At 36.6% G+C, this 72,089-nt stretch overlaps 1 protein-coding gene across 1 annotated transcript; it reads right to left on the minus strand.

The window, feature by feature from the left end:
* Window positions 1-8,584: 8,584 nt before the first annotated feature.
* On the minus strand, window positions 8,585-23,702 carry brinp3a.2 (bone morphogenetic protein/retinoic acid inducible neural-specific 3a, tandem duplicate 2). The gene is made up of 7 exons (XM_036521533.1): window positions 23,494-23,702; window positions 19,796-19,986; window positions 17,744-17,934; window positions 13,810-13,915; window positions 12,100-12,336; window positions 11,126-11,348; window positions 8,585-9,889 (listed from the first exon to the last, which is right to left on the minus strand). Exons 1-7 carry the CDS (start codon window positions 23,685-23,687, stop codon window positions 8,773-8,775), a joined length of 2,259 nt encoding a protein of 752 aa, XP_036377426.1. The 5' UTR covers window positions 23,688-23,702; the 3' UTR covers window positions 8,585-8,772.
* Window positions 23,703-72,089: the final 48,387 nt, after the last annotated feature.

Genomic DNA, 72,089 nt, shown 5'->3' on the forward strand with positions numbered 1-72,089 from the left:
CCTGTTCTGGCTGTTCTACTGGCTGGCTTATCAGATCCTCTGTTTTCTTTCTTGGCCTATCACACCTCTCATTTTGTGATACACTCAGCTCCCTGCTTATTTCTACATCCAGAAATGGCATCACCTTGCAAGGTGTGTAGTTCCTCCACTACTGCATTTGCCTTCTGCTCCTTAGCTTTAGCTCTTGTCATTACCCCACACCAACCAGACACCTTATCCAATCTCTGGCAACACAAGGGATTCAGTACCCAGGAAAATGGGGTGAGGCAACTTATCTACAGCTACTTTCAAACCACTAGCCTGGCCACATCCTTCAAGTGAAGCTTACAGTGGATAAAATCCATTTCCATTAGGTGCTGAAAACACTAAATTCCTCGCTCCCCAGTTTGTATGGTACAAAGATAGATTGCATTAAGTGTAAGACAGTAATGGTATCCACAAATTCTGACAGTGGTTTCCCATTGAGCAAAGCTTTAAGCAATGGCTCCCTGTCCTGAACCCCCCCGCCTTTTGAAGTAGGAGTGCTTTTTTAAAGGGTAATTTGGGTGAATGTGCACCAGGCTCATTACAGCTATAGCATATTAGGGAGTGTACATTATTTATTGGAGATGGATTTATTATGCCATACTAATATGTTTTATGTATGCCTTAAAATAAATGGTTTTCAAAATGAAAGTTACATAGGAATAGAGCTGTATGGGGAAAGAGGCGTCAAAGAGGAAGTTATTTTGCAATACTAATTCACAATGACGGATGACCTTGAATTATTTTGAATGTTTTACTCTGCAATGTTGTGATACTGTCTGATACTACTTTGTGTAATACATGTGATACTGATGTGATACTGCTAAATCATCCCCATCACCACCAGCAATGACTAAAACTAAAACGACAATCTCTGTGACAGCTTCCCCCTCATTTGTTTTTCTAATTATTCCTCAAGTTATAATACTGAGACTCCAGCTACATTGCAAATATTAATTCAATGCGTGTGAAAATAGATACATTTAAAAATAAATGAATAAAGAGTAAATCCATTTTAACCCTTTCACGTATACGGTCACACCGGTGTGATTAGCCGCTTAGCGTGTATGGTAAAACCGGTGCGATTAGAACACTTAATTGGAAAAATTCTACCTAATTTTAGCTCTGAGGAAACAGCGATTTAACGTTAAAAAATATAGCAAATGCGGTGGTGAAAACTATGAAAAGCTTAATAACGCTAATGAAAACATAACAAACCATGTAACGTAACACGCGCGCTACATAGCATAAAATAAATTATGTGTGAAATATATGGCCATTGGATCTCATTATCTTTTTAAAGGGTAAGAGCTGAACTGCATCCACAAGCAAAAAAGACTGTAACGCAATATATAAGCATATATAATATATACGCAATATATAAGATCAAGTGACTCAACTATACAACAAATTAGGGTCTTAGATACACATACAAGAACATTGTACCAGCCTGACGTGGGTCAAAACCCAGTCTGTTTTAGGCCACTATTAGAACTCTATCAATATCAAACTCTATAAATTTCATGTGACTTATTTTTATGCTGCTGTAGAATATATCAGGATGAGGTTGTTTTGATCTGGGGTAAAATAATTCTGTTTTTTTCAGGTTTCTGTCAGTACAGCTAAACATAGCAGCAAACAATGAAAAAACATTGAGGTAGCAGTATTAAACAGCTACAAATCCTAATTCAGAATCAATGTGTTTGACTTCATCCTAAATGCCATGCAGCATTGTAAATAAAGGGTGAATTGACAAGCTGTTGCTCCAGATTTTACTTACTAATTATTCTCATTAGCACACAATGGCATCAATCTAGCTCAGTATCTCTGCTGAGTATGTGAGGAACATTAAAGAAAATTAAATCAGAAGAAATCAATCAAACTAATTTTTTTGGCCCAAGGAGTCAAAAGATTGAATCTTTAAACTCTCCATCCATGATATTCTTGATAAAAAGGTGACAATGAAGCAAAATCTTGTGTTCAACAAATTTACATTCAAATATGAAGAATCAAATGTGAAACAATTGCAGCATAATTTTTGTTTCCCCTTTCACTGATGACTTTGCATGTTCAATCAAATCCATGCTTTTAAAGTGGCAGAAAGAATACTTGGAGGTAAAAACTAACTAACCACCATTGTCCATCATACAAATTCTGAGGCTCTCTGCTAACAAGCAGCTTGAAGGTATCATTGTTCATACAGTTACTGTATAAAATCTTTCCTTGGTACTCTTCTGATAGGGAATGCAAATTACACGTCTGTGCTGACTCCTCAGTATTGTTCACCTCAACAAGCATCTGCATTCAAATGAGTTTTAAACAGGTGTGCCATTCCTCCATTGGGAACCTTTTACTTATGATCAAGAGAAAAAAAGTCCTAGGATACAATTATCTTTAGACACAGTCACAGTTTCAAGCCCCGTATAAATCATAAACAATAACAATTTATAAACTGCAATTCCATGGAACTGCCTTAAGGCAGCATATTGTGTGAAAAAGGTGTGGAAATTGTTAAGCACTGTCAAAATATTCCAGACCCTTTGATGCAACCATATGTTATTATGTATACAGTCAAACTTGTGCTCTCAGATTTGGCAATGTCATTCTTTCATCTCCTGCGCTGGCCACCTGCTGATATTTTCGGGCTCTACCCGCATGTCTTTTTAAAGGTTGACACCTATCCTTGCTGCTTGAATATATCTCTTCCCTTAGTAAAATGTTTTTCAGAAACAGAGTGATAAAATGCCCTATGGGTCGACAAATCCAGAAAGTGCAGTTTATCCCTCAGAACTCTATTTTTCTATTCCACAACTACTATTGTCAAAACAGAAAAAATGAAATGATAGTATTTATTTACAGTGATGCAAGTATTCTTTGGATTTGACATCTATGGCATGTGCAAAAAGATTATAAACCTTAATGCCTATGGAGAATAATACAGGTGGGATGGGACATTTTATACTGCTTTAAAGTAGTAATCACCAAGATTTATGAACAGAGTCCTTACAAAAAGCTTGCCTAAAAGTTGCATTTGGGCTCACACTAATATTCGTTGACAACAGTGCCTGCAAGCAGTAAAAACCTGAAATTACGCAAACTGAACACGCCATTGTTGAAAGTTAAATTTGAAAAAAAAAAAGATCCTGTTTATATGAATGACATCATGTGGAAAACAGAACATCTATAATAAACTGACACTGATTTAGACAGTGACCCAACAAAATGCAGCATTGCTTTTGCTCCACAGACTTTTCAGGAACAGTGTCAATCCCTCTGCAGAACTTTTTGTTCTTTGAGGTAATAAAGCTGCATATTGATTTATTGTTTGCAGACAGTTACCTTTTGTCTGCTCTTCTGCTCAATGCTTTATTTCTCCTGCCACATATTACACCAGGCGAATGCAAGGGCAAAATGTCACTGAGAGCTTTATCATTGCTGAAGACACACTTTATGCTCTCCATTTACATTTTAAGATTAGCAAATGCAGCTTGCATTGACATCAAATGGGTGCATGTACTACTAGTATTCAGGAATTATATTTATATATTCAGCTTTATATTTATATATTTCCTGTTTGGCCCCTCAGAATTTAAATATAATGAATCTTCCACCTCAAAAAAGCTAGCTTTTAACATATCTTGAAAAAAAAACCAGCATGAAACATTTATGAAAATCAAACAATTTTGAGTTTTATGGTCAGTCCTAAGATTAAAGTGATACATGTAAGAAATCCCACAGTCTACATTTTCTAAGATGCTAAAAGTGTAAAATGATTGCATTACTTTTCCACTGTTGTTCCTGCCGAGTGTTCTCGAAGGTTATCACAGTGAGACAGGGTTAAGTAGTACACTTTTTTTGGAAGTGCCATCTTATCTTATTTGTGACAGTAAGGTGTCATTTACTTTGTAGCAATACCTCAATTTAGTTTTTGAAGGAGTTTTCAATGTAGATATATTTGTTATTTTGTGCAAGTTCTCAGCTATGATGACTGAACATGACATTTATATAAACAATGTATACAAAAGTACAGAAATCTTTGTTTTCAGTCTTTCCTGATTGCCAGTGCTAGAAAGGTCAGAACATTCATCAGCAAAATAAATCTCTTATAGATAGTGTGACAAAGCCAAGAAAAAGGCTGCAGTATTACTGTGAGCTATTTACAGGCATACAATAATGAATTGTCACAAGCTGTCTCTGCTGGATGTTTTTAGGACTGCTCTATCATTGCATGATGATGTGAAGCTTGTTAAACATTACAATTATAGATCTGTACCTGGGATACTGTAATGTGCCTCAGAAAGGTGGTTGTATTGCTGTGATTTCAGTTCATATGAAACATTCCTTTTCTCTCTGATTCCACCACAGACTTACTACCAAGAAAGATTTTATTAATTTCAAATGTGTTAAAATAAAGACTGCATGTATGATATATTCACTATCCCAACTTTACAATACCCAAATCTAGTTAAAGCATACAAAAACGTGAGTAGATAAAAAGATGTTAAAATCTTCAATCCATTTAAAAAGTGGACACTGTGGAGTACATGTATTGGCACATACAACCCACATAGGAAGCCATGTGGTGTAATGGTAAGGAGCAGGGCTTTTAACAGAAAGGTTCCTAGTTCAGTTCTCTGCTGGGCCACCACTGTTGTACCCTTGGGAAAGGTACTTAACCTACAATTGCCTCAGTAAATATTCAGCTATATAAATGGATAACATTTAAAATTGTAACCTGTGTAAGTTCCTCTGGATAATAGCATCTGCTAAATGACTGTAACATAATGCTAATCCATGAGAATAATTTTTTATTCACTCGTTAGAGCCAAAAACACTGTACTTTGACGTATTATTCTAAGCCATATGTTGAATCTTGCCTAGTTTACAACTAAATGCACTGAAAATAAATAGGACAACAAGGACATTAAAGAAACAATAAACTGAAACAAATTTAGGGAAAGGGTATCACGATATAAAGGTATATATAATACCACTCAAACTTACCGGTTCTGACCAGATATCGGTAGAGTGATGTCCATCCTTTAACAAGAAAGGTAGAGCCTTCAGCTGGAAAATACATTGTACAGTATGTTACCTTACCAAGAATAGAAATGCAGCAAGCTGCTGAGCTGATCATGCAGGCATTATGGATTTGGCAGTGTACTACTACTCTATTTTTCTATGCATTTCATTTTCTGATGGCTTTCAGATTAGATTATTCCAAGTTATTCCCAGATTTCCTTAGTGTAACATTCATTTCTTCTTGCAAACTGCTTTTCTATTTTAATAAACTTCAGTATTTATATTTGTCTAAGAAACAAATTTCAAGCATTTAAGTATGTAGTATATAAGTCTTCAGATAAAAATTTCTTTGAATGCATGTGTCCTATTATCTTAATCAGGTATGTCTAAGCTTTTGACTGGTACTTTCTATAATGCTAGCTAGAGGCAATTCATGTCTACACCTGTTTTTCTTCCCTCTGTGTGTTATGCACATGCATGTATGTAATAGCCTGAATGAAGTGGAGTGGAGATGTAGTTGAGTCACTGGGGCAGGTGACCACACAGCATAATCAGTGTGTTTCATAATTTCCAGTTATAAACTTTTAAATATTCAGACACAAATTTTTAATAACATGAGAGAAAACTTCAGCAACAAAGACTTGGTGCCACTTCTACTGTGGGAGCTGTGAAAAATTGAAAACAAATAATTATTGACATGCAATATTAATTCATTCCAAAACTGAGGGAAAATGAATTGATTAAGCAGTATCCACAGGAGATAAATTAATCCAAAGAATTTTAAAAAGAAGAAAATAGAAGAAGAAAAACGTACATAAAAGAAAGACTAATAAATTAGCATATTGTAAAATGTGTAATAAACAGAATATGCATGAAAAAGGCTCTTTGAGAAGCAAATACCCAAAGATGCAAAAAGCAATCCTAAACTTTTTGCTATTTTTTTTTTTTTATATATATTGTAATTGAAAAAGGATAGACTGTAGCTCAAAAAGGTTTAGTTATATCAAATATACAGTAGAGGTTTTACTTTATGACAATAAAGATATTGCAGATATACTCAACAGATCAGATGAGATCTGCATTAGGGAAGAGGGTACATGGACTACACTTATGTCTGATACCCAGGAAGGACTACATCATTTTTTTAAGTAAGGGAAGTGAAGTACTGTGGGGGGGGGGGGGGGTGACAAATGAGTCACTGGGTCCTGACCATATACATCCGAGATATTTGCAAACCATTAACAAATCTCTTTTTGACATTTCATGAAATTAATGAAATTCCCAATGACTGCAAACAGAAAACAATATAAAATCAATACAAACAGCTGTTACGTATGAGTTACATTCTGGACGCCATTATGGAACTCTAATTTTACCTTACTTGGATTTTACTCGAGGTAAGTTTAACTCATTATGATACTGCACTCAGTATGAATTAATGGAAATATGTGAAATAAAAACTGGTTTCAGCACAGAATTCAGTGAGTATCAACAGGAGGGATGACATCTGAGGCACTAAATTAGAGTGCCCCAGTAATGAGTGATCCAAATCTATTCTGATCTATACTATTTATCTAAAATGCTTGGATATATAGCATACATACTGAGTATAAACCAAAGAATGTTATATTTAAGTAATGCAGTGCATTTTTTTATATTGTGTCAAGTTCTAGCAACCACATAATGATGTAAAAGATTTTGACAAATTACAATATTGTTGTAGGGATCAAAAATAAGTTGTGAATAAAGGCTTAAAACACTTAGACAAGCGTACCACTATGACGTGCAATGAAGTACAAGGTGCAAGTGGGCACAAAACAGTTTGGGGCAGGAGAGTCAAGAATTTGGCCATTTTACAGCATTAGACTTGTGCACTGACCCAGGAAAAGCCATAGCTATTACTACATGTGTTAGGTCACCTGAAATTATTCAGTACTTGTGGATGTGGTGAGGGCTGGACATTGGGATGACCAATTCTCTCTCTTATTTTCCCCTTTGCTGTTTTGGAAGGGCATGGAGGGGGGCCCTGTTTTATCAAAGTGATCGTGTTTGACTCATAGCAGTGGAAACAAAGTTGTTAGTGAGAGAGTTTTAGCTCAATGGCTACATTTACGTGCACACAGTATTACAGGTAATGGTCCTTACACTTATTGCAGTCATACCACGGATAAGATGTTTACATGCACCATGAAACAAACAACGCTGACATTCCTGTAAACATGGTCCTCCAAATATCCCACATAAATGACATGAAGTAGAATTTCTCAATCTCCAGGCTGCTGTCTGGTGCCCGTCCATGGGAAGTTTCTGATCGGTCCCTCACTATCCCTTTCCAAGCATGTCCCTAGCTAGTAAATGAGTTAATGTAGGCAGATGTACTTAGGGGGATTTGATCGAGGTTTTTAATATGGTGGACTACAGAAGCTGTTTCAAGCTAAGCTCCATCACCAGAACATGGATGGATATTGGAGAAAGGCAAATTTTACACTAACATTAGGGAAGTATTTTTCACTCAGAGAGTCAATGATGTATGAAATATTTCACAAGGACTCACAGTGGAGGCAGAAAGCAGTGTTCAAAATACAGTGGTATGCTATACACTATAGGCAAAATGAGGAGCATAGTTTGGCTGAAAGGTCTGTTCACATCATTACACCTATGTTCTTATGTTCTTAAGCATGAATAATGTGCACTTTAGCACTTACAGGAGCTTGAAATTGAATCACCTGCTCTGTTGGAGTGTCATACTTGAGAGTGGAGCTTATGGTAACAAATAAATTGGGACAACACTAGCCCATCCTTAGTAGTGTACATTTAGAAACACGTTTTGCCACAAAACAGTGTTTTCTTTCAATAATATTTTGCTTATAGTTATGCACAGATACAGAGAAAGAGCCATTTAATAATGACAGATTTCTCATGCAAAACAGAGTTAGTACAAGTTTCATAATTTGTGGGAGGCAATTGGTTCAATTCAAGTTTACAGCTTTATACATTCTTAGACTTCTGCTACAATTAAGCACAGACCAGACCGACAAAATAAATTGAGTTAAAACCTTACTCTGCAAGTAGTCTATATTGATCATGACCTCAGTGTAGCTGCCACATTACATTGGATTGATTCTTTGATAATCATTTTCTGGTATTTTTATATTTTCTTGCATTCAGTTTCACAAATTCAAAACGTTCAGTTATTACATTTTATACAGTTCTAAAATGTGGCGGTGTCTAGGCATAGAGAAATAATTCCAAAGTACATTTATTATTTTTTTTTTATAACAATTCATCTACAAAACATACTTACTGACAAAACACTGTATTATCTTCATTGTGGAAAGTGCACTGTCACTGAAGCAACAGAACTTGTAAAAACAACTTGTAAAAACAAACAAGTATACAGTTTATCTTAAATCACCCCAGTCCTCCCCATCCCCCAACAAACACACACACACACACACACACACACACACACACACACACACACACATACATACACACACACCGCTATCGTTTCCACCTTCCTTGATTTGGTCTCAGTACATACAAATGGGAAGTTTGGACATAACAATATTACTGATGTAGAGTTATGTATCTTTTTTGAATGAACAACTTTCATTTTATGGACGTGATGAGGTGACGAGGCGACTCACCAGATCCAGTGTGCATAATAAGCATTTAACTGATACTACACCTTGCCTCCTCCACTTCACTTTAGCTGTGTAGATGCTAACTACACAGTTTAGTGGTCTCATAATCAATAGAGTTGGGCAAACGTGTGCTGAAGGCTTGCAAAGACGAGTGGATCCTGATCACCTCATTGGCCGTCAGTTTCAGTCTGTGCCGGAGGAGGCAGGCAAAGAGATCCAGCTGCTGTTGGCCTGGAGGTGAGAGGCGGTTCACCCGATCGCGGATCTCAAGCAACTGCAGTAACGCAGAATCCTGGGAGCCTTGTGTGTAGGGATAATCCAGCTGCAGGATCAGATCTCGAATGGCTTCAGGATCAAAGTGCATGCTGTAGCCGAACACTTGGATGCTGTTTATTTTCATGTAGCCCAAGTTCCTGGATGGGTCAATGATCTCCAGGGGTTCGTAGTACGTACTGTCATTCCCGTTGGTGCTCTGGGTCTTGACACGGCTCCTTAAATAGATGTGAATGGTTTCGAAAAATGTTTTCCATTTGTTACCCAGGGTCAAGGTCCAGTTGAAGCACTCCAAGGGAAGGTCAAGCTTAGCTGGTTGCCAGTCTGGAAAACTATTCTCATTTATAGGCATATACCAGCTCTCTGAGTGACTGCCCCCAAAAGGGTTTATGTACAATGTTAGTACGGGCTCTAGTGTGCTGTTTTTAGTAAGGCAGATCTGAAGGGATATGCCCAGTAGCATATGCACGAGATTTGACTTGTACTTGTTGCTCTTTAAGGTGAGGAGCATGCGTTTCCTCCAGGAAGGGTCAAACCAGCTGTTAAGGCGCATGTCATTGCTAATGAAGATGGCATGGACCTCAAGCCTCCTGTCTACTCTCTGCAGGAGATACCTCAGCTCAAGGTCCTGCAGGTCTGTCTCGAAGCCCAGATAGTTTTCAGTGGAGTCTGCAACCATGGGCTTGCAGGTACCCTGGCTGAGCATGAAGCCGGAGTTGCAGCTGCCACAGCGGGTGAGGTTGTCAGTGGCACATGCAGCACACGCCTGCCTTTCGCCTATGGAGCAGGGAATGGGCAGCTGGCAGGACGTCTGGTCATATGCACAGATGCAGCTGTGTGTTTCTGCAGAAAATGACCCAAGCTGGTTGTTCTCTGAGCAGTAGAGTAAAGACTGTAAATAGTTTAACCAATATGTCCGTAGTCTGAAATACAATAAAAAGAATAAAAGGTCAATTTCTTTGTAAGTATGCACCATTTTTTGTTATATGGCCTGTTTGTAAACTGTTAGGGAAAACTGTCTTTAAGGGGGAAGTATCTTGGTTTGGTCAATATGAATATGATTACTGCCGTTTTTTCACTGACAATTTTCACCGACATTCATGTGAAATTTTTCAGTTTGAAGTCTGATCAATTCAGGCTGTTCTTGTAAGGTAATTAACTACAACAACACTTACATCAATGATTATTTCTCAGTCATTAAAGAATGCATATCGGCCTGGCCTAGCTTTTCACAGCATTGTGTGATTATAGTTGACCTTTACTGTATCAGCCACAACTAGTGGCAAGTGTACAAGCACCTATACATTACTGCTTGTCAGTGGGAAATGTGCTGCTATTCCAGTCCACACTAGCCCTCCTATTGTATACTGTTTGAATTTTAGTGTGGAACCTTCCCATGTAAGAATACTGGAGGAGCATGCATGACTTGCTCAGCACTCTCCAGAGGAGAGTTGCTGCATACAATATTGAAAAAAAGGGAAACATACCCACCCACCAAAAAAAACAACCTACTTGTGCTTGTACACACTGAGCTGATGCTAACATAAACACATCATTAGTTGGAGATTTGGTTTTATTTTACAAAAATATTCTTATTACTGCATCCAAAATGAACAAAACATGACTGAAAGTAACTACCTGCCAAGGTTTCTTTAACAGAATACATTACTGTCAGTAGTTTCATTTATTTAAAAAAGTAGTTCTTGCACTACTTTCAAAACCTTGTCCAAAAAGCAAAATCTGAGAGGGCCGCCAATTGAAATAATTTCAGCAAACTGTTAAGATCTTTTCTATGTCAGGCTTAAACTGAGTTGTCGTTTCCCGGAAGAATTTCAGTGTAATTGTCAGGAGTGAAAAATTTGCCTCAGGAATAGAAATCAATCATGAACCATGCGTTTGTGTGAAGTGCTGCAAACGTAATGTTGAGAAGTCTTTCATGTGTTTGTGCTACTCCAAGGCAAATTGACACATATTCCTTTTTGCAGTCTATTGAGATTTTTCTGAAAAAAAAATTCAACACATTTACACATGAGCAAAAATGTGACTAAATTCTGTGCGACAAACAGCTTCAATGGAACCTTGGACCATTATCACATTCTGAATTAATGATTCATTTATTGTTTCTTCCGCCAGTATGAACCCTTATACAACTTACTTACCTTTCCCTGGGTAGAGTAATATGTGGCTGTTTTTGACACCTCTTGCTTAGACCAAAGAGCTTGTACACCACTCTTTGAGCTCTTTTCAGCAATCCTTTCATGTTGCTCTCCAGTTGCTCGTAGCGCCGCTGAAACAAACTGTCCATTGACCACAAGTGCTGTATTGTTGAAATGTTCAGGAAATAATTTTGTGGCAGTCTTGCCACAAACATTTTTAATTCATCTGTTGAAATTCAGAAAAGAGACATTCTTACTAAGGTAGGCCTACAGAATTAAACATGACAAAAAGCAAATGTACAGAGAAAAATGCATTAGTTTTTTCTTTATTTCTGATCATATAGCTCACAGCCAAGATAGCAGCATTTCAGATGGAAAGGACTACTGTTCATTTCTGTGGCACAGTACATTCCAACATCTCATTTTGCTGACTGAGAAGCAAAGATATATCTTTGATGTCCCTCACTGAAGGACACGTTTATGTTGCAGAGGAAACTATTTATGTCTGCCACTTGCTATGCCTCCATCTTGCTCTTAAAACATAAACTGTGAAAGTAATTGCACTCACAGATATTACAAAAAAAGTGATCCATTTTAATTTTCCTTCCACTGTAATAGTTTTAGCAGGGTGACCTCAAGCAGCAATGATGCTTAAACGTTATGCCAAGTGCTCTCCTCCATTGGCTGTTACTCCTTTGATTTTAAACACTGGGCAGGTCATAAATGTCGTTTATGGGTGATTAATCTTGGTAGAAATGCTGTAAATTATGTGTGCAGGGGTGGGCTTTTTAACATCTAATGCTGCTAGTTTGTTGCTGCTTTCCTAATTGCTTGCCAAAGTTTAGGATTCATTAGAAGTCAATCGACTCAGTGTTTAATGTAAATTAGTAAGTCAGGCAAACAATGGAAATGGTTGAAAGCTTGCAAATGCACGGTGTATTATGAAAAGCTTAATTCATTGCTCCTTCACTCATTACCTGAATCCTCAAATTCTTTGTAATGGGTGCTCCAGGACTCAGTAATCCGAAGCAAGCTTTCCTCCATTGCCTGAATATCCATATATGGACAGTTGCACTCTGGGAACTTGTGATCACACTTACACCAGCAATCATTATCTTTGCATACAAAATCACCCTCACTGTTGCAGGCAATGTAACTGAGAGCAGCTTGCACAAAGCGGTCCCTCAGGTAATCAGGCAGGATAACCTGCAGACCTTGAATATATAAAGAAACACATGTATTAAAACAACAAGCACCACAAAACAACAGAATTGTATATGTGTCACCCAAAGATAATGTCCCAAAATCCAGTGCAAAAAAGTCCATGTGAAAACAAAAGGACATATTTCTGTATTTAAAATATGAGTACTGGCTTCTAACTAATTACCTATAAACTGTGTTACCACATGAAGGCACATAACCAAACTAGCAGGATAGTCTTTGCTCACAGTGCCATTTTGATCATTTTTATATTGACTCACCATCCTTTTCAGAACCAAAGGACTGAAATGATCTTTAACAGTACCTTTAATGATGCACTTAATGATTATTCACAGAGATTCTTTGCATGACATGTTCTGGGAAACAAATGAAAATCCACCACTCCAAATACAATGGTCAATCAATTGAACCTTCTTTCAGGATGAAGTTCCATAATTATTGGGGGACAGGGCCCTGTCTTTTTGAAATATAGTCAAGGGATAACAGAGTGCAACAGACAGTTTAAACTGCCTGTTCCAAGTGCAGACTGAACCCTGTGGTTTGAGTTTGAAACCACTTGTGTTATCTGCCGATAATCACCAATGGTGGGACAAACTAACTTCCACTGGCCAGTAACTCAGTAACTCCTTTGGGAGCCTATGAGTGCAGAGGTTGTTGTGGAAAGACAAGCCTAATGTACAAATGTACAAAGTTGTGTGAAAAGGGAGAAAAATACAAGTGGTTAAGAATATTGTTGCATGTAACAGTAGGGTGTGTTTTGTTTACCAGGGCCCCTCATCCTCCTACTCTAGAATCTTCTAATGGTTTATGAAGTGCCCATGAGTCACGGGGATGATGTCAGCAGAATCCGTCTCTGCTTGTTGTTATTCACTCCACTGTGATGCACTGTGGGACTTGTAGTATGAAATATAATCATTAGCCGCAAGCAACAGTAATGGAGAATTACATTCATCTTGCTTTAGGGCTCCTGCATGATGCTGTGAGCATAGAAGGTGTTGCAGAGAAAAAAGCTTAATGAGCACAGTTGATGAGTCAAAAATGGAAAGAAAGGTGAAAGTGCATAAAGAGTATATAAAAAAAACAGTAATTGGGAAATCTTGCTAGAATACAGTAATACCTAAAAGGTGATATTTGAGGATATTTCCTCTGGAACCCTACTTAATTTCCATAGATGACTTGCGATCATTAATTTAAATCAAACCAAAATGGAGAACCTGATAACTTCTGTGAAAACTTACCAAAAAAAAAAAAAAACAGTATCACAGAATAATCTCTGTGATAACAGCTACATTCATTGCAAGAAAAACATTTTATGAAATCTAATTTTGTGGCAGATGATCACTTTTTCCTGCAAATTATATTGCCTTTGTTTCAGTTTATACTGCAAATGTACATACAAACATGGCAACTTAGTACAAGCAATGTGCAATGGCAATCAATAAATGAATAAACAAATAAATACATACCTTGTAAGTGAACTTTGTTTTCAGGACTCTGAACCAGCACCGAACTAACAGAATCAAGGTTGTCATAGTTACTGCAACCAAGAGGACCTGTTCTTGTTTCTGTTACCTGGGAAACAAAAAACAGACCATTGCTTAATTCGCAAGCAATTTTAATTGCTTAATTTGTATATTTGGGAAGTATAGTTTTTTATGCACTTCTGTTTAAATCAAAAATGTTTTGTTTTCTAAACACACAGATTTTCCTTAGATGCGATTAGTCCATTTTTCAATCTCAAAAATAACTTCTTTTCCTGTTGTTTGAAATACATCAAAGTTAAATCATCCCAGCACTACAGCTGAGATTTTGCTTAGAGAAAATGAAGCAAAAGGATAAACATGTTGCTTCTTTCATGTGTAGATTCTGTCTGAATTTCAGTTTTTGTATTTCCCCTTATGAGATATGGTAATGTAATAATGCTAAATGCCTAACAGTAATTATCTTTGTCTGCAAGGGTACCCTGTAGACCCGGCCAGTTTGAAATGTTTTATTGTGTGTAAGTAGGATTTATTTTGTCCTTCAGCAGCATACATTGAATTAATTATAATGTCCTTTGTACAAACAAAGCGAACGGTGCTGTTTACTTCATTTAGAGACAAATCACTTGTAGAGATTCATAATGGAATGTTTTCTCCACAAACTGTCATCACGGTGGTTTACATTGCTATTTACAGAAAATAATGACACAGTCTCATTTCCCTCTCATTCACAGATCTGATTCTGTCTTGGAATGATTGGAATTCATACATTCTGTGTGCATCATGCACATCCCAATTAATTAACTGATCTTAGCAGTGGCATCGTTAGGTCCGATCATTCGGGGCTATAGCCTCATATATTTTAAGCCTAACCCGAATATTTTCACCCTGAAAAAGGAGGTGTTTATAGCAAAACAACAGATAGACTGTGTAACAGAGTGGAACTTGACTTGCAGCGTCCGAAGGTGTGATAATATTTACTGGGGTGATAATAATATTGTGTGATAATAGTATTTAATAATACACACTGAGGTGGCAGTGTAGCATAGTGGTTAAGCAGGACTTGTACCCAAAAGGTTGCTGGTTTGATTTCCCACTGGGGCAATCCTGCTGTACCCTTAGGCAAGGTACTTAACCCTGAATTGCCTCAGTAAAATATCCAGCTGTATAAATGGATAACATTGTAATTTGTTCTGGATAAGAGCACCTGCTAAATGCCAATAAAGTGATGTAATGTAGTTATTATGAAGGTAGATATAGCCCCAGATCTTTTCAATAGCTAGAAACGTCCCTGCATCTTAGATTAGAAAGGTGCCATTTAAATGTAGCTTGCTAGGTTACAGTACTTAAGTGACTTAACATGTCTAATGGATTTCATTTGTATTGGATGAGATTGGTAAGGAATTGCATCACTGTAATTAATTTAAGTAGCTATGCTGTCATTACATAAATAGTGCATGAGACACACACAAATCTATCTTCTCTCAGCATGTAAAATTTAGATTTTTGCTCTCAAAGTTACATTGTGAAATATGAAGTACACTTATTTCCATTGAGCTTATTGCACTGCTTCTACAACTCTGAGCTAAATCTAGCATCTCTGCTAGAAACAGACACTAGTTTGTCTAATATAATGTTTATATTACTTCATTAGAGGAACTTTATTCTAAAAACTGGCAATTGATAACACACTTCCATGGAATTTGCTTTGCATGGTGTATTTCAAAGCTGTTCTTTATATCCATTGTTTCATTCAAAGCAGTGTAACTATGCAAGCTGTGTCATGTGCTTAGGTAAAGAGATTTGACGTAAAAGGCACAATACCAAACACTGGTGTTAAACCACTGGCGTTAAAAGCAGTGTATTTTAGTTGCAGAAGTAAGGAGTTTAAGGCAGAGTGTGATAACAAGGCTGAATAATTTCTGTGGAGGGTCTTGCGGGTAATTTTGCAGCAAAGTAATATGATTAGGAAACTACAAATTTGTAAATATTTTGAAAATGGACATTTCATTCTGCATACTTTTGGTTAACATAATTAAAAGTTAAATGTGCATTCATCATTTGATGACAACTATACAGATGACATTACATTTTGTATTACCATCATAAGGTAAAAAATAAAAATAATACACAGCAATTAGTACAAGAAGTCGCTTGCATTTTATAAGCATCAATTTCTACATGTTTACGCTGCCAGCAAGCTAAGAATTATAGTGCCAGTCTGAAGGTGAACCTTAGTCAGTTTCAGAACTCAGAAATGGACCATCTGAAAATATTACTCCAAAGCAAACATAAATCTGCAGTAATATGCCTCAGGGAAATCTTACAAAAGCAAATACTAACTGAAGTTATAGTACACTGTTACTGCTCCAATAGCTAGAGACACTGTGGTGACAAAAAAGGGTGAAGGGGGGTGAATATCAATGACCCTGTCTAAAAATGGTCAAACCATTAAAATTACTATGTAGATGAAAGTCATAATGAAATATGCGAACAATCTGAGCAGAACCGAGCTTAAGTGAAGCATTACGACTTTGGGAGAGCTGAGATTTCCAGGGTGAAGTCCCAGAACAGCAGCACAGTAACTGGCTTTTCCCCAGCAATAAGCTTCTAAATTTCCTCTCCTTACGACACAGCAGGAGGCATGGCTTTGGGGAGGGGGTCCTCTTTGGCTTATGCCACATTCAATTTCAGATTCATACGGCAGAACGCTTAGCTCGGCCTGTCCCGTAAGATTGGGTCAACGCCCCATGGAAATGATGTGTACGCTCAATGGATTGCTCCTGAACTTATATCAATACAAAAGATAGAGCTTCACTCTAGTGCATCTGTGGTCACACCTGTCAGCTTTTTTAACACGAAATCAGGTTCACGTGATAATCTATCCACAATAAATGCTTGAGGTGAATTCTCAACTGTTCAACAGACTGTCTTGCGAATCCATTGGTTGCCCACTCAAGCCTACTTTTTGACTTTGATACTGCATTAGGATTACTGTGTGAGAATAAAGATGCTTGCATATCATTGATAATGCATCATGTACAATTTAAGTCCCATTTTGAAAGGTATTGCTATTAATATGTTTGCTATCACGATTTCCTGAGAGGGGGGTCAATATGCACCCATCTCAAAACAGTGCAATGAGTAAAACAAACAGACAAAAAAAATCAAAGTAGCATACAAATTAAACTTTCCCAATATTATAAGATGAGTAATGTTACATTAGCTAGCCAAAATGTTGCATCTGGAAAACCTAGCAAAACATTAAAAAAAGGGTCCGTCCTTCACAATGTCCAACTGTGCTAATCCATTGTTTTAAATGACCTCTGTTGTTAAAAGGACATTAACAACTCAACATGAAAACTCTTTTCATTGCCCCTCTGTTATATGATATCACTGATGTGAGGGTTTGGAAGGTAAGACCCTATGAACCTTTTTCAATGCTGTCACTTCATGTCACATTGCTAGGACATGCTTCACTTTTCCCAACCACCATACTGAGGGCTGTCAGATTTAGTGAAACATGCATTCCCTCATTAAGGAGTTAAGTCTCTCAAACTGGTGTGCTTTTGGCAAATGGAGGTTTTTCATTGTCACAAGATGGGTTTGTCACTCATAGAAAGTTTAAACATCAAAGTGGGGCCGTCTTAATGATTCCTACCTACACACCATTAATCAAGGCATCACCCATACACACTCATCGCTAATGGCATGACATTAAGCTAATCTGAAACACTATAGTCGTAAAATTACATAACGATATGAAGGATTTTAAAACAAAATGAACAATTACTAACTGTATACGTGTTCACAAATGGTAACACTTGAATGGCCTTTGGTGGTCATCTTTTTTTGATCAACTCTACATTTGCATTCATTGACTTCATGTTCATGGAATTTGAATTGTCTCAAAACGTACCTTGATGGCAGTGGAGGCGATCTGGAGGTGGTGCAGCTTGCGTAGCGTGCTCTCTCTGTCGATGAAGTAGGAGGCAGCCAGCTGGTGGAGAGTCTCCAATGTGACGGACGTACTGTTGCTGGAATAGTCGCTGCCATCCGTATTTTTACTCAGTTTTCTTTTGTCCACAAATATAGTTAAGGCTTCTTCTCCTGTGAATGAAGTCAGCGTCAACAATATGTGTGTCTCTGTGCATGAAGATTGAGCCTCCCACGAACATCTTTTTATATATTCAGTCAATCATCCTCAGAGAGAATGAATAATTAGCAGTGGCAAGCCATGTAAGAAGGAATGAGCTCACACTTGTGTTTTGACGTTACAGAGGTATGGGATTTTGTTTGTGCTTTATGTTAGTGTCTCTCTTACCACACAGCAATTGGTTTAGGATTTTTATTGCATCAGTATAGTCTTACTGACTTTATACTACATGTGCACTCTGTATTCATGCATTGAATGAAATCCATGTTCCAAACTACAGATAAGCAAATAATTTACAAGTACACAGCCTGGTTGTTTTAGACTGTTTTTTTTTCCTGGAATATTTGTTCTTTACCAGAACATGTGTGTTATATCAGATTGCGTCAAAGAATATGATCTGTTTACAGAAATTAAAAATGGTCACCATTCCTAAACTCTGAATTTGGTAAAAGGATCAACAGTGTTGAGTTCACTGAGGAAATGCTTTCTTTGTACATCCAGAGTACCACCAAAATCTTATCAATAAAACATTCCCACATTCTTTCTGTAACTGTACATACTGTACTTCTAAAAAAGGTAAGAATCTGTCACACAGTTAAGTACTTCCAGTTATTGCATTTTTTGGGGAAAACACTGCCTATTATTTTTACATGTGGACACCATTTTACTGCAGCTAATTTATTACTTTGCCTGTCTCCTCCTGTCATTGATTGAATGAGAAACACCTTCACAGAATGCATAATAAACTAGAATGATCTCCATCTGTATTGTCTGTATTCAGGTGAAGCATCCTGTAATAAACTTCTTTGGCACAGGTGATTAAAGTTTACTGTGTTTTACTTGATTGTGTAATTTGAGGCCACCAAGGCACCTCCTGTCTAGATGGTGTGTGGCTGAAGTTTTACTGTGAATGTGGCTTAACCTAGAAATAGTTGCAGTTATTGCACTATATGTACCCTGTGACAGTGTTAGTGATTATGATAATGACATTCATTCTGTTGATGATTATGACAATGGTTATGATGACAGTTCTAAATTATGTCAATCAAGTGCCAACTTATTATTATGCTTGAAGAGCTGAAGGTGTTGGATCTTATTGTGATATTTAAGGAAACACTGTTATGGCAGATACTAATGCTACCAGAGGATGTGGTAGTGTATTATCTGACAACTCATTAATTTTGATGTGTGCTCAAATATATATTAAAAAAGCCTGACTGATTTCTAAAGAGAAATACCCACAGTCTAGTTGTGTTAGGCTTACAATGTTTACATTACAATTTTGGGGGTAATCAGAAATATAAACATAATCCAAGCAAATTCAATGTCAATAATAGATCTTTAAATTGTTAGCAATGTCTCCTGAGCCAGGGAAGATGGTCGGTTGAAGATGGTGGTGGGTCAAAAAACTTCTGTAAATAGGATGTATTTATTAATTCAATTATTAGGTAGATTGGTTCTAGTCTTATACTGCAGTTTAATTTATACACTGTATAAATTAACTGTATATATTGTATAAATTTATTTTATGTATAAACATAGTCAACTACCAGACTACCAGACCTATGCATACTTCTTGGGTAATGTAATGTTTGTCTGATTCAGATGCATGTTATAATATGTCTTGCAATATGTTTAAGGAAGAAGAGGCTGGTTCAATATTCATATGCACTTTTTTTTTACTTCTTTGCTGAGGTTTATGTTTAATCTGAGATATACATTCTTAAACTAATTGTTTTGCATGAATTAGGCTCATTTTAAGGAAGATTAAGATCTATTTCAGAGATATTTCAAGCACTTCATAATGCACCGTACCTCCCAAAGTTGCCGCTAGTAAAAAATGGGTCCCATATTTCTTGATGAGATTTTCAGTAATGAGCTGGATGGTTGGTCGCCGTCCCAGTAGTCTTATGTTGCGGATAAATTCTGGGGTGAGGGGTAAAGGGGAGTCCAGGATATCTTTCTGCTCCACAGCCAAGTTATTCACTTTCCACCTCCCAAACTCTCTATGAATAAAGGAAAACACAGTAAACAACTGTCACTTATGATCTATTTTCCTTTATCCCCAATAGGGATAGTGCGAGAGAACTGAAACGTGTGCAAATTGCATGATGAATCCTCAACTAAAAAACATGCTCAGACTGTGCAACTGACAGGTGCTCTGCTTTGTCGCACATGTGGCAACAATATTTTCTGACAGCTGTAGGGTGCTGCCTGCTGATGAGGTTCAACAGTTTTCTTCATAATAATGATAAAATTCAAAAACATAGTTTCATCTAAAATGCATAATTCCTTATTGCCTTATCAGAGCAGTCTCTGCATCTATAGATTTGTCTACGCACAGCTGATTTGCATAATTGCTGACCACAAAAATTCTTTTTCTGTGGAAATTTAAAATGTGCACAGCAAGTTCGGATTATATATGTGTGAATCCTGGTGTAATTAATTCCTCTTCCACACCATTTAGCTCATCAAGGTGAACAATTTAAATTGACTAACAGGCTTTAAAAAGACAAACATAACAAACATAACAGCCCTCTTTCTACCTCTCTCTCTCTCTCTCTCACACACACACACACACACAAATGATACTGTGTTCTTCCATAAAAGCTTGTCAGAAGTAATCAAAATAGGTTCGGCAACCTTCAGTGGAAATGATGGATGGTCAGAGAGTGGCCTTTTGAAAGGATATATATCACATTAAATCAGGAATGATGAGGGGGACCCTCTAAACCCAGATGTTTGACTGATTAATTTCAGGAAAATCCCTTTATTCCACCTGCTGTCTCACAATCATCATGGGGGGAAAATTAATAAAAAAAAAATCTCTGCTGGAATATGTAAAAGCTCTAATGTTCAGTCTGTACTGATGAGCATTTATTCATTCATTTTATCACATAACTAAGAGTTCTGACCAATTATGAAACATATATTCATCTTCTCTCTTTTTTCTATATCATTTGATATTTTGTACTTATAAATTCAACAGCTTACTTCTTACTTCTCTGGTGTCAAAACAGGATATTTGATGACATGACATTAAAAAGCATATTCATTCCTAATTGGAAACATGCACACCAAATTAATATAACTTTAGCTGTAACTGAGTCTACAATTTAAGAATACAGTCTAAAAAATTCTAAAGAATTTGACAGCATTGATTTTATATTTGGTTCTCAGACAATTATAATAATAATACTGAGGAAAAGATCTATATACAAATTCTTGTTTAACTGACTTTTATCCAATTCTGTGTAAGACTACAAGAGTGCACAGCAAAGCGAGAAGTGAGAACCAGTAAATCCCTTCTGTCATTTACTCCCTCGCCATTGAGCATGATAAGCTTCCCTTGTCTCATCTTAAATGCAGTGGCTTCCTATAAACTAGGAATGAAATCAGTGTTAAGACTGTCCTGTATAACATCTCTGAAGCCCCTGTCTGAAACTTGCTTTTTCATATATGTATTGTATTTTCTCTGCTTTTTGTACCTTTGCTTCCATGCTAGCCTCTCCAGCAGATGCCTCTGTTTTTCATTAGTGTGATCTAGATAAAAGCCAGTATCATGCATTTCTGCTGGCCTTTGTTATGTAAATGTAGAAGTGCTCTCCTTGTTCAGGCCATGGAGTATTCATTACAAAAAAGCTATGTCATTCATCTGCTTGATGTTCTCTTCATATTAAAACAAACACAAAAAAACAGATGATTTAACAGATGTTGATACACTGTCATAATTTACATGTGACTTTGCAGACAAACTGCCATAAAGCACATATTTCACCCTATTCCCCTTTTAAAATCTAATTCAAAGGGCTGGTCACTTTTGTCTGTAGGGGCATGCACAAACCCACTGAAGTCATTCAGCAGAACCGTTGATACCTCAGGTTTACGTGCATTCTGGTGTCTATGGCAACTGTCTCTTGGCAATATGTGGTCTGACATTTTATGCCTACATGTGGTGCATGGAAGCCCTCCTCGGGGTGCTGAAAATGACGCCACTCACCAATATTCTCCAGAGCAATTCCTAAAACAAAAAAAATCCCTATTTCCTTCAGAGAGCTCATTAAAATTCTTTCAAATTCAATCAAGGAGAAAGGTGGAAAATTGAAAGAGGAATGAGATGGTGCACTTTCATTACAGGGATGTTGGTATTACATACCACTGTAACTAGAAGAACCACTTCTGGTAATTCATCTTCTCCATGTCATCGAGGATCATTAGACTTTATCAGAGTTAGGGAAGTCAAACTCCGCATGAGGAGCATTGTGTACGAAAATAATATTGTCACTTTTAATCTTTCCAGATTCGTTTTGCCCAAAAATTATTTATTAGCACTAGAGGAATAGGCTATGTCACAAAGGAAGATGATTTCAAACAAACATGCTGAGATTGTTGTGAGTTAGAGGGGATTAAAATTAACATTGTGATATCGGATCTTGTCATCAGCGCTGTATGGAAACTTTCCCATTGATGCAGACTAAGAAACAAAGAAAGAGGAATGCTGACATACGTATGTGCCAAATATAAATTCACATACTGTCATGTTCTCATGGTCTCTGTCTGTACTGCTGTAAAGATTGAAACCAGGATCTGCCTTGCATTGTAGTAAAAACCACTGTCTGGCTAATACCATTTTCTAGTTCAGACAGGTAGCCACCATGCACTCAGTAAAATCCCTGTGGTCCCACTTTATATGAACATTTTGTGGGAAATTCTTTGGTAGATTCATGCTGTGTGGTAGTTGTTTGTTCAACACATTAATTTCATATGTGTGCTTACACAAGGCACTCATTCCCTGGTAAATAAAATGACAATGTATACGCCCACTACCATAGTTATACTGTATCTACCCCTGGCTTTTGATCACTGATAAATGAGTTCAGAGAAAAACAGGGATATGCATAAATCAGTGATCAGCATGTTTTCATCGAAAATGGTGCAATAATATCATTATTAATTAAGGGTCAGTGCAATCTTCAAAGTCCCATACACAACCTTGCTGTTTTCAGTACCCTCCCAAGGGATATGCTGATGAAGCACAGTCATGGGTATTACAAACCCACAAATCATTTGGGCTAAGACCATTAATCTTATGATGGACACAGCATTACTTTAATGTGCTGGTATTAGGGAAAATTAAAATAAACTTGAAAAGAAGCCAATCACAAATCAAGCATGCACCCTGTGAAAAGAATGTAAATCCAAAAATATGCAACCAATTTTTTCCATGGATTTCATAAAACATTAAGGAGGATTTTCAAACCATTTTGCAATCAGTGTCAAAAAGTGAGTAGTTAGAAGGTACAGAGTTAGGCATGAGTTCAATTTGTAAGTACGCAGGTAATTGTATGAGGAGATGTATCACTATTGACTATTTCACTTGTTATTAAACTGCTGTACATGGGCCATTTTTAAGTATCTAAAACACACTGACATTGACAACTGAATTTTTAACAACAGCATTCAACACTTTTCCCTTTTGAACATTTGAACTTTCTTGTTTAGGCCTCACACACCTGTATATCTTGTATCTGGTAGAGAAGCCCTGTCGGCTCCTCTCCACAAAGTCGGTGTACTCCTGAGAGTGGTGGAAGGGGCCCTTGTCAGAGAGGAGCCAGTCAAGGGGCCCCCTGGCCCTCTGATCGGAGAGGCTGGCCGTGGCTGCAACCCAGCAGTGGAGGCTCAGTGTTAGGAACTCCCATAGAGCCATCAGAGAGGAAGAACAGGTCAGCACCTGCACTGTGCCGCAAGATCACACCTCCACTGGGAACCTGGGATCCTCATTCTCTCCACTCCCCTTGTGCACCTGGCCAAGGAAAGACACACACACACACACACACACACACACACACACCAAACAGCCAATTAGAGTGTTGAAACACTGTCTCCTTCAAGACTTGAGACCTTCTTCAGAACCAGAGGGAGTTGTCTACACAATAGGGAAAATAATGATTATCTTCTGTGTGTATATTTACAGCATATGTGAGCTGTCGACTAATTGCCTGTCTCCCCAGCACACATCATGAACACTGCTGGAGTTTACCAAAGTAAATTCCCATGCACAAAATAAGGTATATTTAGAGGTGACTGATGTATTGCCCATTGATTCTGTGCTTAACAAATCCTATTCTTACAAACCATTAGGTGAGTGAGTGCTACTATTCATACAATTTCCACACAAACAGAGTAGACAAGCTTTACATTTTGTGTGCCCTGAACCTGAAGATTAGCAACATTTCTTTCAACAATTAAGAAAGAAGAAGGCATTGCAGTGCCACACGACACATCCTTTCCATTCCAACTGTCGGAATATTCCACCCTTGGTCCTTGCCTCATATTGTTTTCCACATCCTTCCAAGAAGTTGTCAATCAATCTCCGTAGCCGTGACCATAGCAGCTGTTTCAATAAGTCCTATTATTGTTTCTGATGGCAAGCTGTCAAGTGAAGTCTCTCATTTGTCTATGTGTGTATGTGGGTAATGACCATCATTTCTTTCCATTACAAAAGGGATAGTGTTTTGAGGGGAGGGTGATGGAGGTGGAAGGAGGCTCAGGATCAAAACAGAATATGAACAAAAATCAAAGTAAATGTAATAACATGGAATATTCTAGTGCTATTAAGTGATTTTGGGGAAAAATAAATGCATTTTCAGTCTCTGGAATTCAATATGAACATTTATGTTAGAAATTGCAATACTTGTGCGAGACTGGGGTTGTATGACCTTATATGCTGGGTACATGTAGGTCTACAGAATGGACTGCATCCTGTATGTAATGTTCAGATAAGTAGATACATAATGTGAAAACACAGACCCGCTCTTGGAACAATGCATTTTGCTGTGATTACACCAGATTTAAAAGCCTGGCTTTTTCTGCCTGACATGTAATTCTTCAGCAGAGACATCCACACACGCTCCTGCATATTAATGAGCTGGGCCTGCAGTATTGGACTTATTGCTCAGCAGGAAACCAACAATGAATTGCAGTTCATCACTGTGTTGTGCCACACATCACAAAGACAAAAAAACAACAACATTCTATACCATAAGACATTCTTGTAAATGTGGGAGTACATGCTCCTGATGGTATATTGAAAAAGTCATATACCATTCATTACAATATTAAGTCACAAATTCTGTAAATGTCACTATTCATCTTTTGAAAAAATTGTTTCATGTTTCAATGACTCAGAATCAAAGGGAAGTAAAATTTTTACAAAGCATTGGTAACTAGATTTTAGTTCCTATCAACACTGATTGCATCAGTTATCAGATAAGCCATACCTATTTCACAATGGCTTTGCTGATAAGAAATTTATTCTATCCCAATATTTTTAAAATTACCATCCATGAGTGACAAAAATGATCTTCATAGTGGAACAAAACAAATCCTGACAAAGAAAAGCCTTTTTATCATCAGCTGTAGGAAACTGTTTGAATGCCTTCACTCAACAAAACAGTACACTTCAAGGGTTCAAATAACGTTGTGTGATTCTGGACATGCTTTGTTAGGTTTTTTACAAGGAATGACACAAATGTGGTACAGAACTGGTGATTTTGGAAAGAATTCTTACAAATGCTATCTAAAATAACTGTGCCTATATGTAGTACGACTCATTCCCCCACCTCTACCCCAAAGGGAAAACAAAATAGGACGCAGCCTTTTCATCATAAGGCTTTGACTTAATTGACCTTATAGTGCTTATAGTGACCTTACTGACTTTCCACCACAAAACTTTACTTTGACCTTTAAAGATTCTTTGTAACTTATTGTAAATTTTTGTAAATATTTCAGAATAAAATACAATCAAGATCTCTAAACACTTCTAGTTATTGTTGAATGTATGTGCTTCATCTTATTCAATATTAAAGAAATGGTTTGTAAATATTTAATGTATTTGTTGGTGTGCACAAAGATCTTTCAGCAAGAAAACTAAAACATCTTCCATAGTCTACCATTATTCTAAAGCTGTTTTATTTTAGTCGCAAAACATTGCATGCATTGCTATAGCGTACCATTTTGTGGACAATCTTATAAGATTGCAATAAAAGAAGGACATGTTAATAGAAATTTTGTCATTCAAAATGTTAAACTCATCAAGGAACAGTTTTTTTTTTTCAATGAAGGAGAAAATCCTTTTGAAATGATTGCATTCCATGGCAATAGCAGCCCTTGTATAAATGGCTGTTCCAACTACAAAAAATACAAATACAAATAACACATAAAAACTCAAATGAAAATTAAATGTATTACTTTTAAGCCATGAATCATAATGGCCTTTTACATGCACAAGGCATCAATGAACAAAAGGTTTTTCAGGTGGACAGAAATCTATGAATATAAATACATAAGGGAAATTTGTCTGTGACTTTATAGTTACTGCACAAAATTGTTTATTATTCCTTCAGATGAGGGTTTTCACTAAAAGCACACAGTCTGTCAAGACTGTAAAGCACCCCAGGGTGTTTTTTTTTTTTTTTTTCAGTTGGACGAGAAAAAGAGCATGTATGATATAAAGAATGAAACATGAACACAAGAAAGCTTGGCATGGCTGGGTGTGGTGTGGTTGCCTGCTTATTGTATCCAGCATATGGTGAGTGTGATACAGGTGAATGCATCTGTACATGTCAGTGACAGGTGAGGAAAATAACCCCACGCAGAAAAGCACTTTCAAATGTTATAGAATCGTATATGAATAAGGGGAATGATTAATAATCAACATGATTATTCAACGTGAGCACCGGATACTGTCCCTTCTTACTGATGTCTATATGGTTCATAGCCCTGTTATAATGTGCCAAACATACTTTATATTTATAGCTGTAAAAATGAGCACATGTGCTATAAGAGTTAAAACCACTGTCTGAGATGTGCGTCCATGATTCAAATACAGTTTTAAGAAGATTGAACTTATCCTCAGCGTTTGATCTGCCTGGCATCTGTCTGGCTTTGATGTGCAATGTGGAATTTCCTGTTTCTAGCTGCAGTGAAAAGGCAGGTATACATTCTTCTTTCAATTAACATATTTGAAACAGTGTGTTCTGTTACAATATACTTCAATTGCCCTACAATGTCAACTTGTGTGTATATTTACCATGTAATAATGATTATTGTTACTTATTAAGCTCACAGAGATTGAATTACTTCTGTCTGAGACATAAGAGGAACAATAGGTTCAAGCCTGATTGCTCTTGGGTATAGCTGAATAAAAGATAAGAACTAACCATGTTCTGTTGTATTGTAATTCTAATTTGAAAGTAACAAGCAAATAATATGAACTTCTCAATATTAGAAGACTATCTGGCCACACAGTGATAACCTCCATTTCAGCTTAACAAATGCTACATTCTGCACCTTCCATTATTGATCCTTTCATGAGAAAATAATAGCACAACTATTATCTACAACATGCATGTCATAAAAGTGTGGCTGGATGTTATACTATGCATTAAAAGTAAGTTTTAATGTGGTTTACTGTCTGACACAACAGACATTGACATTTTGCCACTGACACACTCAAAGTTATTGAGGTACCCAAGATAAAATTTGGCAGCTACTGACCCAATCTTCTTACTATGTTCCAAGCACCTTACTCAAGCTATATTTTGGCATACTGGCACATGATTTGTCTCTCAACATGTGTTAAGCACATTAAGCACATTCGAATGCAGAACCAGACTCATTATAAAATATTTACTGGAAGACAGTATTTAAGCTCTGTGAGCATGCATATTGAGCAGCCATCCTTGTCTTATTCTTTGGCATAATATATTAAAATAGCTAACAAATTTGATTAAAGGTTTCATTAAAATTTCTTCAACAGGACGCTTTCAAGCTCTACTGCAAGCCATCCCTAAAACCAACATCAAACAGTAGTACAGGAACTGATAAACTTTACATCCTCCCTTCAGTGCTGAGTAATGGGATTTTTGGCCCTAATTAACCTAGTTAACTTCCATTTTGTGACAGTCAACAACACCTTTCAAATCATGCCAGCAGTAAAATGCTCTGCTGTGAAACAATTTGTCTGTGGGTCATAATTATTTATCTATTTAAAGTTGGACAAAAAATGTACTTCTCAAAGTGGAATAGGATGAGTGGGATCATTAACAGGACAATTTCACAACCTCAAAAATATACTGAAGGATGACAAAATGTCTTTTCATCTGGCTGTCTTTTGGAGGAATGGATTTTAACCAGAAATAGATGTATGTCCATGAACTGACAACTTGGTCACAAAAATATGCAATCATTAAAGACAATTACAAAGTCCATGCTGCCACATGACTACATGCATTGACTAAAACTGTCATGAAATCAAGAAATGAGACAAAGTAACATTTCTTTCTGTGTGTGTTCCGCTCAACAGTTTATGTAGTGACATACATTCAATACTCTATAACAAGATATAATCAAGCATCTGTCATTTTAAATCATAATTTTAAAATATGAATATTGTAATTTAATATACCAGGGTGTCTGTTTAATAAACGGGTTCACATTTTCAATCAGCCGCATTTATGAACATATCAGCATTAGGCATAAATCTCACATCCGTGTATAGCCAGAAAAGTGTTTACTTAACTTTGTGTTTGATATTGCGTGTATATGATAAACAACTGATGGGTTGACTGACTGAAAATCACTTTCATCCTGTTAAATAAAACAACACAGATGCTGTTAAAAGAAAACCCTTTGCATAGTTGATCATGTGAAAGCAATTAAAACTGTGCTGCTTTAATTATCACCATTTGGCTCATAAACCTCTCAGCTCACTTGCGCATTTTTATTTGGCTACATATCACACAATGGCTCTGAGCAGTCCAGGAAAAAGCATCTATAAATTTTAAAGTGGCCATTGGTAAAAGACTGAGCTGAGAAAGGCCTCTTACAAGCAAGCCTTGAGGTTTCTTTTCAATGAGGAGCATTATTTCTGGTAGATGGAGCGCAATAAATATGTCTTCAGAAACTAAAGTCAAAAAATAAGTACTTCACTTCCACTGGAATTGTATGAATTCGGATGCACACTCAAGGCATGTTTACATCTTTACATGTTCACTGAATCAGCTGCAGAATTAGATGCATTGCGCATCTTTAAGTCTTGCAAATCCTTACTAATTTATCGCTTGAGAAAAGTAATAAAAATTACATTCTCACTTTGTTTTTTTATTGTCAGATTAATCACTCCAGGTGAGAGTTTCCAGTCCTGCTGGCATTTTTGTGGAAGCACATATATTTTTAGCCTTTTTAATAAGGTCTTTTTTGTCTTATTGAAAGGTGGCATGTGCTTGCCGGCATGGTGTATAACACCATCCCTCGCACCGCATTATTCAATCACTGAGCATTCCTGCAGGCGTCTTTGTTCTAATGCTCTAATCAGTCAACCAATCTGTCTGCATACTTCTTGCGTCTTGAATGTGTCGCGCAAAGCTAGGAACAAGGGCAGCTTCAGTGATCTGTTTTCTTATTATCATAAAATAATAAGAGATGGGTATTCTGCACTGAGGCTTTCTTAATACCACAGCCAGCCACATGTCAACCCTCTCACTGATTTCTGATTAGCTAAAATTGCTGCAGTGTTTTATGCATGATTCATTAATATGTAGACTTATTAGCAAACGATTTACAAAGACAAAGACATCGCAAGACATTTCTTACAAAGACATTGTAAGAAAGCACTCACCTAAACACTGTGTGAACACCTTTATAAAGCAGTATTTTACAGACAGTGACTACTCCCTCTGAGACTAAGTAACAGTTTTGGAGAAGGTGATTGGTTTGCAAACAGCTAAAATAACAGTATGAGTTTTGATGCTTTTCCACTGAGAATGGGAGTTGTTACACAAGCTATGCCTACATCGTGGAATCAGAATTCCTTAACGGTGTCTTCAAAATGGTGAAAACCTGCCATGGTTAGTTATGATGAAAGACAATTGGGGAACAACACTGCAATATTAAGCACCCCACAACAGTTCTGGGTTTCATGTGACAGGTTGTGTTCCTTTGTCACAGGAAGTATCAGTCATGACAATGCGATCTCACACAATAGCTTGAAACACCCATAGTACAACACTTGGAAGTACAGCAGCATTCAGACATGCACACTATACTTGTACCTTTTCTTCTAAAGCAAAATAGCAGTATTGTAACAGATTCAACCTAACCCTGTTAATGTACATACTTGCCAATTATGTCTATGTTTTATGTCTATGTTACAACAAAACAAAAAAATCTTTGTAATATTAAATGTGCGTCAAAAACCAGGCTTGTGTTTCAGATCTTTCAAACTCATTGATAGAAATCTTGCTGGTTTCCTTTTCCATTGGAAACCCAGTAACAAGCGGAATGTATGTAAAACTGGGAGAGAGTTGAAATTAATGTGACTGTATTCAATCGTCATTGTTATTTGAGCCTGTGTCGCTCTGACCCTAACCGAACACCGGAGAAACTAGGACTTTGTCTCTTTAAGACACGGCATAATGCTACAACCCTACCGATTCATAGCCCTTCATAATGGATATAGTGGATGTTGCACAGTGACCCTGTTATGGGTAATAAACAGGAACATCACCACTCTCCAATAAAATCCTCTCAGGGTTTTGGCACTGTTGCTTGGGGGCTGGTGAATGAATGAATGAATGAGAGACCGTTTGCAGCAGTCCCGTTTGCGTGCTATTGCCGTGGAAAAAACTCGGCTGATATATTCCAAAGACCCCTAACAACAAAAATGATTCTGCTGCTTTTTCTTTGAACAGGGCTGTACGGTACCTCACTACTCACTTGACACGAAACTAGAGCAGCGATCACAACATTATGAATTTCCTCCAGGCATGCATTTCCTTCAAACACATTTTTTTTCTGATTGATTCACCTACAAATTTGCAATATTACATATTTACCTTCGGTATATGTGTCACTCATTAATTTAATTTTTGTTTTATCTTGCTGGAATTCAAACAGTGCATGTATTAGATGATGATGATGTCCGGTACAACAAGTGCTTCCCAATGATGAGACGGACAGAACACGTTTGAGAATACTGAGCTTGAAAGACATTTTCTTCGAAACACTTGCTTAACTGTGGGCTGTGATTTACTTAGCTTTTTCATAACAGCAATAATCGTTGTTATTTTTGTACGAAGAGCTATGGATTGAAGCCATGGTTTATGCGTATGTAAAATATCTTATCAGGGCTATCAAAAAAATTGCGAGCTATGCGACTATCTTTAAAGTAAGAGAACGTCTGAAACATGGCCTCAAAATGCATAGCTGGCATTCGTAACGGAACATCAGACATCTTCCCAGCAGAAATGATTGCACTGCTTCAGGAACATGCACGTAAAGAGAGAGAGAGAGAGAGAGAGAGAGAGAGTGTGTGTGTGTGTGTGTGTGTGTTATGCGCGCGCGTGCGCATGTGCATCATATATTATAACTTTGCAGTCTATACCTTTTTCCGTCTGGTCAGATACCCAGTTATTTCAAATACTCAATACTCAATGTCGTTATCTAGTGATAAATTATTAAAATAACGACGTGGAAAGTATATTTGAAAAAGCTACTTATGAAGATATCAAGTTCAATCTTTGCGTGAGTGTATAAGGTACACCACGCAACAGCAGTCCGTTGTCAGTAATCTCTTACAGTTAACCATTTTCGATGTATATATATAGCTATATCTCTAAGACTTCACTGTATACTATAAATTTCAACTTACCACGAATCATTTCATCTCATGGATAGCTGGATCAAAACAGCGAACATAGCTCAATTTTTAGTGTCCCATTATCTCGCTCGTTCAGTTCAGATGCTCGTCCGTAAACCGTAAACTATCGACAATGCAAACTTCGGTTTGTCAAGATTAGCTCAAAATAATAACCGCCACCAACACTACACCCGCATTGAACTCCATCCAAATAAAATCGGCGAAAGTCGGTAAGTACCGCGCGAATAAAATCCTGGCTACTGCACTATTCCAACGAAGAACTTGTGAAAAATGCTTTCAATGTGGAATGACACAGTAAGGTTATCCGTGTGTACAGTTCCGTCCCGGAGAGCCGAGGCTGGGACCTTTCTGAGATAAAGACTTAACCAAATACAATAATCCACCGAGACACACAGACAAAAATATTGTTTTCAGAATAAAGCTGGGGAATGCACGCCTTTCATAAAGAGAAAGCGAGACTACCAAAATACATATCTAAACAGCATCGAAATGCAGTTTAGTAATGCTTCACGGGATGCAAAGTGTCTGTGCACATTGGTTGAATATTCCTTTATAAACTCAGCAAAACCACCTAGCTCCACTGACCCTCCCACTCCGCATCACCGTCTGTGCCTGTTGAAGAGGTAGATCTCAAGAAGAGGGTCAGGCAGACTCTAGCGTCTTGCTCTCCTGTCTTCCTCTCTCACATAGTCACATGCATGAAACACAAATAGCCCCTCTGTAATAGCGAAGCATATCAATAAGAACATTCCTGATGCAGGAATGCACATTTTAGCATGTACATTTTAGACCACAGCCCACGAGTGGTTTGTGCACAAGTACTGCAATGTTATTAATTCACTAGTTTATCTGCTTATCATTATTTTATATGTGATATTTGGTTCACATTTATTGAATATTCATAGAATTAAATTTGCACAGTTCATTGCAGTGTTTTACCAACACTAAGAGATATTCAGATTATGATTTACATCAGCATTATTGTGTGGATGTAGTCTTCACATCACAATAAAATAAACCCAGAATAATTGCTGTGTTTATATGGCAGCAATATTTTTGAGGTGTTAATGCACTCCATCTGAAATTCTCTGACAGATATCAGTTGTTATCTTGTGAGTTTCAGTTATAAAGAGACAGTACTTTGTCATTTATTGGATAGCGGATCAATAATAATCTCTTATTTCTATGTGTTTTGAATCCATCTCTACATACTGTTGTGTGTTTATGAGTTTGTGCATAACTGTGAAAAAAATTTCAGATATAGTACTTGGTTTAATGGCTATGCCTGCACTGAAAACCCCCAAAAAAGTATTTAATAAAAGTTTGATGATTTTGCTAATGCTGAATTACCACATTAATCTTTTCTACATTCTGATGACTTAGTTATATATTACTTGAGAATACCTGCAAGGGTGTTTTCCTAGATGTGTTTATGTAAGTAATTCCATCCTCTGTCAAAGTTACAATTCTGTTTGTGACCGTCTAATCAATCTATAGCCTAAGCATAGCAAGTAGTGATTTCAAAGAGCTCTCCATTTTGCTGAATAATTATTTTACTATGTACATAGAGTAATACACTGATCAGTGTTTATTGTACATCACTTAATAGATTTCTGGAATCATAACACAATATGAATTCAATAGTCACTAAAATTAATTTTAAAAAGTATACTATGAATAAATACAATGTAACAAACTGAAGGTCAGATGTTGATAGTGCAAATGCAGGTAATGCAAAAAGAATAGCCAGTTGCAAGTCGAAAGAGGGGCCAGTAGTTGTGGTATTTTAACAATGCCTACACAATGCAGTACAGACGCAAGCAGAAAGTGGGCTGGGAAAACCCTTTTTTATTAAGTTGGACAGATGAGGAAGGTAGGACCATGTATTAGCCAATCAGGATTTGGGCAAATTACATTTAAGATTGCACTTGACTTATTGCCATGGTGCAGCACCATTTTTTGGAACAAGGGACATTAGCAACTACAAAATGTCTTGCCACAAGCTAGGCAGAGGAGGCAGGCAGCACTGACAATGTAATTTACAATAAAATTAGTACATAATTCAGAAAGTTTAGAGATAGTGATGCACTATCAGCATTCAATATGTTTGCTTAGTTACACAAGTTTGTCTAGCAACTATCGAAAGGCTGTTATCATTGCACAGTTGCAATGACGTGGTCATGAGCTGATCTAGGATAATTAGTGTACATGTGTGAAGGCACAGTTGGCAGTACAAACAACCTGGATATTTACTGAATTGATCCCCCTGCAGCTGACACAAATGGTACTGTTGTGTGATGATGCATGTGCCATGAGCCTACAGGGATTCTGGACACCACATTCCTAGAGAGGTGAGGTGATTCTGACATTCCTCCTCTGAAGCAAGCAGAAAATCATTTTGAGGTTAATACACTCACTGCATACTAGTTGTCCCCATCAAACAATTAATGATGTAACAATAGGTAGTTGAGGGAAACGTCACTTAATAAGTGGTGTGCTGCTTTGCCATTTTCTAAATCATGATTCCTTACCTGGTTGTCAATTATCTGTGTTTACTCCATTTTATCCTTTGTATAACTCACCATAGTTGTGAGGCATTTCTGTCTGAACCATACCGATATTATACTTGTTAGTAATTTACCAGTTAATCTATTTGTTATATTTATTACTTTATACTAAGATAATTATTTTTAGATAATGTTACAAGCCACTCAAGATATCTTATCTCTGTATTTGTATCTGCTTCATAATGTCTGGCTGGTGATTGCATTCAGTTTCTATTTTTGAAATCCAATTTTTTCCCCCAAAATGCCATCATTGATTGATATTGTTAATTAAATGTTGTTTTTAATCAGTGTCTGCCTCTCCCATGTCTCATAGTTTGTCACTGCATTTAATTAAATACCTCCCATCAAATACTCAGGGTAGGCACTGCATCAGGCTTTTTACAAGGTCTCAAGTGGCATTAATGCTGGGAAGGACATAAATAATAATAATCCCTTATTTTTATTTACATTGTTTGACTACCAGTCATCACTTTCGTAGACTGGCCAATGTCAGTTTTGGGTCTGAGGTCATTTTGCAGACTATAATCTCCAGAAAAAAACTGCACTTAAAGGGTTGTCCAACTGTGCCATGTTTTTTTTTTTTTCCTTGCAAAATTCTATTGCCAGGACCTCTTATATTTGCTTTGGTGTTACATGTGCACTGTCAAGGATTAAGGAAATCATATGTGTCTACTGGAACAGAGAATATAAAAATGGATTTTTATACTCCAGTTGCTCTTTGACCCAGCAGGAACTCTGGTTCCATTAATTCTGCAATCAATTAAAAGTAAACTCAATTAGCATATTAATTAGTGACTTCCGGGAAATGGATCACGAGAGAGTGCACTATGATTCTTCAGCACTCAAAAACCACAGTGGGAAATTGAAGTATTTTTATATTAAGGTCTTGAGGGGTTTCTATCACTGTCCCAAGTATCATTTCAATCAATTATTTCTTATATTCATTGTTCAAAACTAAAAACTAAACAAAAAATATCAGTCTTTCACATATTGTAACCTCAAGTGATATATCAAAGGTACTGCATATAAAATGAAGAATTTTAGCTCCATAACTTTAAATTCAACACAATCTCCCAACAGTACAAATAATCATGGTAGTAGGGGCTTTAGTGATCTACCCTTGTTTAGTATAAGGGTATAGTATACAGCAGAGGATATCCATTCAGTCACTGCACAATACGCAAAGCACTCAAGCATATGATCTTTTTTTCCCCCCGAGCCTCAAAACTTTCCATTACACAAAGTATTGTGTTTAATGACATCTGAATCCCATGTACGTTGACCTTTGCCTTTCTCAATATCCCCTAGCAAATGTGGAAGGCACTTGATTCAGATTCCATGATCTGGAAAAAAGAATATAGGTCTGCTCAAGTAAATTATTCTGGTATATTTATGTGGCTATCATCTCCCAGAATACTGTCACCTTGGCAGTTAACTCTGTTGTATTTAAAATGGGTCATTGGATTATTTTGTCCATGAGCCCTGACTTTGTGTTAACACTCACTACACTCAGTACATTCTTATCTATCACTGGACACTGCAGATGTATTAAAATATATGCAGACAGATACTGACAATAATGTCATAACATTATACATTGTATTATTCATATATTATGTGGATTATGTTTTGTATGTGCATATCAATCATAATCAAAAGGTATACAAAATGTTTATTGTGACAAATAAAAAGGAAAGTAATATCGAACTTTTTCATAAATTTCTATTTTAAATCATGTGCTCAGATTTCACATACTGTATGTCCATCAACATTAGCATGTGTTCAATATCTTTTCACACCTTATTTTAAGGGCCTCTCCATAATATGAAAAACATTATGTATTTTTATTTTATTATGTATTTTTATGTATTATTATTAAAACACCTTGCAAATTACATAGCTATCTTTTGTTATGTTATAATTACACACCTGGCCTTAGATCTGTTTTAGTAATTTTGAATTTGCTTCTCCAAACCTCTCTTGGTATTTGAAATACTGGATTATAAAATTTCTGGATTAGATTTGTAGGGTGAACTGTACAATTAGTATGAATAACAAGTATGAAGTCTTTGAAATGTTTCTGTATTGTTAATCAGGGCCCCATTTTCTGATAATGATGTATCCTCAGCCCGAGTGAGGGTTCTTACAATTGATCACAGTTGAGTGCATTCAAGTTTGATGTGTCTGTCTTGAACATGTCATGAAGAGACTTCCCATGAAAAAATGATTAGGTGCATCTTAAAGGCACTGTTTCATACTTTGGTACTAAAAAGGATGCTGAGTGAACCATAATATAATCAATAAAGTAACAATTCATACAAAACATGTTTTTTTTTTTTATTTTAAATAAGCACGTTAACTCTGTAGCTGTCTGTGGAAGGGGTAGTTATTTACATACATTTTATATACAAATGACAAAATATTGTGTTATTTTGTTTATTTTTTCATTTATTATATTTAGTTTTTTGTATTTTTTTTCAAGATATTTCCTCAGAGTGCATTTCTTCACCTCAACGATACACACACCTTCTCTACAAGTGGTCTGGACCCTTGTAAATTGCTGACGCTTTTATGAGCTACATAAGTTATGAAGGTATTGGGAAGCACCACCCTCGTGTCCTCTCCATTATACAATTGATCTGACATTGCTCACAGCTCGGAGAAACAGGGCCTGGTGTGCTTTCCATCGACAGTGCTCAGGATAATAACTTTTTTACAAATTAATTTGCATTGCTAATGAGGCTCAGATGTTTGCAAGGCTTGTAAACATTCATTTAATGCAAACACAAGGTTTTAATTGGCATCTTACATCAGTGCTAAGAATGTGGTCATATATTAAGCAACAGTAGCAGGCAAGCTAATATTAGGATTTCTGTTAATGTTTAGAGCATGAAGAAATAAAACCCTCAAATGAAGCAAGTAATTTCAGAAGAGTGTTGTATTAATCACCTTACCACATAGAGTAATGCCATTTCAAATACACACAGCTTTAAGCTGCCTCCCTAGGCTAGAATTGTTTGGAAGTATAGTTTACAAAGGGAAACATTTCCTTTACCACTAAGAGCTCTGTTTTAATGGTACTCAGTCTTAAGACTGATATCTAGGGTATTGCTTAATTGCTTTGCCTGTAAGTATTTTAGTAATATATGTTGTACACTGTAATTTGGGCTTCTAAGAAACACAGCATATGAAATGTTGTAGACTGGGCACTGGAGAATGGATTGATATTTCATCATTTTGTAAATTTGCATTTCGGGCAATAGCAAAATCTTTTAAGATGTCCATTAGTAAGTTGCACTTGGTTCTGAAATAGAAAGAACATGAAGTACTGATTTTTAAATGAGACACAGATGTTATTACTGTATTTAACACTTAAATATTAGCCACTTAGAGCTGTTTCTTGTCAATGATTAAATATAACACATATCACCTACAGCACAATGACAGTCAAAATGTGACCTTACAAACTTTGTGAATGGCCAGTAATTTAAGTAATAACTGTTTGTAGTGGTAATGTACACTAATTCTCATTGTTACGTTTCATGAGTGAACGCTTTAGAACACACACACAAACAACTACCTTACTCTTCAACTGGCACAACACTACTCCATCTCCTCAGCTCTACCTTCCACCTGAATACTGGGACCAGCTTTATCTATATTCCCCTTTAAGCTCCTCCCCAGAATATACCAACTATGGGAAAATCAATTATTGTCATCGATTTCAATATTTACATGAATTTTATCATTAACAACAATATTACCCACATTGATCTAAGAATACAATCAATAATTGCAGTGTAACACTTCACAGGTTAAGGTAATTTCACTGTTATCCTCCTCCACATTAGTTCGACTTTTGTAAGGCTACCACTGATCAATAAAGTTTCATGAAACAGACCCATCTTTTCTGTAATGCGATGCTGACAATGGCACCCCAAACTGCCAAACAACAGATAAGTTAAACTACCTTTACATAATATTTACAAAAGTCATTTAGCTGTGCACATTTTCCCAAAACATCATCATATACATTTAACAAATATTTCAGTCTCTTGCTGTAGTTCACATAGTTAGCATACTTGAGTAGCATAGTCTGTGGCGCCCCGGCTATAAACCTGTATGCTAACTTCGGTGCTGTTTCTGCCTTTTGCCGGTCTGGCTCCCCTTATGGCAGAACTAAAGAAGCAATCCAGTAACAGTTTATCATTTCCATTACAGCAAAGTCATAAACAAAACTGTTTTCTTCAACAAATTGTCACACATTTACCACAGCAAACCCAGTACACGCTTTTACAGTGTGTTAAGGAATGGAGAACTCACTCCATTACACATTCTGATATGCAAATAGAAAATACATAAAAGATAAATTTGTGTTTGTCTTGCTCATTGTGTTGCTTTTTCTGTAGTATGACATACTAAATTCCATGTCAGAAAATGGGATCTATGTAAATGGGAAAATAGCAGATCTGTTCTTTCAAAGACCTGCAAAGACCAAATGCATTGTGTTTAACTATAGCAGTACAATAGCCTATTCATTCAATAATGTCATTTTTTTATTCTTACATATTCTCCATATTTTACAGAGAGTACACACATTGATAACTACAAATACAGAATTAGAAAATGAATACAAAATCTACAGCTGTATCTCCGTTTGATTTTTACAGCCAGGTAGCCTGTATATTAGTGTCAAGCCTGTAATAAAATCACATCAATGAAGGGAATCCAGTATACCCCATGGGGTTAAACACATTGTTCTGTGTAAGCCCAGGCAGAGAAGAGTGACAGAAATGATATATTTGAAGTTTTACTAATCTAACAAAGAATCTCAGGGCTATGTGTGAAATTCTTTGGAAAAAAAATGTGTTTAGCTGGACACAAAACTTTGTGATTTAAATTAAACAAGTGACTGGGGAGTGCCAGATAGTATCATGAGCCATTTTGTTTTTCTCCCAGGTATCACATGCTCATTATTGACTAGCAACTGCACTGCTTGTCCCATCTTCAGTCATGAGTTCCAGAATAGAATATGATATTAGAAGATTCTTCAAAATGAATCAATAAATTAATAACTTAAAATGAAATAAAGCATTCCAGCACAAAGTTTCACTTAATGTTAAAGTTATCAATGGGAGCCTCTTTTGTTCACTCCAGACTGTGGTGTATGTATTTTACAAAGCAGAACCTACTCCAGCCTACACATACACCAATCTATAGTCTGGAGCCCGGATAAGAAAAAAATGTTGAACCTATGCTGCAATTTACCTCCAGACCGTCAACCTCTCTTTTGACCCACATGTGCACGATAGTCATGAAGAAGTTGCCATATGCCGTGTGTGAGAGTGTGTGAGTGAGTGAGTGAGAGATAGAGAGATGCTAGGACACAAAGGTCAGGAGGGTCATTGCTTCCCAGTCACGAAAAAGACAAAACACAACAATAACAAGAATGATATTAATTAATAATGAAGTAAATGGTATGCAAAAATATTCTACTTATTTTTTATCTAATTACTAAACAATTCTAAATATAGAAAAGAAGGAATGTTCACACACTGTTGCATGCTCACAAAAACAGACAGGCCCCTTCAATGGAAAGGGTTGTTAGCATACAACACTGAGGGGATGTTCTTTCTTTCCTACATTTTCACAGAGTACCAATCCCTTGCCAATTGTCATTTCAGCAAAGAAAGGTTGCTTTACTGTTACTCTGATTATGCATTCACCAGATTATGCCAAATACTTCAAATAAAAGTGAAGAAGGGTTTCTCTTGTAAGATAGCTACTGTTGCAGTTCACAATCTATTTGTTTATTGTCTCACATGAATTGCAAGTTATGTGAAAATGTGACCAGGTTTTGCTACATTTACGAAGTTAAATTGACTAGCTAGTCATTAATTTTAAAAGCACACTTACCTCTGATAGATCTTGCTGAGAATGAAAGAATAAAATAATCTTATCATAGGAGGAGGAGACTGGCATTGTGGGGAAGACAAAAGAGGCAGACTGTGAGAGCTCCATTGCCATACACTGAGAAGGGACTAGCAACAAAAGAGTGATTGTGAATTCACATTACTGTCATGTGAAAGGAGAAACATGGCTCATTCTAAGCATGAGAAATGCCATGAGAGCAGGCTGGCCTAGACATGAACAACAAGATTACTCTGATTTAGGTAGCTACAGATCAAACTAGCTACCATTTACATTGAACCACAAACCACCAACTCAGTGTTGCCATAATTAGCTCACGCAGTGGCTAGTTACCTTGTGACCAGTCTGCCAAGGATAGATAGTTGGCTTGCTTCAAGGGTAGCATCAAAAGTCCTTAGGACAGCATTGACCCTGTTTGAGCATTAAATTACAGCTATAGCTATATGGCTACAAACCAGAGCTATGAAGAAACCCAAATGTTTACTAGTAACTGTCTAGGTTATCTGCTATTTTAAACCAAACAAGCTCATCCACAGAACTGTACAAATAATAAACCAATAGTATCAGTTGTTATACATCTTCAATGAGAAATTATGGTACCCAGGCATTTACATGGCTGCATCATTACTTCTTATAAAGTAGCCTAGTATATTTGCATAGCTAGCTTTGGTGTCTGTCATTACCAATCAAGTCATCATAATTTAATAACTATAAAAATAATCATTGACAGACATGAAGCAAGTTAACACCTCTACTGTGAAATTATGAGCACCTAGAGAGTGATAAATATCCTTCGTGAAAGTTTTTACTTGCGTGGACTGATGTCAGAATCTGACTGCTTTCTGATGAGATAAGGTTGCGCTGTGCTGTACATTTTTTTCTGGATTTTCCAGCTTCTGGATTTGCCAATGACTTCTCATTGTGTAAACCACAGCTGGTGGCATCTTTATACAGGTGTACTGTCATTGTTCGTTGTTTTGAACTGTCCTAAGATTTCTCACTATTGAAATGCTGTTGAGTTACTGAAAATAAACTGTAATATTCTCAGGAGCAGATGAATATGTGTAGGTTTTATATATTTTACACTTTTTTCGTTTCCATAACAGTAATGCACCATCTGTTGTACCTTCTGTATATTCAATTTGTCATGTTCAGTGCAGAATATTATATCAAATGTAGACTTTAAATACACCATTGCATCATTTTACCATAAACAAAGGGGTTTATCTACCAATAACATCAGGTCCACCATTTCAGTAAACAGTTATGATCGTTGATGCCTTCATGGGGCGCATTAAGTAATCTGAGGTTGAGGAGTTATCTAGTATTTCAGACAAGTGGGGTTTAGCTGATTCACTAAAAATCATCAACAGCAAAGTACATCAGTTAGGCTTCCAGCCAGCAACAAGCCTCTAATAAGTGATAGACTGAGTTGATGAAAGCTACAAAATGTCAGTTGTACCTATTTCTGTTTTAACAAGTGGACAGAATTTTTTATCCTGTGCCAACCACTACCAGCTTTATTTTGAAATGCACATGCTTATGACCAATTGTGTGACACAAAAATGAATTATTTTAACACACTAACAAATCCGTGCTGTGCCTTTTTGTAGGAACAACACGTAATGTAATGCCGAGTGAGCAATACACTTAAGAGGTTTCAAAAATAAAGATATAAAAGAAGATCCAATCAAAATGCAGACAAACATAAATTAAATAACATTTGCTTCTCAGTCATTAGTTGGATGTCATGACATCATTTGAAATATCAGTAAACATTTAGGTCACAGGTAATACTTCAAGGGTTTAAAGAATGACTGGTTTGTGACAGTGGTGGTTAGAGCTGTTAAAAATGGCATGAGTCAGCCAAAGGCTTTGCCCCATTAAAATTCAATTTATAGCTGGTTTCAAGCTCGTCTTTGGTTCAGAGAAATTTCAGGACTGCTGCTTCCCAGTTTGTAATTGGTGACCAATTGGAGTGGCATTTCAGCATTGTGGGGAAATGTACAGTGTTAACCAAAACCATTGACTTGGCTTGCAATGTGTCTTCTGAAGACAAGTAGTTAGAGCTTCATCCTCTGAAATGGAATCATTTATAAAATGATAAAGTACTTTTCAGAACAAGATGTATAGCTCAAGATCAGTTGCTTAAAACATATTATTTAAGCTGTAAAGGGAGTCAAACGTGCTGTATGTTTCATGTGCATAGGAGTCATTGCAATCTTGAGGTCTGAAATGCCTGTTTGATGGCTTTGTTTATCATCATTGCTCATGGATCCAATGTTTTAGTTGTTTTCAATGCTTAATGTTGCATGTTTCATATAATGAACCTTATAGAGCCCTTTCCACTTCTCTTGTGCATTTGTATTACACAGTAACATTTTGCTTTTGTCAATTGTGAATAACAGGTTTCTTATCTCATTTGATTGCTCTTTGTTGGTAATGTGAAATATAGTTTTAATATGATAAGACATAAAAGCAAAAAAAAAAAAAAATTAATTAACCTTGTGTCTGAAAGGTATCATTGATTACTTGTTAGGATACAGATGGATTCATCAGGGAACTCTAAAGACAGTTCACTTTGTCTTAAGATGTGAACTAAATTATGTTTTCATTTGAACCAACAAATGTGATGAATGAAAGATGATGATGATGGTGGCATACTGTACTAACACTTTATTGTTTTCATTGCTCAATTGCTCTGTGAAAATGAAATGCCAGAGGTGAAGTTCTAACTAATGTTAACTATGACATTGAACAGTTATCCAAAGGAAAACATTGTTAGTTTTGTTGAGACTGTTGCATTTAACACTGAATAACAGCTGCTGTTGACCTATGTGTGTGTGTGTGTGTACGTGTGTATATGGAATGATTTTTCCCCTTTCTCAGAATGCCCAATTACATCATTAGACTACTGCTTATCGCTGCAAGCATTGCTAACAGTCTGGTAGGGTTCAGGCTGTTGTGCTCTCCAAAACAAGTGATGCCACCACTTCCTTTCACACCACCTTCCACCTTCATGTGCAGCTTTATCTAGGCAGCCAGTGGGGATTGTTGGTTCGTGACAAGATGGGCAAACCCTGGCCAGCCAAGCTGCCCACCCGTATGCCTGGTGGGTTGCCCCACTATGGACTCAGTCATTGTGGGCTGATCATGGCTGGTATCAAATCCAGGACATAGAGACAATCTTGCATTCAAAGCTAACATCTTGCCCAGTAAGTGCCCAACTAGACAATATTCTAGAGCCCCCAAAAAGAGAACAGAAATCCTTTACCACCTGCGAATAATACCTCTCAGATCAGTTTTTTTTTTAAACCAGAAATATTGGTACGTCAGAATCCTGGTGAAACATTTTCTGATTATTGCATATTATCCACTTTTTAATTAAGTGAAATGATCATTTGGTTAATTAAACGAACAATTATTGTAAATTAGGCTTAAAATTTGAGATTTAACTATGATCATTCTTCTTAATGATTATTCATGCACATGGCATTATCAAAAGACTTCAAATTCATGCTTTTTTCTGCAATACCATCTTTTAACCACAAGGAAATGTTATGGAGGGTACCATAAGTATATGGAATTGCACAACATTGTTTATCATCTAACAGGAGACGTCAAACCTAAGCAAACTTGAAAGGGTGCGAGCAGTGAAACTATTTTAGAGTCATCATTAAGATTTTCATTATTAGTCAGGCTTTAGAATGGTCTGATGATGTTCTGTACATGACCTCAATGTACTGTGCATATCAATGCATTAGCCAGCACCTTTGATCAATGCAGGTAATTACTAAATGACTTGCTATGTAGAAGTCTGACTTCCTATCTTCAGGTTACTTTGTTGAAATGACTAATTGATATTATAAAATGCTTCACATTATTTTATCATTATTCATTTATTTAATTACTACTACTTTGAAAAGATATTTAAAGGGTGAGTAAATGGCAGAGTTAACAAGGCAGAAATAGAAATGACTGGGGTCACCATTATTTATAAACCCAAATGTGTGGACAGTTTTGAAGATTGTAAGGGTCTTACTGCCATGCAGAAGAATCTCTTTCAAATGCAAATAAATTCATGTGGCACACAATCACACTGCACAATATGATTGTAATCAATCTCAATCATACTTTATTAAATATCGAACTATGAGCAAAGCAATCATCATAGAGCATTTCAGTGTACACTTCATAAAAAAAAAAAACAGTGGAAGTTTCATTGAATATAACATGAAAGGGGCATTGATGCTTTGGCTAGAGTGATAGTGTTTAGAAACAATGAGATGTCTTTATTCTTCGCTGGTTTATGGACAGAGAGATATACTGATGGAACCTTGGAAAAATGGAAAATGGAAAATTTCCCCTCAGCACTATAATGACAACCATAGATATAGTTGCCTTTTTGGTAGATCATAGAATTGAGCTGATATGAACAGAAACTCAGATGCTCAACAGACACATGGAATTCATAGGATTATCAGTTATGTACAGCTGACAGAGAGGAAATTGAACACGGATCCTGGAGTAGAACAAGGCCACTGTTTGAATTTCCCAGCATGGATCCAGAAAAAGGTAGGTAAAAAACTGCTCTTTTTCTAGGTTACATTCCACACTGACAGATCTCCACATTGACTTCTTGTACTTTAATACACTGTTACGACTGATGGGGATGAAATATATGAGCATGATCTTTCCTGAGGAATGCATGGTATTGATTACCCCAGGGCCTTGTTCTGGAATAATTATTTTGCTGATTTAAACCTTGCAACTTATTTTTAGCTGTCTCGTCCTTGGCCATGAGCACCCATTGGCCACAGTAGAAATGGAAGCTCTGGAAGATTTGAATATAAATCTATGTCCTCACTTAATTTTGTCAGCAGACATGTATGTGCTGTTTGAAGTCTATGAGGATAATTGTAACTACAATGAATAGAGGATTTTTAGCAATGCAACAGCAGCTATTTCTTTGTCAAGCAACATTAGTTACACTGACTTAAGCTAAGCAAAGAAAAGCTTGACATGCTTGACACATGACTATCACATGTCACCCATGTGCAGACATAGTAGTGACCAGATGGGAAACTGTAAGGGAAGGGACAGTTATCATGGTCTGGGGACTGTCTTACACTTTGAAAATTAGATGGCGCTTTTAAAGACATCAAAAAGGGACCCCAGTGCAGAACAACAGATCTAAGCAAATTTGAAATGCTAAAGAAAATAAAAAAATGCTTTGTCTGAATGCCACTTGCTCCTATCTCTGGCTCCTACCCTCTCTCTTCCTTGCTCTTGCTCCTGTTCCTGACTCATTCTGCTACTCACACTGATTTTCAAAATATGTATCTGAAGAAAATGTACTGCAGCAGTGGTGCAAGTAGAGTATCTCCTTACATCCACCACTGATAGTAAGCTACTGCTACAGGATCCTGTTTATGGCCTTTTTCATCACTGATCTGTTAAGATAAACATTCCATCTTGTCGATCAGCTGTCCTCTTGAGTCCTGGGGGACACCGTATGAGGTTGAGAGAATTAGTATTTCTCTAAAACCTCAGGCAGCACGGCCACCTGCTGGGGACCATGTTCATTTCTTTAGAATGTGGATTATGAGAAGCTGTGCACCAATATAATTTGTTTTAATTATATAACGAGACATGTTTTGTTTTTGAATACCAAATGAAAAATGCAAAAAAAGTAAGCTTGAGACAAGCGAATATATTATACTTCCCAATATAAACCTTACAGGGAAGTTGCATGGAGACACAGCTATAAAATTTTCATTCACAAATTCTGAGCCAGAGAAAATCATATGTGCATATCTTAGATGTCCATAAATCCATATTCCAGTCCATCATGTAATCTGAAAATCATTTTAAAGTAAATATCTCAGGCATTTTGATTTCATTTTAATTAATGGACCACACTATGGTTTGTTGATTTGAATTTTCCTCACTTTTTTTCATCAAGTAAATAATCTTTCATAATCTGATCCAGAAAGATAGGTATACAATATTGTATGTGTTCTCTGTGACCTAAAAGGTACACTTGATCATGCAGTTTTTTTGTGAGATGCTACCTAGATAGCCAGAGTTTACAGAATAACATGAAACAGTTCTCCTCCTCAAAAATGTAGTAAGAAAGCAAGCCAAATGTGAAAAAATGTACTGCTGTAAATCTGCTTTTCATAAATCATCAATAAAGCTATTTTTAAAGAAATTAACATGTATAACTACTATCCCCTAAACTGAGAATGTATTTGACCTCCAAAATGTTAAAATGGACAGTAAAATGTCCATGCTAATGTGTGCAAATATTTAAATAAGGATCCTTGTTTTCCATTTCCCAAATTGGACAAAAGTAGATCTCTTTCTATTAACTTCATGGCAAACCAGATTCTGATTGTGTGTGTATGTGTGTGTGTGTGTGTGTGTGTGTGTGTGTGTGTGTGTGTGTGAGAGAGAGAGAGAGAGAGAGAGAGAGAGAGAGAGAGAGACCAGCCATTAGGAACAAGTCACACCTGTTTAATTAGCCTGTGATTAAATATCAGTGTGTGGGTGTAGAGCTGTTGATGGAATACAGCAGTTAGTGGCTCTGCTAAGGCTGGTTCCTGTGTTGCATTTGACTTTTTAAATGTATTCCTGCCCAAATTTCCCTTCCTGCTGTTATTGCTGTGATTCTTTGGCCAGCAGTAAAACATAGCTAGCTACCAGTTCCAGTTCCACTGGCCTATCCCTGAATAGATATAATTAATGCTTTTTGATTGGGCATGTCCTGATTCTACTGCTTCAGTGTCATTGCTGCATGCTTGTCATTTTCGTGCAACAACTTCCAAACCTGAAAGTCACTACTGTGACTTCATTCAAGCAATGGTCAGACAATGGTGTATTAACTATTCCTTAAGCAGTGATGAGGTCCAAACCTGTTTATTTATTTATTGGAGTTGAATTAAGTATCTGTATGGACGTGCCATATTTACTGAACTGCTTTCATTGTTGCATGATGTCCACAGAACGTAAAAAAAAAAAAAAAAAAACACCAGTTTCCCCATCACCCATGTATGTGCAGCCTACCTCTTTGATTATAAGCTGCAAGTGAACTAGGACATGAAAGCCATACTGAATTTATTCGAAAATAACTATTTATTTAAATTTATTTTATTTACACAGTCTCTATCAATATAATTTTGGTGCTTCACACTTTATTTACATATGTTACAATGGACCACAGTTCAATTATAATTTGTTTATAACAACTTTTTAATAGTAATTCATCTGGAACAATATCTGATGAGGCTTACCTAAGAAATATAAAGTTATTTATATTCATTTTATAGATTTGTAGAGTCAAATCATCCCTTTTAGAATCTGTAAAGTTAACATGCTAGCATGATTCAATAGTTCATATATGTGTGAAAGAAAGATCCAGTTGGAACTTATGTGAGAAGCCATCAATATATATGTTGCCTTCACAGGGAGCACCACTGTGGGTTGGTAGGTGAGCTGCTTGTGTGGGATCATCTTTAAGTGTGTTATGTGGATAGTACTGCACTATTTCAGAAGGGCACATACTCAATTTTAATAGTACCTGTTCCTTTTGATCTCCCCTTAATTGTACTTAGATCAACCTGCAAAGTTTGTCTTCTGGTGGAAGCAAAATGCCAAAAGGAATATTTAGAAACAATTATCTGAAAGTGATTTGAATATTAAATCTAAAGGACAGGGATTTTGTTCCCACTTCGTTAAGTATCAACAAACATCCATTCTCCTAAAGAGTTATGACCTGCATTGCATGTCACTGTAATATCCTCTGAGGCACCCAGAAACGCATGCAATATTCAGTGAGATAATTTGAACTGCATTTGAAGGCAAATCATCTGAGAGAGCTGGTATGTGGTAAAGCGTCAGTGTCATCCCACACCATCACCTGGTTAATAAATAATAACAACAGCAGGGTCATAACTCCTCCAAACAGCTCCTCGATCCAGATGAAATGAAGTGCTTGTATGTTTGCCATTAAAAAAGAGAACAAGAATGTCACCTACTGAGAAGCTCTTGAGGTTGAAATGTCACTTCCCAGTAGCATTACAGGCTTTTAAAAACTTAATTGTCTGGTGCCATCTCTGAGTGCAAGAGAGCACAGTTAACCTTTTGCAGTGCATCTAAATAATTAATTGATCAATTTTTTTGGTCCAGTTGTTTCTTTGCAAGAATAAGGCAACAAGGATGTTTATTTCACCATAATGTCATGAAGTCACAGTTGACAACATTAAAATATATGTGTGTGAGTGTGTATGTTTGTGTGGAATATTTAATATGAGGTACAATATTCAGCCCTTCAAGTTAATTGATCGTGGAAATCGGTAATTAAGTGAAATTGCTGGAAAATTGTGGGATATTAAAACTTGCAAATTAATAAATCTGTTAACACATTGAACACAAAAACATTAAATGAGGTAAAACATACTTAAAAATGATCAAATTGACTAACTCATTCATGCATTAAACACATTAGCACATTAAACTCATGTAAGTAACACCTTTCTACCAGTTTTGCAATTTGAAATTCCTCAGTACAAGACACAAGGTGCAAGCACAATGTAGAACAGAAAATGAACAGCAAAAAACTTCCATTTGTACAAAGGTAAAGCAGTCTGTACAAGGTGCAATCCCTTAGGTTCCAAGCCAAATAAAAGAACTTCTGTAATCATATCAAACATAACCTTCATGTTTTGATGTATGGAAACTCATTTCCACTGATTTTTTGGGATTGTTTATTTTTCCAGAAGACAATACATACCTGAGTTAACTCATTATTCCTGAACTATGGACATTGTTCCTGAACTCCAGCATTTTTGGAGAAACATTTTGTCATATTCAAAAGTCTTGCAAGAGAATTTTTCTCTCCCTACTTGACTTAGAAAATATTTCTGAAGTGAAAAACAATTCTTTAAATTCTTTAGAAGGGGCCTGCTAAGAGTCAAATAGAACTCCATGTTTTTCAAATTTTTGTCTTGGGGGTGACTGAGAGTTCATTGATATTTAGCTTCAAATCTGTCATACCAGGAAGCAGGATTTCAGTTTTGTCAGAATGTAGGCACTTGAGCTACATGCACAAATGACTTCTGTATACCACATTTGCAGAAAATCTGGAAAAGTGTTCTCCAATCTGGGATTGAAAAAATGGTGCATGCTAATGTCTAATGAACAACTAATATTTCAGCTACTTTTCTAAGCCTTATAAGCTTTAATATAGCCGTATTATTAGAGCCCTAAGTTGTTGTTTTTTTTTTTTTTTTTTAACTTGTTTTCTTGCAGGTTCTTCAGTCCTCTGACACCGAAAGGCTGAGACAGCCTTTTTCAAGCCACTAGTTAAACAATTATCCAGTTGCAGTTGCATCAAAGTTGCTGAATTGATTACCACCAGTTAAGCACAAATGCCGAGCAAATATGTTAAACATAATGGTTGTTCCATCTGTTGATTCGTCTATGAGTATTGATGTGCTGTCAGGTGTTTTGATCAACTTTAATTTGTATTTATGCAAGTCATCTGTCCACCGAATATAGTCCTGTTGAAGCTGATGGGCTAGTGGAATTGCCCTGATACTTATGACATGTTTGTTACATGTACACAACCTGGGATTATTCACTTTCTCAAGAGGAATCAAAGATTTTCTGGGCTAAACTTTCATTCAGCCCGTTGGCAAACAGGGTTGAAATTTTTCCATCATTTCAAAATTCTGACCATCACCATTTTCAGGTGAGCAGTTCATCATTTGGTTAGTATCAAATAATTTAGAAAGAAAGACAGCATGATACATATATTTTAAGTACCCTTGGCAATTCTGCTAATTTGCTCCGCAATGAATATTTCAGTTATTCTATGACAGTAACATTAATTGAATTTCGCAATGAGCTCTGCAAGTAATAGCACGGAGCATAGTTTGGCTGCATAAAATGCATAAAACACTAAGTCAAGAACAATAAATGAATACAAAAATAGTCATTTATTTCAGTGCTTTAAGTTAATTAAGTTAATATATTTAACAATATATATATATATATATATATATATATATAAACAGGACATTAAAAGGAAACTAAGTTAGAAAGTCTTTGAAATGACACCATTTGTGCTGTTGTGCATCATATAGTAGACACCTTAACATAAGTTCCCTAGTATGTGATGTTTAATGCATTGATTCTGTCACAATCTCCTTTCCACAGAAAGCTGATAAAGCTAACAAAGCCATAGTTCTCCATATCCTTGCACAGTTGTAGTAATGTGTTAATACATGTTTGAACACTATTAACTGGAGATAGTCTTCAGTTTCAGGCAGACGTTTTGAAACATCCCTAACAGCAAGTGCTGTGCAATAATACAATAAATGAAGGGTGAACTTGAATAGAGGACAAATATGAAATCTTGTAAGGGGTGGACCAACACAGATAACGTTCTCTATACGTCACGATAAGTGAAAATGGCAGCAAAAGTTACAAAGGGTATCAGACATTTTCTCTCAAACCTTACAAAATTAGCTAAATGAGGGGTAACTGGTTAACAAAAGTCATGTGGAATATTTGCACGTTGGAATGCTGTCAAAATGGCAGGGCGTGACTGTTGTACTCTTCAGCTCAAAACTATGCTCTTTTTGTGAACATTCTTGATGCTCCTTCCATGGCTTCTTTCCTTTCCACCTCTATGTAGACCAAATGATTTTTTAAAAAGACAAGGTTACAATTAGCCACACATTTTTTTGATTAGTCAGGTAACTGTGCCTGTTGCATTCTTGGAACACAACTAATAATTGAGTAACTAAAGCCACACCTGAAGGATAATGATTGAAATACAGGTTTAAATCCCTCAAATAAAACCAAGAGCCCTACTGAATACTCATTAATGCATTCAGTGCTAAATTCTTAGCAAGCTTAAGGAAGTGGTTTGGTAGCCTGGAATTAATGTAATGTAGTATGTAATGTAAATGCATAACCAATGAAATTAGGGCCAACAACAACAACCAAATGACCTCTGAGAATGAAATGATGGGAATAATACTAATAATATAATCAAATTATAAATCATAGAGTACACCTACTATTGAAACAAAATGGACACGACTGCAATGCTAACTGCACCAAATATTGAAATGAAAGTACTCTACTTAACAAATCAAAACTACTGATTACTGACTACTCTGGTACAACCTGTCATTGGCCTTTTGAAAGTGTTTTTTAGGCAGTTGCTTATTATTTTTGGGAAACTTTCACAGTAGCTAGGGGGCAGGATTAGGAAATCATTGTGTACAGGGTGCAGATTATCATTTCTAATCATTCTGGCTTTACATATGAATGTCTTATTACACAGTTGGCTAAAATTTTCTTTGTAGCACAATCTAATTCAGTTTTTTTTTTTTTTTTTTGGCATTAGGATTCAGGGTGTCATACCAGAGGATCAATGGTTATGAATGTAATTAATTTCAGGTGATGAAAATAAGGGAAAATAATAACAGGATAATAATAGTATGAAAATAATAGCATGATGTGGGTGTAATATATACTTAGATACATTTTTATTCATAAATAAATATGAATAAATACAGAATGTAGCCAGTCCAGTACTTTTGTATGAGAAGAGTGAAGGTAATGATGAGTGATATACAATACCTTTATAGTATGTACTTTAGACTTTCACTCATATGCTTTGAATAATGCATAGCAAAATATCATTTGTTTTAATGAAAGAGAACATCATGCTTGATGAATTTACTGAGCAATAAGTCATTATGTAAGTTAAAATATGTCAATTAAAAATGTTTCATCTGTCTTTGCCTTGAAATAGATTGATGTTTCTACCTTAATAATAATGAAACCTTTCAAAAGTCAGCTTCCCATGGCACAACATGATACAAGGTGATGAAAAGAGGTTTTGACAAGCTTCATAGGGTGCCATGACTTTATTTCCCCTTATTTTTGTCAATGTCCACAAGGAACAATATTACCTTGGTAGCTTACTTTGTGCCTCAGGCTTTCACCTTTCTCATAGCCTACAGTGGCCAGAATTAGCAAATGTCAGTCTGAAAGGGTTCATCACATGTTACAGGAAGCAGAGGATAAAAACCTGCCTGGCTCCAATCCTGGTTCTGAATTCCAATTCAGCCCTTTGCTTTCATCCTCTGTGGTGACTTGAATCCTCGCCCAAGGCTCCCCTGACTGGGGAAGCCACTTCTTTTCAAATTCTATTTTGAGAAAAAAAAATCAGGTTGTGTGAATTAGTTTGTGACAAAAAAAAGAATCAATCAATTCTGTATTGGGTTGTTATATTCAACTTCCCCCATCTTGCCTCCTGTATCAGTACACAAAGCTTGCAAACTGGCACCTATCACTATGCTCACATTGTGTGACTCTCTTGGATCAATCGAAAGATCAGATGCATTCATCTTGTTGCATCACCCAACTTCTTTTTTTATTTCCACAGCTGCCATTATACAGTGAGCTCAGAGTTCTGACAAACAGCAAGGAAACTAATGTTGCCTTTCATTTACAGTGCAGAGGAAGCTGCCCTGTTTTAATGCAAAACATCTAGCACATAGCAGTGCCATAGCATTAACTGTAAGATAATTACAAATTTATGTTACAAACTCCAACAATGGTTTCTATTACAAATTCTTTAGATAAATATATAAAATGCAGATCAAAATTACACATAGGAAATGGCAGAATTTAGTGTTGGAATTCCAAATAGAGAATATTGTTATGCTTTTGATCAAACAAATAACTCATTTATTAAATTACATTAAAAGGCAGACCTGAAATTGAGGCTTCTCATTTATATAGGCCTATATATTCTTCTTTGAGAGATTAGTATTTATAACAAACATTTCCGTCATCTACATTTTTAACAGAAACAAAATGCCAAAATTCTACTGTATCACAGTCAGAAGAAAAATTTCCCAAAAGGTGACAACACCTGTGCAATGATATAATTGTGTATATTACACATCTCTTAAAAAAATGGGTTGTGTATTCCAGAAAATTAAGGAATGTGTATAGCTTGAGTTATTTTCTTGCTACCTCGCAAAAGGGGCAAAGGATGCAATCAACACTGGCTGATTTTACAAGATGCCAAAGAATTGCTTATCTTGCTTATGATAGTAATTAACAGATTTTAGCAAGGTGCCACTATCTAAGGGTCCAGGAATGGCATCATTTGAATTGGCTTGGCTTTTGGTCCTCTCATGGTATTGATAGCTTTATCACACTTGCTTGCTCGATAATGTCACTGCAGCGAGCCCAACCTTATATTTTTGATCTTGGGAACTGACTAGAATTGTTAAGAGTTTTTAGGTAAACCCTCACTTTATGGGTTACAAAATGTAATTCTTTCATGAACTGCTCATTTTGTTTAATTACACTCATGTGTCCTCATTACAGCTGGTAGCATTATTGGGAGCTTGTCAGACAAGCAGAAGAGCTCTGAGATCTACAGCTTAAGAATAACCTAATAAAATAATGAATGTGAATGATGCCTTACCATTAGCTTCATCTTTTGTAAACACATCTTTCATGCTGAAATATCCATAGGAATGAATATTCATTATGCTAAAAGGGAGAGTGGGAGTATGGGTGACAAATAAATCTTACCAAAATATATATCGATGAGCAGTATGCATGTATCACAGGAAAGCCATTACAGATTTAGGTAATACATTTCAGTGATCAGATGAATAATGAGCTATACAGTTTTATTTCAGCTAAACACACACAAAGGCAGTGGTCATAATAAAGCAAGTGGCAGTAATTATAAGAAGTTGCTGCTTTTTGAATATCTTTGTACCCATACAGTATGGAAAATTCATACTCATTCTTTCCTTCAGTACTCTCATCTAGTAAAGAAATAAAAGTCATTACTTACTGAACAGAAATATCACAGGACAGTGATTGATAGTTAAGCTTTTCTGTTTCTGGTGATAGAAATAATATAAAGTCAAAAGAGATGTTGTTAGTACACTGTTCTGTCTTCAGAGCAATGTATGCTTGGCTTTCATGATGATAAACAGGGTTTCTTTGTGTTCATCATCAACAGTTTGTAATCTCTAAACAACTAAGCCAAGGGCACTCAACTTTTATGGGATACATTCACAGCTACATACTGTGTGTGTAACCTTGCTAACTCATTATAGGAAAAAATGTAATATGTAAATAATTTTGAATGTATATTTGAATATCTTCAATTTATTTATGCTTTGCAGTACCTTGACATGCAGTATTATATTATAATATATGGAAAGATACATCTGTGAAGCATACTTTTGGTTTTACCCTTCTGATTTTTCTAGTCAAACACTGCATTGCCCTGTTTATTTCAGTGTCTGGTATCTTACATTTTTTGTGTGTAAAAATGCTTGTTGTGCCACTTGTTTCAGATGATAATATTCACAAACAACAGTGTGTGCTCTATTCATTGATTAATTACAAGCAGAGGGTAAAAAGCCACCACTTAGGGTATAGTGAACACTATTTATTAGCATGTACAGTCCCATGGAAAAAAAGGTGTTCTTTTCAGAATGGGCTGTTGTCTGGCATGGGAGCTGAGTCAGCAAGGGTGTCTAATGAAGTGAAATTCACACATGGCCTGCTGGTAATTTTTTTAGTTATCTTATTTCCTGAATCTGTTACAAGGGTATATTTCAGATGGACAAATCATTGAGAGGGCATGTTGCCTGATCAATATTAGTGGCTTTTTGGGCAACAGTTGTTTTGAACAGCTGTTGCACTGCAGCAGTTCCAGAGATACATTTCCAGGAATGAATGGATACGCAGGTAGCTTGCAACTTGGTGGATGCATCTTAACGTTTCATGAATGAATATACTATGCCCTATGATGTGAAAGATGAAAGAAAGACTCTGAGCTAGTGGGTCCCATGGTTTAATTGTTTAATCATCAAAGATGGTCTGAACTTCACCTTACGGCTGAAGGGATATACACAAGTCACAAACATGGTGTTCTAAAGCTTCAGTATATCCTCAAACTTCCCAAACCTTGGTGAATTTTCTTAAATCAGAACAAGTGCAAAGGCATAGTGATGGAATGAATGTGCATCAATGGAGCGAATGTTTTAAAATTTAGAACAGATAGGGTAATAAGACAAGCATGACTGCTTGATGAATGTGCTGTTAATCGCATTATAATTACAGTAATAATGGCAGGAAAAAGAGAATAAGACTGCCTTTTGTGCATACCAGTTTTGAAAAAAAGTATTTTACAAATAATATATTCACAGATCGTCTCAAGCTGCATGGTTTCAGTTACGTGTTTTGTAAAAATCTATAAGGCTGAATGTGCACAGGAATTGATTAAAATGTCTTTAAAAGGTTTGGTTTGGTTTAAAAGGATTTAAGTAAGGTCACTGGTAAGTTTAGACTTTTCTGTTGATTAGTTATGGCCTTAAATGAAAAGTTTTTATACACACACACATACACTGTCACTCACTCAGACTCACACACACACACACAGACGCTAACAGTGGCAGCCCATGAACATAAAATAAGGATACAGTACCAAGGATTGTACAGTAGAGGATTGTACCAATTAACTGACCATTGTCCTGAACATAATTCATTATGTATTAGTTTCTTTTTCTTGTAAAGAATTACAAGCCTGCCAGTTTTAGTAAGGATCACCCAGGAGCACCCGATTTATTTATTTATTTTACCTTATTGTAGGATTTCACTGTTTGCGTCACGTTAAATAATTGTAACACTACCAAAGTGATTGGGTTACATTAAAAAATTAAATATAGTTTTCATTATGATTAAGAGATCAAGGAAAATTTATAACTTACTCTTTTTTGTTACTTGTTTGTTTTTGTTATTAGTTGTTATTAGCTGTTTGTTTATTTCATGTGAACTGTCAACATTTCAGATAATGGTGACACTTGGCCACAACAGCATGCAAAATGCACTGTAAATGCACATTAAATAACATTTTTTCAGTCAATTTAAATGAAAGACAGGAAAATTAAACTTCAATTTGGGATTGCATTTTAAATATACACCATGCATAATTGGATGACTAATTGGGTGTTTTGGTTTGTGTATGCTCTTTTAGCAACTGATGATACCAAATCCCTTACTGCACATTCTTACACCTCTGTACAGTTTTTATCCTCCTCAGCTTCATGAGTTCTGCTTACAACAAAAACAAATTTCTAATTAAATAAATGAGCACAAGATAGTTAAATGTATCAAGAAACCTAGTGGAAAGAAAAGAAGTGGTCCAGTACCTTAAAAGTTGTGACTTCATGCCTGGTCAAATTACACCATTATTGCCGTCTTTCATACACAGATGTACAGGCACATGCACAAGCTAAATAATTCCTCAGACTGAAAAAATACCTTCATGCAAAACACGGGGAAGGTAATTATGTGACAGTCAGTCATGGATAACTCACCACAGTATTGGAATGCTCTCTGTCTGAGTAACCACAAAATAAGGGCAAAGAATGATAATCATTGAATTCCTGAACAGAGAAAAATCAAAGGTTGTGTTTCTTGAATGTAGACTTTTTGTATAGCTTCAGGGGCTCTACCTGGGGGGGGTGTCATAGACAAAGCTTTAAAAAAGACACTGATTGGCATGGGAAATTAATGGAGGTAACAGATTCCTTTAGGCACCTTTTTTACATTTACAGCACAGGAGGAACACTCTCTCTTTCGTTTGTCGTTAATTCCCTCACATTATTTTTAAAAGCCGCATTATGATGCAACAGCCGCATGGAGGCTGAACACAGGCCACTGGTCTGTTGCATTCTCTAACCGAAATGACTTTACAGTCTCATCTTTTTTGAATCATTTGAGCAACGACTTGAGAATTGACTTGAGAAATTTGTGTCCCAGGAAGCATGGCCAAACAGAAGCAATTTCATGCTGGTTTAGCACTTAGCAAATCATTTTAATTCAAGACCAAAACACTTGGCCTCCACACTTACTCGCAGTCTGGCACTATTGCAAAACTGTGGAAGAAAAATGTTTACACGTGTACTTCATTGTGCCTTGACTGAAGGAATTGGATACTTTACAAGCAGTGGAGCATGAATATGGATACATGCAGATATGCCTATTCAAACTATAGATTGTGAATAGTTAATCATGTGCATAGTTTCTATAGTTATTATTACGTGATTCACATTCAACAGTCAAATCAGGGTTTTTTTTTATTTTTTTTTGTTTTGTGTCTTTATTTTATTGTACTACTCCATCACATTATCCATATCCAATCAAAACATTTGTATATGTAAGTGACAACAATCATTAATATCAGATAAATCTCTGTCACACAGCAGGTGCTTACAGAATACACATTCTGAGCAAGGTAATTACTCTACCCGCGGCATACTGGTGCTTGGCAAAGACGATAACCAGTGTGCAGTGGGTAGAGGAGCAAGCTTTGCTGTGGCCTATATTATTAAACAATGAAAATGTCACCGTGCAGAAATCATACATCTTTGTACTCGTGTATCTTTGTGCTGATGTATGTCCAAAGTGCTGATTTGAGGGATCACATATCCGTTCTTATGCAAGCTGTGAGAATCCACATCTAATTTTTCACCATTGTGAGACTGCACACTATTGTAGGGACTGGCATGCTCAACATGGAATTAGCAGGGGACCTGATCTGAAGGGTCACCACTCTCCAGAATCACCATTTTGGTCACAGATGCAAGTATTTGATTCATTTTACACAGCACCTTAAAGTCCATGTTCTGGTCCAATCTCTCCCCTCACGTGCAAACCTGTGTGACTGTGACTGCTTGAATGCAAAGTATTGATCTGTAAATCTTTATACTGAGCCTCCCATTGCTCTGATGCACTTTCCTCTCGCTGGTGGCTCGGATGTCTCAGCACATGCCTGCTGTCATTAATCTCCTGTGAAAGTGCTGTCCAGCTCTCAGCCCAGCAACTGCACTGACTCAGCTCCAATCAAATCTCACCCCATGTTGGTGCCAGACTTTAAATGCTTTTCCTGGGTCAAGCCTTCCGCTGTTGTGTTCTACAGCAGCATCAGCAATCGGAGAAGTGTGGTGTGTGATCGTAAATACCGATGAATACCATTACACTTTAAAATAATGTGAATTAACATGCAGTTATTTATCAGACATAATTGGAAAATATTTGCAATATTGTTCATTTATGCTATATAGTATTAGTGGGACTGCAATGTGCAAAACTTTCAATTGGCCTAAAAAATGAATAGAATAAAATTAATCAGAAGAAAATATTCAATCATGACATTTTCAAAATGATTGACACATTTGGTATTTGGATATTATTAGTGCCATGTTCTAATAAATGTTTATCAGTTCTAAATAAAAATACAAATTGCCAATAAAATATTATCTATGAGCAATTTATCATTTCATTGATAATATCAACTCCAGTGATGTCATGCTGGCCTTTAAATCCATCCATCTAAATGAAGTCAGTATATTCCATAGATTTAATTTTGATGCGATTTGTTCCAATATAAACTATGCAAAATTATGTGCACATGCCCCCATATAGCTCTGGATTAGGTTTTTAATACTTTTTTTCAGCAAAAGAAATGAAAATTAACCTTTTTGAAAATAAAGGCATTCAAAGAAGTTGACAGCTTCATCATTGTGTGCTTTCATAATTTAAATTTGCAAATATTGTCATGTGTGTATAAAAATAAACTACTCTGTATATAATTGCAATATAAATGTTTTAGATAATAGCCCTGCTGCAAGCTCTCTGCTTATGTGGGAAGTTCAACAGAGGTGGGGTTGACCATGTAGATGACATCCTTTTTAAGCTAATAGATGGTCACTTCATGGTGTACTGTTGTACATAAGAAACAAACTATCCATTCCCGTCAAACCATGGATTCAATCAATGTCTGTTCTTAATTTTGGATAACAAATACATTCAGGTGCAGCTTCATACTGCAGCCATTTATGTACCAATCTTTATGACTGTAAGCTGAACTAACACTTGTGGTAATAAAGAAAAAGACAAACTCGAATTTCCATCTTGCCCCAAAAAGCAGTATGCAGCTGGAAAATAGTAGCATAGGGAACTGTTAATTGGCAATAAATCTTGAGAAAAGAGTCACAGAAATACAGCTAATATGACCAAAATGTACTTTTCACATTGTCAGGTTTTTCATGCAGGAGTAATGTGGTTAATTTGCAGTGTAATTTACATACAACTACAGGTTACAATTACAGTCCAAAAGGGAAAGACCACAGTTTGGCCCAGGAGTTGGGCAGAGTAGGCAGACTCTTCTGATGTTGTACGGGAAGAATCTGTAGGCCCTACTGACTGCTGCTATGTGGTTGGTGTGCGTCAGTCCACTGTCAAGTGTCACCCCAAGGCCCTTGATAGTGTGGGAGGCTGACGCTGTGGGTATATTTCAGGATAATGATCAGGTTCTGGAAAAGTGAAGACATAGCCGGGATATAAAGAAGCTCTGTCTTTGCCAAATTGAGTCGCAGGTGATGATTAGCCTTTCATGAGGAGACATCAGTTAGGCAAGCTTAGATGTGTCATGAAATCAGGGTAGTAGACAGGGGGAAACAGAGAAGAACCTATTTGTACTGGTTTACTTGTTCAACAGTGAGATGGCTGAAATCATTTATTAAAGTATATCTTCACAGTAATCTAGCCAGAAATTTGTGTTTTATTTTAAAAAAAAAATTGTGAAAAGATTTACAGTGTACCTCAGTGTATCTGACTGTTTTATATCTAACTAAAGTTCAAATTTCATATACGTTAGAAGTTACAATGACATCACACTGGGTAGGGCTTCAATGCAGACAGTTCATTTCGCTTAGTTTTTCAAGAATCTGACCTGCACTCTGCTCTGGTGTAAAGTAATTAAAACAAAATTTAATGACTCAATCCAATTTTATTCAGCACAGCTCCCCTTGGAAATGGAAAAGATCAGAGAACTTTGCAAACTACAGCATGGAAAGGTGATCTGAAGTACATTGAAAGAAGTTAAATTGTCCAAAAAATACTTACAAAAGGAAAACAAGATTAGGATTTTTTAACAAATGGAAATGATAGCACAGAAATACATAGATGTCCCCTGAGGTGTGCTTTTTTATGAATTGACAGTAATTCCTGACATGACAGGAAGTATACATGCAGCCATTTTGTGTTAAAAACTTCATAATCATACCAGATGTGAACATGCAACATTGTTATAAATGTTGATGGCTTTATATATTGCAGATCTCCATCAGAAGAACTACATAAACAAATCTGATAACGTTTCTAACCAAAAATATGAGGACAAATGATCTCTTCTCTGCAAGATTTATTTTAATGAGATTCAATTAGCTAGCTGGCTAATAGTCACTTCTCGCCCCTAGTAACTGTGCCTGGAGGAAAAATATTACATGAATTGCTGAGGGGTTAAGTCTCTTCAATATTTTGTCAAGCAACAAATTTTGTCAAGCAACAAAGCAAAAAGAACATGAAGGAAAGCATGGCCAAGAAGTGGGCAAGTATGTGTGTCTGTTCTATTATGATGGTGCCCATCTGGGGTGTGACCAGATGCAAAGCCTAGCTAGTACCTAATGTCTAGTAGTGTTATTCATATAATTTGTAAAGGAACGTTGTAACCTACCTTGTGCTGCACATTCTTTTTGTCCAGCATTTACGTAATGATCCTGAAAAATGGCAATGCTTCAATGCAATGTACCAGTCTCCCATAATGTGTTTAATTACTCTTTCTTGGCAAGCTACAAAGTGGGTTATTAATTGTTAATATTGTTTTAAATATTCCCATTAAGTTGGCACTTTGCAATCCTTCTTATCACTGAGTGTTACAGACATTTATTTCTGTCTGAGAACCTGGGAATGTAAATATTCTCTTTGAACTTAGACTGTTGTCTGGCATGATTTCTGAAGACTCCAACAGATTTTCACTTTGAACCTCTCACTAATGTCAAGTGTTTCAGACTCATTAGCTTACCTTAACCTGAAACCGCAGTCTCCCGTTCTCCCCATGTGGAAAAAGTATATCTTAATTTCAGTGAAAATGTTGTCCTGGGTATATTCAGATCAAACATAGCTAATGCAATCTGGCAACAAATAGAAAAATCAGTAAGGGTTATTCTTTGTCCAGTGTATCAGTGAACACAAAGTTCTTTTTTTATTTGCCATAAACTTTCAGCACATTCAAGTCTGTCTAAAATGTGCTACACAACACTTAAGTAAAATTGTTGAAGATGAGCACTTTTCCTCTTTAGACTCAAGGTCCCATATTTTAAAGCCAACTCAGCAGGTTACAAAACTTGAGAGGCACTTTTGATCCATAGCACCTGTCAATATAGGGTAAAAAGGGTGAAACATAAAAAATGTAATTAAAGCAGTCAATGGCAGTAACTGTAGCCACTGTGATGTGTTCATGGAACAGGCAGCTCCTAGATCGTCCATTGACAAATTCACCCAATCCTTTTGTTCATTAATGAGAGGTTGTTTCGAAATATGAATTAACTAAGCTGAGATGGAAGCACAGTTTGACGGTAAAAATGTCTACCATCCAAATTAGTGTAAAATTATAACTGATATTTTACTACAGCCATGAATCATGTGCTGTATACAGTATTTCTATACACTGTTATAGAATGTAATCATAGATCTTAAATCAGAATTATATAATGTAATTTCTGTAAAAGCTGTTGTACAGCACGTTTCAGAAAATAAATAAAATAGATAACAGTAAATGGCATACTATATAATAATGAATAAAAAGATGTTTTATAGATACGAATTACAACTGTACAAATATTCAGTGGTTCTGTATCTCTCTCAGCCCTCCTTTCCTCCTGCTTTCAGCTTGCCTTGTCAACCTAAAGAGCACTTGAACTGAAGTGTCCTTCATTCTCCCACAATCAAATGTGCCATTTAATTTACAAAACTATGCACTGGGCCAACTTTGTGACAATGATATGACCAAGTGACACAGTCAAGTATGAATGCATTACAGTGTTCTCTTAAGATGTACAACTTGTATGATACTACCCAAATTGAAATGTAGCAGTGTCTAAATGTATTGCCTCAAAAAAAATGTAATGTTATGGCATTTACAGTCATGTAGTTATGTATATTTCATTTCAGTCCATCATAACAAATAATTGTATGAGGATATGGTTTATATAACTATTACAGAAGGCAAAGAACTTCAGATGAATGTGCAATATTTGGTCCAGGCAACAAATGTTAATTTCAAATCCTACAATGTACTTGGAGGACAAACCTTTGAACTCAATTTTAATTTATTTTTGCATTAACCTGTGTTGAGATAGCGATGTGACTTTTAATAGATGATACGCTTTTGACATTACTTTACATTCAAGAATATAATGTAAATGAATGAAAATATGTATAATGTAAGATAGAAACATACTGACAAGATAAAATGTTATAGTATTACTGCTAAAAAGGCTACCCTAGTAGTTAGGGAACTCACAAACATAGAAATAAAAGCAAGAAATAGTTTGCATTATAAATGCTTATTCACAAGTCTCCTTATGCCATTTTTTCTTGTATACTGAGAAGCAGAGAAATGGATTTTAAATGACAGCTGGCTGGCCTACACTTAATACATGCAGGAAATGGTATGGTAGCCGAACAGGTTGAGGAGGTTAAGATGAAGTGGAAAGGGGTCAGAATGGCAAAGAATGGAGACAATGGTACTGATACACTGTCAAATTGAAATGGAGATTACTCCTGTTTACTGGGAAGCTGTTTTGTGACTCTCAAATAGCTACAACTCTTTGCTTGCTGCTTTGGGAAGTGACATTCGGGGGGATTCGAGAGGCTGCATCCATGATGTATGCTAGTCAGGCTCCAAGCTGTGTGAAGCCTAGTGCACGTTCATGGCCAGAGTGGGGCTCTGCAGAGAGAAAGTCCTGTCTTCCAAACAGAAGGACAGAAGGTAGGCTGGAGCATGAAAGTGGATCCTTTGACATCTAAAGATCAGAGGGCATGACAGTAACCACTGGAGCAGTGAAGAGACATTCTTGGGTCCATTTCAGCCCAGTTTTGAAAGGAAAAAAAAATGACTATTTCACCTCAGTAACCGATGGGTACTGTTTTGAGCTGGCAAATGCTCTTTACTGCAATATGTGCAATTTGTAGTGTGAAAGCATTTACACTCAGCCCATGTTCAGCGACAGAGCCATCGGTTGTCATTAAATAATAGGTATAAAACATGTACATGTACAATTGCACAACCTGGCTCACATTTTTCACCATCACTGACGTGAGAAACACTACTGAATAATCGTTTCAAAGACTGCTGTTGTGCCTTCAATAATACAGAGGCTTTACGGTGCTTTAGAACATTAGCTGCAGTGAATTCTGTGGAAGCAGAGAATATTTTTGTCACAGCTGGGTAAAAAGTATGAACACTGAGAGAAATATTGGAACCAAATCATCTCAAGTTTCCACAACAGATTGGTCGTATACCCTACAGATATCCCTGCTGGGTGTACATTGCTGTTGTCATTCAAGCTTTAATGAGTGGGTTTAAAAGTTCAGCTTTCATTTTGCGGTCTTTTACATGTACCCATATCATGTCATCACCAAACTAATTTATACAGTATATATAATGGGATAAACTAATTAGATCATTCTGATAAGCGGTGTTTATACTTTTTGCTTTTTTGTGTGTGTGTGTGTCATGTAGCAGAGTGATTTCTAATGTTCTCCTAAAATCTGAAGTGAAAAGATATGCATAATGTTTGCATTGCATTATACTTCAAAATGTATTTCTGTATGTCATGAGTCCAGGAGTCCTCACTCCAAACAGGAAGTGTTTAATTACTTGCCTCTTTTTTTCCAGACAAACCAAAAAACATTGAACACATGGAAGATATAACTAACAGCTCCACTGGAAAACTACACTTCCTGAAGCAAAAGCCAAAATGAGACAAGCATAAAAAACAACCTATGAAAATCAAATCAAAGAATGACAAAATAAAATTGGCTATGAAATTTGGCCAATACAATCACACTGACTGCCACGCTGACACCTTGTATTTAATACTTTATCTAAAAAAGAGAAAATATTCTTATGATTACCATACTTCATAGAAGTATGTGCATCTTTGTGCTATTGCACACTATGCTGAGGAAAGAAGTAGTTGATGTTTGAGAATTATAGACACAGTTACAGAGTTTTATAAATATATAAATATTATAAATATTTATTTTGAAACTAATTTGAAATCTATTTTCATTTCACATTTTATTGGCTTTTCATTGACAGATTTCAGATTGTTGCCAAAAATCTTTAGAGTACGAAAAGTTCATATCGGAGAAAATTTTAGCATGGAATACTTTGTTGTGAAAGACAAAAAGATGTTCTGAGAAAGTGACATTCTTTGAAGTGAATTGTGAGTCTATTCTCCCATTAAACTGCAACCTGACACATTGTCAGTGAGGGGTTATTATGGAACCATCACAAGGTGCACCTTTGATTCATTAGGCAGGTTCAATCACCTGGCAGTATGAGGTAAATCAAGCAAAATATCAGGTGAATGAAATGGAAAGTGTGACAGCTTTTTATTTCAATGTTTCTCATCATACAGTACATATTAAATGACTTCCTAAGTGTACAGATGGAAGATAGAGGATGTGAAGGAGAGCCTTCACCACCTCTCCTTTGAACCAAATTGTTGTCAATCACTGGTTAATTGTGCTCACCTGTTTTGATTTGTAAGGGAATCTGCTTATTGGCTAACAAGCCACACATGACTAATTGAAGGTGAATGAAATACAGGTGTGGCTGGAGAGCAGCAGGAAAGGCTCACTTTGTTCGTGTGCATAGGCTGGTTTTCTTCGTTTTGTTGGTTGGGTTTTACAATAAATTAGTTTCTTTTAACTGTTGCTCTTTTCTATTCATTTATGAGAGATGTGTTGACCAGCTTGTCTACAAGTGGTGTTAGCAGTGGGATTCATGCTCCCTGCAACAAAGGAGTGAGCCACAACAAGCAAGAAAAGAGAACAAAAGAGACCAAGACAGAAAAACTCACAGACAAGGAGGTAGTAGCTACGAGGACCAGGACCTTGGGGGACCATGGGGGACCTGAGGGGGACTGTGTTTTTGCTGACCTGGGGGCCCTGGAAGAGGGAGCAGTTCTGGAAACCCCTTGGTAACTGGTGAGGGCAGGAGGTAGAGCTGGAGGCAGGTGCAGCAGAAGTACAGTTCGGGGGACCAGAGAGGAGATTTCCAGTGGGCAGTGAGAGCCCACCCTATAGCCCTTGGTGGGAGAACAGCTTTGGGAGTCCCAGGCTGGACAGAGCCTTGGGGACAGCTGTTTTACCCAGATGTACAGGGGATTGGCTGTCTGCAAAGCTGGAGGGAAGACTCCTGATGTCTGTTCATTGGAGCCAGTTCTGGCTGTCTGACCTTTTGACCTTTTGTGAGACTGGGAGAGGGGGGAAGGAAGTGTGAAGGAGAGCCTTCACCACCTCCCACAATTGACAATTATTCTCTAGGGAATCAATCATTTAATTGGGTGCACATGTTGGCAATTTGTAGGGGAACCAGCCTATTGGGTAATGAGAGACACCTTACTAATTGAAGCCTGCTAAAATACAGGTGTAGCGGAGGGGCTTGTTTTGTCTCTGCTGTCGGTGTAGGCTGGTTTCTTTGTCTTTGGTTTGTTGAGTTTTAAAATGTTTTAACTTTTGGTTCTCTTCGGCTCATTTATGGGGGAATTGTCGGCCAGCTTCTCTACAGAGGAAAATGATTTTGCCAATATAATTACCATGAAATGTGCACCTTCACCACCCATGGGCTAAAACATTTGAATTTTTGTACCATATTATTAATGAATGAAGTGTTCCACTTGTGCAAATGTATGTACATTTACAAGAACCTTTTCAGTCAAAATAGAAAACTGTTCTTCATACCCTGCTCCCATTAAATGTGGTACCCCCCAAGGTTCAGTTTTAGGGACTCTTATTCTCACTTTACATGCTTCCCCTTGGCTCTATCTTTGAGAAATACAATATTCTGTATCACTGTTATGCAGATGATTCAGTTTTACCTACCAGTTACACCTGACAGTGCTTGCTCACTGAAGAACCTCTTTAACTGTGTTGAAGACATCAAATGCTGGATGGTGAAGAACTTCCTTCAACTGAATGAAAACAAAACTGAAGTAATTGTACTGTATTTGGCCCTCCTAGCCTAAGCAATGCGCTTGGTCCCCGTCTGCAAATTTGCACAATGTAGTTAAAAATCTTGGTGTCCTCTTGGACATGTCTTTGAAGTTTCACAACACTACTGACTTGTTTAAGGGCAGCTTTTATTAGCTTAGAACCATAGCCAAATAAAAGCCGTTTTTATCTCATAAGGACCTGGACACGGCTATCCATGCTTTCCATCCAGGCTATCCATCCACCTCTCGGCTGGATTACTGTAATTCCCTGTATATGTGGTTGACCCATTCCACCCTTTCTTGTCTACAATTGGTTCAAAATGCAGCTGCTAGACTTTTAACTGGAACTAGGAAAAGACTCCTGTTCTGGCTCACTTGCATTGGTTACCAGTGAAATACAGAATTAATTTAAAAATTTTACTATTTGTTTTTAAAGCCATCAATGGATTAGCTCCACAATAAATTACTGATCTGCTGATTCCATATTGTGCCTCCAGATCACTTAGGTCATCCTCACAACAACTCCTCTCAATCCCCCACTCACGCCTCAAAACCAAAGGTTTTTTTCTGTTGCTGCCCCCGGGCTTTGGAATAGTCTCCTGTCCCATATTAAGTCCTGTCCCACCGTTGACAGTTTTAAATCAAATTTAAAGACCCACCTTTTTTCTCTTGCTTTTAGTTCAGTCTGAGGTTGCCCCAAGGGTTTTTGTCATGTCCACTCAATTTATTTTTAAGTTTTTGTTTTTTCTATCTGGTACTTTTTTCTGTTCTTGTGTTTATTTTATTTTTGTACATATTTTCTTATGTATTTTCTCTTAATTCTGCTTTTACTTGTACTCCTATTTCCTTTTATTCATGTATACTTGTATTGGTAATCCATCTGCCTTGACTGGAAAGCACTTTGGGTCAACTGTTTTTGTAAATGTGCTATATAAATAAAAGTGACTTGACTGCATAAATATGTTCTCAAATCAATGACAGAGAGATATAGTAGCTTGCCAGATGATATTCAGAAATCACCTAATATAATGTGGTCCATTATAGATTGGTGATTAATGCTACAAAGTGAATTCAATACATGGCATAAATCAAATTCAATAACTATGTGTATCATAGGGGGTATACATTTCAAAGCTTGTGATGTGAGATATCCCCATGCTTTCCTGCTTTCAAGTTGTTTTCTATAAATATGAACGTAATAATAATAATAATAATTCAATCAACAACACTGGCTGGTTATGTCAGGGATCATTTGTAATGACTGCACTTGCATTGTCATCACTTGTCAAATGTCAAATTACCTGTACCCTCAGCTATTCACAAGATGGCTGACATATTGTAACTATTAGAACAACAGCAGAAGAAGACAGCATGATGACATTATGAGGAACATTGCCAAATTCAAAAACAGCCTAAATAGCCCTAAAATAACCCTTAACCACATTTCGTTATTTGAAAATTGATGGAACATCCAGTGAGCTTCCAGTCAAAAGCTAAACTCAGAGGTAGATTTTGCTCAAGGAGAATTGAGGGAATGGGGAAAAAAATCAAACAGACTTTGAGTACAAGCTGGCAAACCTAGACAAAAAGTTGCACAGAAACAATATTAGGCTGGTTAGTTCCCAAAAAAAGAAGAAAGTTGGTGATGATATTCATTTTTGCAAGCTTTGCTAGTGTCTACTTTCCCTAAATGCGATGTGGAAATTGAATGAGACCATCAGATCTACCAGCACTCTTCAAGCCCACAGCTCTCAACTTGAAAACTAATTCCACAAAACAGCATGAAAGGCATCCCTATTTGAGTTTATGCAGGTAACATCTCTTTTTCTACATGAACTATGGTCCTGCAACTTCTCAACACCATACACAAGAGATGGGAAAATGTTGTGCAGAAACACTTTGGATAGTGTCTGGGAGTTATAAGTACTGCAAGTTTGATGTGACAGTAGGATCAAAGTCAAGAGCAGGTGTGGAGGTAAAAGTAGCTCACTTCACAATAAATATAAGCATCTGAATGTCCATGATGGAAATAGGAGTTGACTATTTGCATTGGAAAGACATGTTGGCAATCCAGCACATACTACTGGCTTAGCATTACCACCTGACACCCCACAACAGTATTTGACACACTTCACTATCATCCTACCACTAGGCTCAACAGAGTTCTCACTCCTGATCTAGACTGAGATTTCAAAGTTCCACAGAAGAAGAAGCTGAGCTTTAAGGAGCACATACACAGACACAAACAAGACAGAACAAAAAGAGGGGATGGCATTCTGGCTCATTTCACTACGCTTGGTCAGAATTGCAATTGTTCTGCTGAGTGGCCCCTGTCATCTCCTGTGTTTAGATGCGTCACCCTTTAGGAACATTGGTCTCTACCAACCGTTATGACACCTTGAAATGCAGAGCAGACCCTGATGCACTCATGAAACATACACACTGAAAATTTTTGAATGAAACAATTTCCTTACTGTAGGGGACGTCGCCCTGGAGTCTGGCTCAGCTCTCCCCACTGGTCTGGTGTGACATCCAGAATCTGTGCTGTAGGTAATTCCCCTGTCTACAATGTCCCCCGGCTTGCCTGGTCGCTTCTTCCTCTCTCTCCAGCTCGCCTCTACTTTAGCCAATGCCGTACAAAATGCCAAACACTTCAGACACACACAAAAAGGACCACTGCCCTGCCAATATTCACCCAGTAAGTAGTGAATCAGCTGCCTCACCAACAACACACTGCTCAGTCTTTTCCCTGCATTGAGCTTCAATAAGCCCCTGGGATAATGCTTCCTGAAATAACACAAGGAAACACATGTATACCTTGTTTACACATGTCCATGTGCATGTGTTCCTGTGGTCTTGCCACCTTCCACTTCCTGCCAGAATCTAACAATATCTTTAGCTATCACATCATTCTTTAAAACACTGAAAATGATGTACATAATGTATTTACGAATAAATACCTAGAATATACAACAGCTCACATTCTCAATCACACAAAATATCTGAGGCTTTCCTCATCTTTACTTGATATGTCAGTTCCTTTTGTTAATCTCAAAGAATTAAGATTAAACATGTTTTTTTTTTCTTCAGAATTACAATATAAACACGCAACAGATGTGTTCACGCTCTTTATACCATGTTTGCTGTTGTCAGAAAAGAACTAAGTTTTCCCTAGCTCCTTTGGCAGGGTTGATGCCTGCTGACTGTGCACCAGTAATACTTCTTAATAACTAATTTTCTGACATAGCAGATGTGAAAACATCATGCTGAAACATCTGTTGGTCATCAAAGAAAGGAGTGCCATCCACTTCTTAATTTTTAAACAAGTCAATGCAAGGACCTTGGCAAAACAAACAGTGATATCTACCCTTGATTTCAATTAACACATTACATAGTTTACTGCTAAACCATGTAGTATCAGTTACATTTCGGCCCATCGGGGTACAATCATTAGATTTTGGATATGTGAGTCATCTTTTTTATATCCCTACCTTCATCGACTTCAGCTAGCTAGCAAACCAGCAGTAGATTGGTGATAAAGGCAGCTCCATTTTTCAGTTAGCTAGATTAAAGTCTGCTTTGAAATAAACTTGGTTCCAATGTTTTGACAAAAAACCAAATCCATCTTCAACTACTTTAATCACTTTAAACCAAAGCAGAATACAGGTGCAAATCAACAAGTTGAAAAAGTGAAAGAGAGGGAAAGAAAAAAGCACTTCCAGAAAAAAAAGGTTTGCCGACCACAATAACATTCTACATTCACACTTGATCACTCCTCAGTTGGTACAAGCATAGTGTTCAGCAATAGCTCATTTCAAAAACATATACATTTACCAATTGTTAGTGTTGTTTACTTCAGTGTTTTTTGTTTTTTTTTAACCTGGGTATACAAAGTATTAGATGAAAATGTACAATTTCACAGGAGTCTTGCAAAAAAAAACAAACAAAAAAAAAAAACTATTTTCTCTCATTTATTTTAATTATATTAATGTGCCCTCACAAAATCACTGCAATAAATTATGCTATGAGCAGAGCATCATTCTCAAGAGCTGTACTATTCTTGGTGTCCATATTTCATGCACTTGCAAGTCCCATGAGAAAGTTAAAGAAATAACTGATGCCAAGAACACACCAAGACCAGTGCACACAGAGAATGGCAAAGCAGCAGGAGCCTTTCATTTTCAATAGAGGAAAGGTGGCATAGTTATCCACTATGGGATCTGGGTGATGAAACTGCAACTGGAACAAAAAAGTCACACAAAAACAGACATGTGTCACATTTGTTCCCCCCAAAAAAGGGACATTGGGCAGCAGATGAACAGTTTTTTTTTTTTGGTGAACAGTGCTGAAGATAATAGCATAAATAAGTAATCTCTGAAATAACTCATTTTGAGAAATCAGTTATTAGCCTGCCTAGTTATGAGCACATTGCTAGTTAGAGTAGTGAAATACCTTGCCTTAACTAGCTAATAGCCTTGTTTTGATTTTGCATTTCCTTTTTTGGCAAACCAAAAAAATCTCTGCAGTGTTTTGTCTTCTTAACTCTATGAAGCCTTGATCAATGCGTATTTTGAAAGGCACTAAAGTCAAGGAGAAATTTACTAATGTAAAGAGGCGTATATAGGAGTATACACAATTGCTTCACTTATTGCTAAACTAGCTGGACTCAGTAATGGTTTCTCTACTATTCTCTACTTAGCTAGCTAACCTTGATGACATTAAAATTGGTAGCTAGTTAGGACATGCCAACTAGCTACATGTTATCATTGCAACAAGGATAACTGGTGATTACTTCCAGGAGAATATAAGGTTGGCACACATATAGGTTTCAGGGCTCTGTCCATGTTGAGTTTCTGACCATCCTCCATCTACCCCGTCAGCAGAGAAATTCTGCCTGCCTGCCTCTGGTGCATGAATGGTTTCATTTGTATTCTTATTAGTGTAATCTATTCTGTGGTGCAGATTTTTAAAAACAGAGTGCCAGTAAAGATTACACACATGCATAGATTTAGGTTGTGAATCATTCCTCATGTTTTCATGACTCATGCTTCTTTTCAGTGATCATTTTTTTGGTCAAATGTCTTCAAATGGTGATATGATTTATTCTAAAGGTGGTAGTAAAAGCATTTAAGAGTACAACTATGTATAATAATAATAATAATACATACATACATACATACATACATACATATTGCTGTTATTAATCACACACCAAAGTTTTTGGGCTTATATTTATTGCCTTTTTGGTTATTTTCTTTTTTGATTCGCCTGAATTCACTGACTTTAACTTTCTAGTTTGCAGGTTCATTTTATCCAGACCTGACTGAACAAAGAAAATGTAAAGCAAATGAGGTTCAACAAGATACCACTTCAATGTGTAGAAATTTTCAATGCACTTTGTCTGATGAGTTTATGCAAGTGTTTCACATCTATAATGATCTTCTGGGAGCTTGATAAATGAATGCTTGGAACAACTGAACCATTGTGAACCATTATGATTGGGCAATGGCTGCATGTAGTATTTGCTACAATGTAAAACACTTAACGGGAAGTACTTGAATCATTTTTATGAGGAACTGCGTGACTGATGAATCTGAAATGTTAAGATGGCATTGAAATTGTGTTAGTCTGTAATGTGTAACAATTTTAATATATATCAAATTTAGATAGCTCAAAGTGTTTTCAAGGATTAT

The sequence above is a fragment of the Megalops cyprinoides genome, chromosome 2 (assembly GCF_013368585.1).
Source record: "Megalops cyprinoides isolate fMegCyp1 chromosome 2, fMegCyp1.pri, whole genome shotgun sequence".
NCBI classification, from domain to species: domain Eukaryota; kingdom Metazoa; phylum Chordata; class Actinopteri; order Elopiformes; family Megalopidae; genus Megalops; species Megalops cyprinoides.

Bases quoted from the DNA above. Each gene is read 5' to 3' on its own strand.
- brinp3a.2 (XM_036521533.1), bottom strand. From the start codon at position 23,687: ATGGCTCTATGGGAGTTCCTAACACTGAGCCTCCACTGCTGGGTTGCA. The intron at 17,935-19,795 runs GTACGGTGCATT...CTTCATTCACAG, and splicing joins ACTAGCGGCAACTTTGGGAG to GAGAAGAAGCCTTAACTATA. The intron at 9,890-11,125 runs GTAAGTAAGTTG...ATTGTATTTCAG, and splicing joins ATTACTCTACCCAGGGAAAG to ACTACGGACATATTGGTTAA.